Here is a 72,089-nt window from a genome sequence, read left to right as displayed (position 1 = left end):
CAATCATGTCTTTACTTAAGCGTGGTATGAGAGAGAAATGTTTTTAACATGAATTTTTCTGTTAATTCTGACCGAATTTACGCCTAACCAGGAGGGTATACTTAACCAATCATACAAAAATAATAATACATAAACTACTACTGCTACTACTACCACCACCACCACCAATAATAATAATAATAATAATAATAATAATAATAATAATAATAATAACAAATCACTTTTAAAGCAGTTTCACTAAAATTCATATACCTATACCGTATTTTGCAGCGTCGAAGACGCTATTTTTCTTCCTGAGGTCTAGGACCAAGGTTAATGTTTTTAAAGGCCTAATTCTAATCTCATAGGAAGGTCATCTTTTGCTCATAAGTAATTGGAATGACTGTATATGACCCCTGGATGAGTCATATAAAACATTCATGCTTAAAAATAGTAAATAAACAAAAGAACATAGAAACGGAAAACATACGTAGCCTTTAGCAAAAATTCATTCCCTTATCGCCAGGAAGGTATCATGGGTAGTACCACCTTTAAGATATGTAAACTTACGCAACTAAATACTTAAAAAAAAAAAAAAAAATAAAAGTCTTGATATGGTAGTTGGTAAAGTTTCCAAAATTCAAGCAGACAAAAGTGGGGTGTGTCTTCGAGCCAGGAGTCTTTTGTCTGCTTGAATTTCGGAAAATAAAGTGAAAATAAGCTCACACTACTTTACCAACTACCATTTCAAGACTTTTTTTTAAAGTATGTATGTAGTATGTATAGTATATATATATATATATATAGATATATATATATATATGTATATATATATATATATATGTATGTATGTATATATATGCATGTATATATAATATATATATATATAATATTATATATATATATATATATATATATATATATATATATATAGAGAGAGAGAGAGAGAGAGAGAGAGAGAGAGAGAGAGAGCATGGTCTCCAAGTGAAGATTTATTAATATCGCCAAAGGATCGAACGGTTCTGGCATTACAACTAAATGTTTTGCGCAGAATCGGTAGTATAGTACCAACAATCACATATGACGGCAACAGCAAGAGCAACCCGACCAAAAATAAGTACACCGAACTTCAACAAGAGCTGAGCGCGAAAATAAACTTCGAGGGTCATACGGTAAAATGTCACAATAAGTAAACGTTTCTATTTAACAATAAGGACCATTGCTGCCAATATTGCAATTTGCCAAAACGAATACTTCAGCAGGCTTCTCTCAGGGACCTGAGACACCAAGCGAGGAGAGGTGTTAACCCGGTAGCATTTTCAACCCACCCGGTACGTATCCACTTTTGTCAAAGTCTAAGGAGTACAAGCGGTGCTACTTTGGCTAGTAATCTATGATTTTATGTTATATAGATTTTTGGCATAATGCCAAGCACTGGGGCAACTAAGGTCATTCAGGGCTGAATCGGAAATTGACAGTAATAGGTTTGAAAGGTGTCACAGGAGGAAAACCTCAAAGGAGTTGCACTATGGAACACTTGTTAGGAGAGGGTGGACAGCAAGATGGAAGAAAGAGAATACGAACGGAGGTGCAGTGAAAGGAATGAAAGTAGTTGCAGCTAGGGGCCGAGGGGACAATGCAAAGAACCTAAAGTAATGCCTACATAGCACCTAATGAGGTGCACTGACGACACTAATTATCTACGCACCATGAATCTACTTTGGTCAAATTGGCTTTACCTTGGAATGCAATCTACAGTTTCGCCGTGTTTAGTACTAGCCCCTCGGGGAGCAAAGTGTTATATAGACTCATTTGATCCCGAGGGTCTGTAGTAGATTCACATCAACCGTGCATTTGATGCCTAGGCCAGTCCCTTACGACCCTCCTGATTGGCTGTTGATAAGCGAATCACAGGACTGGAAACTCCCAGTCTCTCTCGAGAGTTCACATGGGTAGGATCTATGTTCCACCTCTCCTGAGGGATACGTCTTTCCAAAGTATCCCTCAGAAGAGGTGGAACATACATCCTGCCTATGTGAACTCTAAAGAGAGACTGGGCGTTTCCAGCCCTGTGATTGGCTTATCAACAGTCAATCAGGAGCGCCGTGAGGGACTGGTCTAGACATCAAATGCTCGGCTGATGTGAATCTACTAGAGTACAGATCGCAAAGGTGGATTTATACAGAGTTAATACTGTGAGGAGATATACTGGTTTGCAAAGTATTTGTCATAAATCAAGGGGACAGAATATCCGTCTGTCTGCAATCGATCACATTAATGGTTTGCCAATTTGACAGAGTCTAGTTCAATACCCGATTGAAATCTGTCAACAACGAGTGAGGTGTATGCACAGGAATGACCGTTAGCTCTTAAAACTCTCATTACTTTCTTGACTGTGTCCCCCCCACCCCAAAGCTAATGCTATTAGCATTAGCTTTGCTTTGATGCACTTGGCTGCTCTCAGAATATAATTCAAACTTAAAATTAATTTACAGTCTTGAAATAGACAGCATTCTGCTATTAATCCACCAGTCAGCACATGACTCCTTTTTGGAGCGATTCAAAATGCGACTTTGTGCACACATATATGCACAAACATTTACGGAAGCTTTACGATACGTGATAGCTCTCTTTATATACTATTATAATATATAATATTATATTCTAGATATCTATATAATATATTTATATCTATATATATATATATATATATATATATATGTGTGTGTGTGTGTGTGTGTGTGTGTGTGTGTGTGTGTAAGGCATTTATCGATGAAAATGCCTCAAAAAGAAAATATGACGGTCTTAACGGAAAAAAAACGCGATATAATTGTTATAAATTACACGAATATAAAAATAATTTGTACTAATTAGACTTTACATTAAATGTTACTGACAGAATGACATAAAGCAATTGAGTAACACAAGAAATTAGGCACAACACAACTGATCACCACGTTATTAGCAATGAGAATAGAGCCACAAACTTGACCATATGCTTACAATATTTAGTTTGGGTCGAAGTCATGATTTAGGAAAACTTTGATCGAAGTTAACCAATGAGAGTTAAATGCCTCTCTTTGAGTCATGTGAAAATGAGTGGCCAGTAATGTACAATATGAGACTGTCATAAAAGATGAAAAAAAAAAAATCTTAGAAGTCTTTAATAGCATATTATACCGGTATTTCGTGCAACTGACGACGTGGGTTTTCTGGGAAAGTCTGCTCCGTAAAAATGCCGTCACGCGTTTGGCAAATTCTAAGCAAGCACAAAGTTAATTCTGAAATGTATGCTAATGAAACTAAGTTCTATTTCCCTCTCGAAAATGTAGAAGATGCCATTAGCAAAACTGATGCAATATTGAGATATACAAAAAAAAAATGGATGTCGGCGAAGAAACTAAAACTCAATGAAGACAAATGTGAGTATATGCTGTTTGGTTCTGATAGTGCACTACGAGAATATGAACGCTTCAAAAGAATAACTATTGGCTCATCATCCATAACCATTGTAGCGACAGTGAGGAACTTAGGAGTATTTACTGACAATAAAATACCGATCAAAAATCATATACTGCATATTGTAAAAACCTGTAACTATCATTTTAGAAACATTCTCTTTTTTCCTGTGGACTAAATTGACACAAACATTACACTTATTAGAGTATATTTAAACGAAGATACTCTCAAGACAGCAATCTGTAACCAAATACTTTCGAGGCCTGACTACTGCAACGTTATATACTATCTACTAAGAAAATTGCTAATACAAAACAGAGCCGCCAAATTAGTAAAAGGATTATGTTACCGAGACAGAAAAACCCCGGCACTCATCGAGCTACATTGGCTCCTGGTAAAAGCAAGAATAGAATACGAAATACTTCTTATAGTCTTCAAAACACTAAAATATGGGGAACCAACATATCTAAGAAATTGCCTAAGTTTCTTTAGCCCTGAAATGAAAATTGTGATCAGACGTGCAAGTGAAGCATATAGGCTACTTGAACCTAGAAGGAACAGGAAGTCAGATGAGAGAGCATTTGAACATCGCGCACCAAGACTATACAACAAAGTACCGCCTGCAGTGAAGATCATACAAGAAAGAAAGCAAATCTTAAAAAGAACTTAAGACTCTCCTATTCTGCAGGAGCTACGATACTAGAGAGAAAACACTAAAAGACAACTATGATCAGATATAAAAAGCAACTTATTTAGAAAACGTACGAGGGCCCGCCAGAGAGGGAATCATCCCTTTGGAGGGCTGTACAAAAAACCGAAGTAGTACATGGGTTTTCTACGAGCCCGTGAACCAACATTAAGGAGAGAGCGCAGGAATGAAACAAATCCAGATTCCTTGACTATGAATTCGTTTCCTAGGCTTCGTATTCAAGGATTCGACGCAAAAAAATCCTAACAATTTACTATCGGTGACGCTTTCTTGTTATATCTTTAAACACTGCACCTCTCTCTCTCTTGTATATCTTCTAAGATAACGGTGAAAAAGAAGATTGTTCTTTTTCCGTTATCCCTACATTAAGAGGTCAGTTGTCTGATGCGCCTTCTCACTGCCTTCTATCAAAGGCATCATCCTCCATCAAACCTCTCCTCTCCATATCTTCCTTCCCTTTATCTCGCCATCTAATTCTCTGTCCTCCTTTCGATCTTCTTCCTCTAACAGGTTCCTCTTAAGCCCCCTTCACTTCCTCGTCATCCGTCCTCAACACATACCCATACCATCTCAATCGTGACTCTCTTATCATCTCTGTAATCTTTACTAAACCTCCCTGTCCTTCTTATTTTGTCATTTTTCAATCTCTCAAGCAGCGATATTCCTATAACCCACCTCAGCATTCTCATCTCTGTTCTCTCAAGCTTTGCTTCCTCTTTTCTTCCTAGAGCCCATGTTTCCGATCCATATATTACCTCTGGTCTTATCACTATGCTATAGATCTTGACTTTTAGCTTGATTGGCATTTCCTTATCATATACTACTCCAGCTACCTCTCTCCACTTTCCCCATGCAGCTTTTATCCTACTGCTCATGTCCGCGCTCTTGGCTTAAAGTAGATCCTTCTTTCTTGTATTTTTCTGTCTCTATCTTCCCTACTGCTCACCAAAACCTGTTTTACTCACATTCATCTTTAAGCCACCCCTCTTTAAAGACTCCTTCCACTCTCCAACCCTTCTCTGTAGGTCTTCCTCGTTTTCAGCAGTAATCACCAGATCATCGGCGTACAACAACTCCCACAGCTCTTCATTCCTGATCTATTCACTCAACACATCCATGACCAGCACAAACAATAATGGGCTTAATGCTGACCGCTGGTGTAACCCAACACCAACTTCAAAGTTTTCTGTTTCTCCAACTGCCGTTATTACTTTTGTGCTCGTTCTTTGATATACCGCTTCGACCAGCCTAACCAACTATCCTGGGTTTTCCTCTTCCTCAAACACCAAAACATCACTTCTCTCGGGGTTCTATCGAATGCTTTCTCTAGTCTATAAATGCACAAGTGCTCCTGGGTTCCCGCTAGCCTGTTTTCCTGTAGCTGTTTTACTATAAAGATGGCATCCACCGTCCCTCTTCCTCTAATGAATCCATACTGCTGTTTCCCGATCTTTGCAATCTCTCTTAATCTCATCCAGTCCAGTATCCTCTCTAAAACTTTCAACCCATACTCTGTTAGTTTAATTCCCCTGTACGTAGTTATCACAATCCACGACACCGCCCTTCTGCTTGTAAATATATACTAATGGACTCTTCTCCCAGTCCCTTGGAATTACTTCCTCTTCCCATATAGCTTTTAATAAATCCAACATCCATCTCTCTCCCACTGCACCTAGTAATTTGATAATTTCAATTTGGAACTCTGATGGAGCTGGTGCTTTACCATTCTTAATTTTAATTAATACTCTCTTCACCTCTGTATCCTGTATCTCCATCACTGGTCACTCTACCCTCTGTGCTTCCCCATCTCCTCTCTCTTATTTTCAGATTTCAAAAGTTGTTCAAAATACTCTCTCCATCTCTTCTTAATGTCTTCATCCCTATGCAATATATTTCCATCTCTGTCCCTAATGACAACAATATACTGAAATCCTGTCTCTGCCTTTCCCTCAGGTTTGAAATCTTATTGCTATCCTTTTCGCCTCCTGTTCTTAGTCTTTCATTCAACTGCTCTGTCGCACTTCCAATAGGCATATGTTCCCTCCTTCTCGCATCTTTCCTCTTCTCTGCACCCTGTTAATGCCTTACTTTCCAGTCCTTAAATGCTTCTGATTTTTTAAAAATTGATTCTTGCACCTCTCCACCATCACTTTTCTCCTCTCGACACTCCATATCCATTGGTTCTTCCCACAAGTTTCTCTGCTTCCCCCACACAGATTTCTCTTATGTCTGCCCACATATTTTCCACCCTGTTACCCTGTCCAAATTCCACATTCCCCATTTCCAGTAATCTCTTTCCTCCTTTAAAGTCCCTAATCTTAATTCTAGATCTCCTCTTTCTCTTCATGGGTTTCCTACCTCTCATTTTAAAAACTATCACCACCAAACTCTCTCGTGTATATAATTTACCATAATTCTATATGAATAGCATTAGCCTAAACAAATTAAAAAAACCACCCCCTTGATAGACACAGTAAGTTCAACATTTGACACCAAAACATTGCCTGGTTAAGCACTTCAGATGTTCAAAAAGTCACCTTACAGCACACAATTTACGTGTTTGCCAACACAAATCCTATTACAAATTCGTACTCAGTACACCTGCTGTTCCTCCCATTACCTGATTATGAGAAAACACTAATGAGGACAAGTTTTGGAGTAGGTTTACGTATTTCCCTGTTACTGTATTTGTCATACTAAACCACTTCTTATCAATTTTCCCTGCTACCGAACCTATTCTATAAAATGCCTGAATGTTTTCTTCTGTATTTAGCAATTTTTCCATTTCTTTTTTTACAAAATAATGCCTAAATTCAAGTTCATGAAATCCTGTGCCCATTCCACGTAGTTGTATAAGTAGTTATCATAATGATATCGACGACCTAAATTCTTACAGTTCTCAAAGGTTGCTGGGAAGTTGACCTTTGACTAATATATAAACAAATGCATGTAAATCTAAATAAACTTTCTGATAACCACTACACTTCAAGGTAACAGTCCAGTACTTTAAACAAACCTTCAAAGCTAACCATTTACAACCAGGAATATAATGCCAATGATAATAATTTTCCATAACTTAATGACGGATAGCAATGCTTTCATTATTAACCTTACTAAAATCTCTGTTTCCCCTCAAAGCCCGTGCTTGTATACACCCTAAAATTTCTTATATTTCTTCTTTTTCTCTTTCTTGTTGTTCTGAGATTTACCACAATAGGAATGCATAAATGTATGAAATTTGGGTTTCATCTACGTATGTATTCTCAAATCTTTATTAACAGCTTAATTCAACTTGCAGTTTAGTTAAGTACTACTGTGAGAGAAACCAAGACCTATCAGAAGATATTGCAGTGAAATCCACACCACAGTAACCACCAGCACAATGATTTCACAAAATGGTAAAATTTGCTTCCTGACTAGATTTCATTCTGGGTTTAGTTGGATCATCATCACAGGTGAAATTGTTGAATCATCATCACAAGTAAACAGATGGTCATTTAAATTTGGAAACATCAAAGTTTTTGTGATGTAATAGAGCATACTGAACTCAACTTCCTACCATAGTGAGTGTAATGAAAAATATTTTATTTTTTAAAATTGCTATTTAGCTTAGGAATATGAGGCTCATTTAAGGTTACTATTTAAAGCCAGATGCATGGCTACTTGGTTATTTTGTACCCTAGGCCATATTCTGGCCCATCCGAATTATACGGGCATTTCTGGTCAGGTACTCCATACAAGTAATGCATATTTTAACTCTTTTAAACTGAATATGCAAAGTAGTTTTGTTTACACTAAAGTGTTTTGACCATTATTTACTTGTGCACTGCTTTTTCAAATTTCATTTCCAAACTTTAATTTTAATAAGAGACATTATTATTATTATTATTGTTGTTGTTGTTGTTGTTGTATTAAAAGTAATTGCTGCCTCAGTTGAGTTAATTCTAGAGGCTCGCCTCCATTTTTCTAATTATTGTTTTCTCATTGTTGCTTAAACTGGTGAGCAACGCACCGAAGGTTGGCATGTCTCAAATAGGTAATAGTCAAAATCGATTTAACTTTATTAAAAATGCCGGTGGTGGTAGTCAATTTTTCAGGGCATATCCCGTAGAGTTTATTGAAGGTAAAATTCGCTGCCCAACAATACTACGCGAATAGATTACTATATTCAATAAACTCTAAGGGATATACCCTGAAAATTTTACTACCGCCACCGGCATTTTTAATAAAATTAAATCGACTTTGACTATTACCTATTTGAGACATGCCAACCTTTGGTGCGTTGCTCACCAATTTAAGCAACAATGAAAAAACAATAATTATAAAAATAGAGAAGAATCTCTATAAAACTAATGCAGCTGAGACAACAATTACTTTTAATAAAACATGTTTAAAGAGGGCTTACTTCTAGCATATTATCATTATTGTTATTATAAACGATAAGTTTCCAGACCTCTGAGCCTAAATAAAGAAGAGACAAACCTTCCTAATTCAATCAAATAAAAACATTGAAGATTCTACAAAATCTTTATTCATTAGATCTTATGCAGTACGGCCTACAATATAGTATCACACTAGTATATCAATTATTATAATAGAGACATGTCTAATTCTTACTCTAGTAGTTAAGACAGAAAATCTGTTCTTTCTCCTTTGCAAACATTAGCAAAATTTCTTTGTAGTCAGATCAATGACCTCATTTAAGTCATGTATTTCTAAATCTTCTGCCACTGATTTTACTTTCCCCATTTCCATCATAAATATTCTTTGAAAACTGTCCTTCTCTCATCACAACCTTTTGAGATTTTATTTTTATTTTTCAACATATCAGTATCACATCACTTGGTAACTTCCTATTTAGTATATTCTTCCAAATACACAAATGTCAATCATCTTGGCATGTTCAGGGAACATTACCCAAAACCTTATCCACTTTTTGTAATTGCCAATGTTCCTGCCGGGTATTCAGTACAACATGGATTGTAAAATCACAAGTAATTAACTTAATCTAAAAGTGGGATTATTTCATTAGGAGTCCATGAATCTTATACACCTCTAATTTAGCTCCCATCTTTTTTTTCTTTGTCTTCTCATTACCAGTTTCAACACGAAATGCCTCCGGTATGAAGGTTCTAACTTCAACACATCTTGGTCTTCCTTTTGACCGCTTGCCCTTATACATTTAGAGCTTGGTTATAAAGCTTCAATTCATATTTAGCAGACTACTGAGAATCTGACACCATTCATTACAATTATAACAACTTAGATCTCGGTCTACTGGATTTCTTAGTTCCTTTCAACCATTATGGGGTTGGTTTTACTTAACTGTCCTTTTTTCCCTATCTTGTCACCATTCCTCTCATTCTATCAGCTAGACATTTGTAGCTTCCTTTATGGTAATGATGATGAATGAAGGCCTCTGCAACTTACTGGACAGCATGTAACCAAATTCAATGATGTACTTTACAATCCTTGTTCTGGTTTACTCTCTCTAGATATACAACCTCGTATTATCCGATTTCATGTTTGCTACATTACTACAATTACCAAGTTACTTTTATACCTACTCTGTTTTATCACCTCTGGTACACATCACACTTATACGTACTAATGTATTCCTTTGCGTAGCACTGCCATGCTCTGGAGCCTTGGTTCCAATACTCAGCATGATCATTTTCATTTAACTTGCTTCAAAGTAAGGTTGACTTTTCATGGGATTCCTTATATTGCTTAAGGCTGCTAGGTAAAGGGCTGTCTGATTTCGAGAGTTCACCGGGCTTGGTTCTGTATGTTTTTATAAGTTCATATGCCATTTATAACGAACTCAACCCCCCACAACTTGTCCATGATCAAAAATGCCTGTTGATAAGCCAATAATGCATTTGAGTTTTAGAATCCAATAAGCCCAGTTATATCCTTTATCTATTCATTACTGTTCTTTAATTGGGCATTCATTTCTTGATTTGGAATTAGTAATTCAAATTAAACTTGCTGTAATAGGGTTACTCAAACAATGTAAGTATACAAGACATTTCATTTATTTTGCCAAACAGGTACAACAGAAAAAAAAATTACACAAACAATAAATAACTTATGTCTACCTGAGTCCAGGTCACAGATCAACACCCAGCAATACATTAAACTTCAGTTAGCTATGTATGAACATCTTCCACGTCTGCCCTGCATTTTTTCTAAATGTTTTTTTATTTTCGCATAGGTGTATATTGTGTGATCTTACTTCAATGAAAGTCACACACTGAACAGTTTTTTCCTCCTTTACAGAGCCTGGAGGGTAATAATGTTGATGATGCTACACGAACCAAAGCCCAAGCACTGGGGGCACGATCATTTAGTGCAGTCTGGACAATGGAATGGAACTGCAAAATGGAATGGAATTACAGATGTCCTTTACTTTTCTTCCTTTCTCCTTGTCAAGTTCCAGCCTCCTCCTATTCTCCTGAGTAGTAAAATATGAGGAAGGCTTCCATTTAATACTCATATCAGGGTTTCAGTGTAACTTGCATGAGCATATACTGAGGTACAAGCATGACCAAGGAAAATAAAAAAAAAGAATAGAATAGCAAAGCGCGGTGATTGATCATCCAGACATCCAGGATTAATAGCAATGTTGTTAGCTAGAGTGAGGTTTATTTCCTGATCATCCAGACATCCAGGGGTAATAGCACTGTTGTTAGCTATAGTGAGATTCATTTCCTGAACTGTTAATTTATTGCATAATTTGGACTTAGGGGCACAGGATGTAAGTTGTAGAGGTCAAAACTCAAGTACAGTCTGTACTCTTATACTGTAGATCTTCTGTCCCTCTCCAGAATGATAGAAGTCAACAAAAAATTTGGGTATTAAAAATCTGCAACAGAAAAAATTTGCAACTGTACTGACCTTAACAATTAAATGATACTTCACACCTTCTTCCTTTAGTCAGATTATGTTTGGCATCATTATCCACTAAGAACGAAAGTTAGTAGGCATCATGTTAGTATTATAGAACATTAAGTTAATAAGAACCAAGTTAGTACGCAATAAAGTACTAAAAGTCTTGTTAGTATTACATTTATTACTGACATAATCAACATCACACTTACCTAAAAAATTAGTAAAATATGGTAAACATATTTTCTCACTGGAAGCCATTCTTTCAAGACACTACACAAACCAGCTTCAGACCATAATACTCAGAATGACTTCAGAGCTTTCACCTGGAACAAAATAATTATTTCAAAATATCTTTTGAAAACTAGATAAAATAATCAACGATGGAATCCCTAAATCAGATTTAAAAGTGACTTCATTTCTTTCAGCAGAACGAAAGTATATTAACATCATGTAATAATTATTCTTTACATAATAAGCTTCTAGTGTTTATGAGAAATACAATACTGTAGTAACTTCAAAACCTACCATTTGAAAAACTTCATCAGCAAAAACCATCAGCCTTATAATACTGGTCTTCCTTGACTGAAGCCTTCACCTGAAACAAAAATCAGACTTCAACATCTCTTGAATTTAAAACTAAGTAAAATATTTAGACAGCATCCTCTTTATCAGATTTGAAAGAACTTCAAGTATTTTCAGCAGAACGAAAGTATATTAACCATCATGTCATAATTATTCTTTATATATAATAAGCTTCCAGTGTTTATGAGAAATACCATAATACTGTACTAACTTCAAAACCTACCATTCGAAAAATTTCATCAGAAAAAACCATCAGCTTTATAATACTAGTCTTCCTTGACTGAAGCCTTCACCCGATCACCTGAAACAAAAATCTGACTTCAACATCTCTTGAATTTACAACTAAGTAAAATATTTAGACAGCATCCTCTTTATCAGATTTGAAAGAACTTCAAGTATTTTCAGCAGAACGAAAGTATTTTTACTCATCATGTAACTATAATTAGGCACAATTGTCATAATATGAGATTCTTTTCACGATTTGCAATAAAATTTACCTGTTCACCAATAAGCCAAAAGCAATGCTGTAAAGTACTTCCTAACCAGGACTTCTGGGCATTCAACTGAAACAAATAAGTTTCATTTCACCAATAAACTAAGTACATTTTATTTTTTAAAGATAAATATCTATCAGATTGAAAACAACTTCATTTATTTCAGCAGAACGAAAGTATAACATCATCACATAATTATAATTTTGCATCTTCACAAAATGTGCAGTAGATAAATTAATATCCGACGTGAAACAACTTCATTCACATCAGCAAAATGAAAGTACATCAACATCAAGTACTAATAATATGCACCATTTGTCATAAATATCCTTTACATAATCATAAAAATCCATTCCCAGAATAGCAAAAGAAAAAAACTTACCTTTTCAGTCAATAAATTAACAGCTTTAGAACAATGCAGTACTACTCCCTAACTATGCTTTCAGCGCCTCTACCTGAAATAAAATTTATTCGATCAGTACCATATGAAAATACAACATATGCATAAAATCATGATATTTTCAGTTATTTCATTTACTATGAAGAGTAATGTTGACTTGCAACAATTACAATAATTATTGCCACAACAATAATTCTATAGAACAGAACTAACTAGAGAATGCATTATTAAAAATATATCACTGTACATTACCTGTGACATTCTTGGTTTAACCTTCAGACTTTAGGAAAGTGTCTTTCCTATACAATCAGGTGCAGCACACTTTTAGCATCACATCCACAGCTAGTGACATCAGTGCCACACCACAGTTTTCCTTTACTAAGGAAAAATCTAAATATTTCAATAAGAAAATTTATACTAATGTAAAGACTAAAGGTTTGTTTCGTACATGAACAAATTCATTCTATATCTTACTGTACTTCTATTTAAGATTTTAATCTTGTTTGCTTCTGGCTTATCAGTACGACTTAGAGAGAATACTTTTCTCACATACATTGTTACCTTATACATCTGGCATGTAACTGCTCATTGATCATCCAGCATATGGCTCACCTTAACTCTAGAAAGCCATTCATATTTTCTTTCTTAATCATATCAACACTATTTAATCCCTTATTCATATCTACAATGTATAAGAGTTTCATGTAGGAAGGTGCCACTTGCCAAGTGTGACTCACATGGCAGTGTAAATGGTACTAAAAGTTCTTTGAGATTCCCTTTTTAGATGAGATCCAAGGCTTTCTGCCTTATACCTTCTAGCTAGCAGTCCAACTTCCTTCATTTACTAAAATTTTCACCTCTCAACCAAGAACACATCCTTTAGGGATATCTCAAATAAATATAGCTCGGTGGGCTTAAATTACTTTATGATGATAATCCACATGGACTCTCTACAGTTATTTGTTTTAAGTTCTTAATGACAATACTACTGTATCCTTGATATATCTTGCTTCAACAATCTATGTGCCTCCATAATTTTCATTAATTTGTATCTATATAAAATGAACAATTTGAATACAATGAACTTCATCTGATTTAGATGGTTTTCTGTACCTTCACTTGGGTTACAGGAAGCTCTACTTCTCCACATATGACCAAAACAACACGACCAAACCCTCATTATATACTACAGAGTTGCAAATTCCCATACCTTTCATAGGATACAAATTAGGTTTGCACAATATAAAAAATGCATAGGCAGCTACTATAACAATGATTTCACAAATTAATTTACTAAAGGAAAAGGAAGGAAACCATACTCCATTTTCCACCTTTACTATATTTCCTGTTAGTTGTAACAACGAACTTTAAGACGACAAAGTGTATCATCAGTAATGAATTGAATATATAAAATTTCTACCACTTACTTTACTCATCCATTCTTCTTTTTTGGGGCCCATTCACTCAAACAAAAAATCAACTCAAGTCCTGGAAATCTCAAGCCTAAGATATGGATAAAAACAGAGCTTTATAACTAATCAACAGTTTTTTCTTCAAGCTACCATTTTAACACATTCTGGCACCTTTTAGCTTCCTGCCAAGAAAACTTGTACCAAGTAACAAATTAATTAGAACACCGAAGTTACCCATAACCACCCAATCAAAATATGCAATTTCAACTTTGCATCAGTATAAAAGAATTATTGGAACTGGCTATCTGGTTAAAAGTTTGGCAGCAATATACGAAAGAAAGCCCAAAATTATGCTTGTCTTGAGTGCTTTTAGTATTCATAATTATTAAATACTTACGACATAAGAAAACAGCAAGTAAAAAGATATGTCAAGTGGTAATAACAAGTATAAAGCTTGGGATACTGGGCAATGAGACACCAAGGGAGTCTATTTTTCTATGCTGAATGGGCCCCAAAACACCTCTATTTAGACTTGCATGGAAGGTGATTGGTAAGGACAGCAGCACTACCCAAAGGAGTTCCTCTCGGATTTTCCATCTTTTAACGAAGTGCTGTGACCTGCATTACAAGAGAAAATTTTACCTAAAGGGCGCAACATTATTTACTAAAAAGCATAGAAATCAAATTCATACCAAAAATAAGTCCTTCCTTAAAGTGCCATATCTGTATCATTCTACAAATAAAATCACACGTAATACAGTGGCTCTCAGAAAATTTTCAATTAGTCACTTATACTTTGAGGGGTATGTAAAGTCCTCTCTACATAAAATGATATTGTTATGTTACAATAAAGTTTCATACATACTTACCTGGCAGATATATACATAGCTAAGACTCCGTCGTCCCCGACAGAAATTCAAATTTCGCGCCACTCGCTACAGGTAGGTCAGGTGATCTACCGGCCTGCCCTGGGCGGCAGGACTAGGAACCATCCCCGTTTTCTATCATATTTTCTCTCTTCCACCTGTCTCCTGCGGGGAGGCTGGGTGGGCCTTTAATTGTATATATCTGCCAGGTAAGTATGTATGAAACTTTATTGTAACATAACAATATCATTTTCATACAATCAACTTACCTGTCAGATATATACATAGCTGATTGGCACCCTTCGGGGGAGGGTAAGAGACAGCTACTATATGGAATAGACAGGTAAACAACATATGTTGTAGGTATAAATAAAACCTTGGTTCCTACCTGATAGGTGGTAGACTTCGTGGGTGTTTGCCCAGTAGTCTGCATCACCTCAAGAAACTTTAGCGAGATATATGATCTATGGCCAAGAGTTCTTGTGGGTCTGCCGATGGGGTCTTATCCGCTTACTCGGCAGAGCCTAAAAGGACTTTGTCAATGGGTGCTGATCCACTTATATGACAATACACCTTATGAAGGAGTACCCACAACAATCCCGACCACCTGATCCTAACCATATGTTAGAACTAAGGATTGTTACGAGTTATCCCCGAACTCGTCACAACAACCGTAACTCAAAACCACTACGCACACATACATAATTTTCCAAAAAAAAATTATACTCAACTAATTGGATATGACAAGAATTCTCTTACTGAACAACATAGACGGCCGCCGTGCGAGCCAAATCCTCCATTGTTCGCGAAGAGACTCTCGACCATATCCAAAAAGAAGAACAGTATATACATTTAAGGATTGGTGTCGGCTCCCGTACCCAGAATCGTATCTGCCGATACGATAGGACCTAGAGAAAAACACTTCTCATACGTCACACGTACGTCTTTCAAGTAATGAGATGCAAATACTGAGTTGCATCTCCAGTATGTCGTATCAATGATGTTTTTAAGCGACATATTCTTATAAAACGAGAGAGACGTCGCAAACCGCTCTTACTTCATGAGCTTTTACTCTCAGTAGTTGTAATTGTTCGTCAGGACAGACCTTATGAGCGTCCGTAATGACGTTTCTTACAAAGAACGCCAGAGCATTCTTGGACATCAGTCTTGTGGGGTCTTTTACCGCGCACCAAAGACCTTGTCTAGAGCCTCCCAACTGACGCTTTCTCTGAAGGTAGAACTTCAGAGCTCTAACAGGGCATAGAGACCTCTCTGCTTCTCTGCCTACGAGACTCGACATTCCTTTGTTGACTTCGAATGACTTAGGCCAGGGATTCGTGGGATTCTCGTTTTTCGCTAAAAACAGAGTCTTAAACGAGCAAATAGCCGAGTCTCCCTTGAATCCTACTTTATCCTGCAGAGCTTGTAATTCACTAATTCTTTTTGCCGTAGCTAAAGATAAAAGGAATAGGCATTTTCTAGTTATGTCTCTAAACGATGCCAGATGAGGAGGTTCGAATCTATCCGAGACAGATAATTTGAGGACTACGTCCAGGTTCCAGTTCGGAGGTATTGGTTCCTTAGACTTTGAAGTCTCAAAAGATCTTATGAGAGCGTGGAGATCTTTGTTATTTGCCAGATCTAATCCTCTGTTCCTGAATACAGCCGAGAGCATACTTCTGTATCCCTTTATTGTGGATACGGCTAGATGAGATTTTACTCTCAGGAATAGCAAGAAATCAGCAATTTCCGCTATAGAGGTAGAGGAGGAGGACAACTTCTTGGCTCTACACCACCTTCTAAATACCTCCCACTTCGACTGGTATACTTTCGTAGTGGAGGTTCTGCGTGCTCTCGCGATCGCGCTTGCCACTTCGCGAGAAAAGCCTCTCGCTCTGACAAGTCTTTCGATAGTCGAAAGGCAGTCAGAGCGAGAGCGGGGAGGTTTTGATGGTACCTCTTGAAGTGTGGTTGTCTGAGAAGATCCGTCCTTCTTGGTAGGGATCTTGGAAAGTCTACGATCCACTCTACCACCTCCGTGAACCATTCCTGGGCCGGCCAAAAGGGGGCTATTAACGTCATCCTCGTCTCCTTTGACGCCACAAACTTTTTCATTACTAACCCCAGGATTTTGAATGGGGGAAAAGCATAAACGTCTACTCGAGACCAGTTTAGCAGGAAGGCGTCTACCATGATTGCTCTTGGATCTTCCACGACCGAGCAAAACACTGGGAGCCTTTTTGAAATGAATGTTGCGAAGAAATCCACATGAGGAGTTCCCCACAGAGACCAGAGATCGAGACACACTTCCTCGTGTAGAGTCCATTCTGTATGAAGGACCTGGTTCCTCCTGCTGAGCATGTCCGCCCTCACATTCCTTACTCCCTGTACGAACCTTGTCAGCAGGGAGATGTTCCTGTGAGACGTCCAAAGTAATAGGTCTCTCGTGAGCTCGTAAAGGGAACGAGGAGTGCGTCCCTCCCTGTTTCCGAATGTAGGCAAGTGCGGTGGTGTTGTCCACGTTTACTTGCACTACCTTGTTTGACACCAGAGGTTCTAGGCTCTTTAAGGCCAGATGTACGGCGAAGAGCTCCTTGCAGTTTATGTGCCAGGACACCTGTGCTGGTTCCCAGGTGCCTGACACTTCCTCTGAGCCTAATGTCGCTCCCCAACCTGTCTCCGACGCGTCGGAGAACAACACTAGGTCTGGGTTCTGTGTTCTTAGAGAGATCCCTTTGTTCTCTTCCAGAGGTAGCAACCACCACTGTAGGTGTGCCTTTATCTCCACTGGAATGGGAAAAACGTCCGACAGTTGTCCGGTTTTCCAGCTCCAAGACCTCTTGAGGAAGAATTGAAGTGGACGTATATGAAGTCTTCCTAGAGGGAAGAATTGTTCCAGCGAGGAAGGCGTCCCCAGAAGGCTCAACATTCCCTCGCCGACGTTTGTTGCTTCTCTAAGAAGAGAGAGATTATCCGCAAACCTTTTGCGGTTCTCTCTTGCGAAGGAAAAACTCGAAAACCCCGAGAATCCATCCGAATCCCCAGATAGACTAGGTCTTGTCTGGGGGTCAGCTGAGACTTCTCGAGGTTCACAAGCAATCCCAACGCCTTGGTCAAATCCAGTCAACTTTAGGTCCTCCAAGCACTGTCTCTCCGATCTGGCCCTGATGAGCCAGTCGTCTAGATACATAGAGACATTCACTCCTTTGAGGTGAAGAAATCTCGCCACATTCTTCATCAGGCTTGTGAAGACCTGAGGAGCTGTGGACAGGCCGAAACACAAGGCTCTGAACTGAAAGATCCTTCCCCCCGTCATGAAACGGAGGTACTTCTTCGATGAAGGGTGGATCGGGACGTGAAAGTAGGCGTCCTGGAGATCTAGAGACACCATCCAATCTCCTTGTCGTAATGACGCTAGGACTGAAGCAGAAGTCTCCATGGAGAACTTCTCCTTCTGAACAAATTTGTTCAGAGAGCTGACGTCCAGTACTGGTCTCCAGCCTCCCGAGGCTTTCGCCACTAGAAAAAGGCGATTGTAAAACCCCGGGGAGTTTTGATCCAGTACTAGTTCTATCGCTCTCTTGTCCCACATTTGTTCCACCATCGATCGAAGAGTATCCCTCAGCACAGGGTCCTTGTACTTGGCTGATAGTTCCCTTGGTATTGACGTTAGGGGAGGAGTGTTCAGGAAAGGGATACGATATCCCTTCCTTATGATAGTCAATGAAGACGCGTCTGCGTCTATCAGTGTCCAGGCCTCCACGAATCCAGGAGCCCTGGCACCTACTGGTGCTTGGAGGAGAGATGTTTCATTTTCCCTTTTAAAGGGACGAAAGGCAGACCTACCTCTCTTCTCCGGAGCCTTCCTTCTTGCGGGAGGTCTGGAGGTCGGACCACCTCGAAAGGGCTGCATTGATGTACTAGGTCCTTTCTTGTCAGATACCGAAACAGGTTTCTTCTTCCTAGCTGACTGCGTCAGAAGATCCTGAGTCGCCTTCTCAGTTAAAGAGTGAGCAACGTCCTTCACTAACTGAGAAGGGAACAAAAAGTCAGAAAGAGGCGCATACAGTAGAGCTGCCCTCTGAGCATGCGAGACTGCCTTTGTTAAGAAGGCGCCATACACCGTCCTTTTCTTTAAAAGACCTGCTCCAAATAATGAAGAGACTTCAAAAGAACCATCCTGTACCGCTTTGTCAATGCAAGACAAAATGCATAACAGGGCTTCAGGTTCGATTCCTTCTGAATCATGGGCTTTCTTGGACATCACCCCAAGGGACCAATCTAAGAAGTTGAAGACTTCCAATACATGAAAGAGTCCCTTGAGGAGATGATCCAGTTCAGAAATACTCCATGTAATTCGTGCAGAATTGAGACTTGGACGCCTTGAAGCGTCAACCAAAGTCGAAAAATCTTGCCTCTGTTGTAGAAGGGAGAGCGATACCCATATTCTCTCCCGTCTTATACCATATGCCTCTTTTCCCAGCTAATCTTGCTGGAGCATGCAAAAGACTGTCCTGACTAAGTCTTTCTTAGACTTCATCCATGAGTCTAAGGCGTGTAATGCCCGCTTCATCGAGATGGTGGGTTTCATTTTTAGAAAAGACGAGGGCTTCTTCGTCTTAGCACTGGAAAAGAGCGAGCGCGGAGAAGGAGGAGCAGCAGGAGTCAACTCGTCTCCATACTCCTCAAGAAGCAGGGTAGTCAAAACCTTATAGTTGGACAAACCCTCTCTTCCATGATCTTCATCATCCGAGTTTTCCTCCAACTCGGGATTTATCTGAGTCTCCGTTCTCCTTTCTGAACTTTCCTCTTCTGGAGGAGACAAACTCCTAATAGGAGAGGGGCTAAGGGAATGATACTCTTTCCTCTTTCCCGTTTTAAAAGACTTGGAAGGCGTCACAAGCTCCGGCTTCTCTTGAACTTTAGAAGACGCCTTGTATGACGCTTCCCGTTCTCCGAGCGTCATGGCTGACGTCTCTTGCTGACGTCTTGATGACGCTTCGCGCCTGGAAGACGCTCCGCTCTCTAAAGGCGTCCTACTCGGCGTCACAATATTGGATGGAGCGTCACGTCTAAGATCCGCTTTGAATGACGCTTCACTTCTAAAAGACGTCTTACGTTTCTCTGGCTTTACGAAACTCTCGTAAGCCCCCGTTCTAGCTCTCGAACTCGCAGCTTCTGCAAGACGTTTAGCAGTTTCACGTCTGTCTGACGCTTCTCTTCGAGCAGGTGAGAGAGGACGAGACTTCTTAATTGGAAGCGTCACGTCCTTACGACGGGGCGCTAAAACTCCCACAAGAGATGACAGTTGTTCCTGACAACCGCCATAATTATCTTTCTTGACGCTTCTCCCACGTCTAGTGCATGACGCCTTTCGTCAATCACGTCGGGAAGAAGAATGAACGGGGCGGTACTTCCGCACAAGTGTCAGGTGACGCTGACGCCACCTTCGCTTCTTAATAGCAGACGGAGCGTCATCTGAGAAGCGCTCTGGGCTCGAATCTATGTCGGGCTTCATATGACGCTTCAGCGGTCTCGATAAGTTCGACTCCTTCCACCCTCGTTTAGGTGAGGGAGAGGGAGAGGACGAGAAACACTCGCGAAGGACGCTTTTCTCTATAGCGCCCTTGAGCCGCTTGCCATGAAGCAGAGCTAGCTGAAGGGACGTCTGACCGTTGGGGATTCCCCACGACCTCCTTAAGGCTTTCGACTTTCCTTCTCCTCTGGGCATGGGAGCTTGGAAGAGGTCTAGGCCTGGGAGCGTCGCAGGGACGATCAAACGCCCCCTCCACAACACGAGAGAACTCACTTCACTGAAATGTTCACTATCACTAGCCTTACCTTTGGAGTCAGCCATCTTGGACTTCATGTCTCTAATAGTAGCTTTCAGATTGGCGATTTCCGATGCCGAATCCGAAAAAGCACTCTGAGAATGAGATATATAGGGAGAATCTACATCAGTAGGATTAGAATTATCCGTGAACGGCTCAATAGGCCTTGAACACACACCTTTCAGCCGTCTAACTCTATCCCTCTCTAACTTCTTCAAATAAGAAGTCAAAGTCTTCCACTCTTCTGCATTCAATCCCTCGCATTCCTTACAAGTATTAATAGCAGAACACTGAACCCCCCTACATTTACGGCATACAGTGAGGATCAACCGAAGCTTTCGGTATCCTCACCCTGCAGCCTACATTCACACACATTCTCACACTCACATTAGAATCAGACATACTGAGAAAAATCCAAAAGAGTTATTCCAAAAACAGTCCACAGTAGCGAATGCCAAAACACGATCCAAATACGTCACCAAAAAGCCGAAAAACGTTGATCAAAGGTTGAAAAATGAATCTAAGTCAGGAGGTAATAACAACAATGTTGATACCACCGGCGACAGAGAAAATATGATAGAAAACGGGGATGGTTCCTAGTCCTGCCGCCCAGGGCAGGCCGGTAGATCACCTGACCTACCTGTAGCGAGTGGCGCGAAATTTGAATTTCTGTCGGGGACGACGGAGTCTTAGCTATGTATATATCTGACAGGTAAGTTGATTGTATGAAAACAAAGTTTTTATAACCTAAATAGTCATATAATTTTGTCATTCTTATTCAGCACCTCATTCACATTCCAAATATCCACAGAATTGTATTCTGGTGTCTTGCAAATAGTAGCATCAGTGACTGCCACAGGTTGGCTTAAGGACTTGGCTACAGGTTAAACTTATATCACTGCAAGCAGCCTGGAGTCCTTCCCTACATAAAGATAAACCAACTACAGTGAGGTATCAAAACTCTAATCCCATGTACATCACCTTCCTGGGCGGAATCAAGGCTGCCTTTTCTCAGTTGATCAGCATGGCCAGTTAATGACAAACATCACACAAACTCCTTGGTATGTTGCTTATGTGAAAAACTATTTTTTTGTCCTTACCTTTGATTATGAGGAGACCTAGTCTCGGTCTCTGCGTCCTCGGTGGTCTTGGTTATCCCTGCGGTCACGACGGTCGCCCCAATTTCCCTTTTCACGGCGATCACGGTACCCACCACCCTGTAAAAGATCAAAATATTTATTTCAATATTGCTTTTCCCATATACAGCATTTCAGAGGAAATTAAGATACTATCTATTACAATACAGTATTCCATGTCCTTTGTAACAAACTGTTAGGACAAATTTTTCAGCTGTCTAAGTTGTTCTGTACACCTACAAAATCATTACACATCCCAAACTACTTTACGAAATATTCCCTTTGTTTTTCAGATACCACAACCCCTTCTAGCATTTCTGACCCTTCATGAGAAAATCACTCTACAGATCGCCATCCTCAATCATTTCAATTATCTATCTTTTCCCCTTCTATTCATGTCAAACTTTTCTTACCACTTTAATAAAACTTTACCTCTACCAACCTACATAGCACCTACAATCTTTGCTTTCCTCTGTGTTCCTTACTTTTAACCAAAAAACTTTGTACATAAAGCCAGTTTAAACCTCTCATATTTCCCCATTTATTTCTTTTTACAACTTTTGGAAGCCCTATATTTTCTTCAGCTGTAAAAATGCTCTCAAATACTTATTAAATTAAATTTCTTTTTTTCCACCAATAACATTGCAATTCTCAAATATCTATTCACAAGAGACCACTACTCTCAACATACACTACTCCAACTAGAAAAACTACACTTTTTTAGGACACAGTAGAATAATTATGCCTAAGGCATCAACTATTCACTAATCTTGATTTCTTTTCAACTACTATTGCCTATTAAATACAGTTGAAACATATTTTTGATTTTATTAATTACGACTTAATAACTTCTTTCATACCAAATTTTTTAACATGAAACAGATTTTTCTTAGTTGATATGGAGTGGAATTTTTGGAGACTATTCCAATAATTCCACCCCACATCAACTAACAAAAATTCTAGCAATGAATATTGACAGTAATACAGAATTTAAGCAATGTTAGATGTCCTTAAAAACATCACTAAAGGTGGATTTGCTAACAGATACTAAGAGTTGAAATATAATACCAATGATCAAGATGAGTGAGTAGAAGATATAAGACTACAATCAAACTTAAAATAAAAAAAAAAAATTTTGTTTCTCAAATTACATATTTTGAATACTCATACTCAGTAATCCAGAGAATAAAACTTTTAACAAAACAGTGTACCATTACCTGCATTCCGCGGGTGAAAAAGGGCTTTTGGTCGAGAATACGTTCGTTGTTTTCAACCAAGTTATATAGTTTATCAGCCAGCTGTAGTGAAAGGGACTGGAGAGATGATGGTTCAGTGCGATGCATAACAAGACATGAAGTTGGTTCATCCAGCGAGGCCTAGTATGAAAGAAAAGAAAGAAAAAAAAATTACTATGACACTTCTATAATTGGAATTATTTACAAAAGTTGCAAAAATTACCAGAAAGCCATGAACAATTCTTGATGAGTATTTTCAATAGCTCCAATCTGAACCACCACCTACAGATGCCATAACCTAAAGCTTACCATAATTTCCTCATTAATAATCATCTTGCTGATAATTGCATGAACTGTGCTATGGGGCAACTCAAACATTTCTGATAACTTGATAAGTGAAATGGAGTCATAAACATGAGAATAGGTAAAGAGGTATGTTCGAAGACTCTCTTCCTGAATCTTCAATCCAAGCATCTTTCGTACACGGTCTGCTTCATGGAACAAATCCCAAACTTTGCCATTCATTTTATCATTAAGGAGGAGATTTCTGCAAAGAAATATGGGATCTATTAAAACATATTAAGGAAAAGTGCTTTATCCTGAACAGCCTTCTGCAGACCTATGACCAGTTACACAATGAATTTGACATTTATCACAGCTGTTACATAAACACATCGGTGCCATATAAAAATTAAACTAGTTTTTGAGTATATATTATATTTTTTGGTCATTTACAGCAAAAGCTCCAGTTTCCTGATATCATAATGTATGGTAGTCCCTATAAAGAGGGTGCCACTTTCATTACACCTTAGGTGGCACACTACAAACTGTACTAAAATTAGCAGCAGCATCCCTCCAGTCCAAATTGTACTCTCTCCATCTTTTACTTTTCACAGGTCATTTGGACTCTTCTAACTTAATTTATAATTCTTGTTCAAGAAAATACCATTCAGTCTAACGATGTGACTCTGTAGTCTTGTTCCAGTGTTATAAACTGAGAACAACTTTGGTCCTTCTCACGTAAAACATCATTCTTAACCCTGTGGCATTGATCTAGTAAAAGTTCAAAAACTGTGAATACAAAAATACATACCTACACTGCTTCCAGTTGCCATTTCTCATAGCCTTTGAAGCAGCTACAACATGTTCCCTCATACTCTCTGGAGGACCAACCAAAGACTGACGCTCAGAGTTTTTCAGCTGATGGTGAAAAGACTTAGAGATCATACGTCGACGGGCATCAAACTCATGAGCAGCCATATAAGGAATTTCAATAAGCATGGCAGACACAAGATAAACACACTCCAACATCTGAAAAAATATTTACCCTTGTAATTGTTACAAACATAATTACATACATGATGTATGAGCATGAAATAATTTGGTAGCTCGTACCAGAATTCCCATTAGTGGACATATACAGTGGCCCTATCTTTACAATCACTGCATATAAAATTATTCCAGTTCTACGAAACAAAAAATATTAAGACTCAGCTTTTTACAATGCTTTTCAATTACACTATAACTTCCAGTCGTACTATTTGGATGTTCTGGTATATGCTACATTATCATGTCTATGTTATTTATAAGGAGGCCAGACAAAGTACCTGTTAAGCTGATGAGCTAACACTTGTAATATAGCTGAATATACTTAAAATCAAAATGAGCTGTACATGTTCAGTACTAAATACATTACCTCTAAATTAATATGCTGATGGAAAGGGATTTGTCGTTGTTTCTCCTGCTTCTCCTGTTCGGTTGTCCTCTCATGTTGACGCTAGAAAAAGAAATTGCACACTTTAAACCACAAAATAGCATTTATAAAAAATAAGTAGTGACAAAATGTTAACAATCAAATATGGCAAGCTAAAAGTTACGAGTTGTAGTGGTTGGAAATCCAAGAAATAAAAGAGATGAAGTACAAGAATCTCAGTGGAACTGGGAGAAACCCCATGGCTGCACCAGGAAATAATAGCCTGAGAGGGTGAACACCAAGACTAAAGAGAGAGGGAATGGAGGTAAAATCTAAAGCTAGGGAAGATGTGCTGTTCAGGGTATTTTTAAACTTATAAGATATCAATTACTATTATAACCATTGGTATTTTTAAACACAGCAAAAGTATAACTAAATAAAATTTCATGTAATACTGAACAAACCTGTGGCAGAAGACCTTGAGCTAACAGTTCCTTAGCCCTACCACCTGACTGTATATCAAGTAAAGCATTGTGAGATTCCTTTATGTTACCATGACGGAAAGCACACAAACCCAACTGCACCATAGTTCGATTGTACAAAATCTGTGTTGGTAAGTCAGAGTGCTGAATAGTTTCCTGAAAATAAAGACGATTAATTGTGCAACAATAGTAAAAAACTGTGGTCTACAAGTACATAAGATGAAAAATCTCTCTCAGAAATGACATTCAGGCCATTAAAGTAGGAGTGACTTTACTTAGAACTGTAATTCATTAATAAAAACTTTTTACTAACTGAAAGTGAATTGTAGAAATAAGAATAAAACTCTGCATTTTGAGAATAAAAAACCCCATTCCTCTTCTGTCGGTCCATATTTATAAATTCAAGCTTTCCATTGTAACTACTAGATGAACCACATACAAAAAGACTCCTAGGACAACAAACATCTTTTTTTTTTTAACTTACAAGATAAGGTAGTAGCTTTGTGACTAATCACATGAATGGAAGACAAACTTGCAAGATAATAGTTTACTTATATGGTATTCAGCTAATTAAAAGTAATATGAACAAATCAAAGCTTAACAGTTAAAAGAAACTCCTGTGGCAGGCATATACTTTGGTAATTATCAATACTAATCTTACTAAATTTATTATTCTTTACAGGTAAATATCTGGCCATGATTTTTTAGTAGTTTACAGTACATCAAAGATGCTATAATGAAAATAAGCACTATAAAAATACATTAAGTAATATTTTTGCCACAATGTGTTGGACACACTCAACCCTTAGATGTCATCCTTATTAAGCCTAATTTACAATCTTTATCTATATAGGGAACTTAACTACCATTGACTGTAATTGCAAGCTACAGCTGAAAAGAACGCTAACAAAAGTGCAGAGAAAAGAAATAACTGAAGTTAGCAATACTAATGTGTAAATCAAATTTCCTAACAGTATAATTTACAATTATAAATATACACTAACATTTGACTACTAACCTGCAAATGGGCCATAAGCATAAGGTCACGGGCTTCATACCACTTATCATGGAGAGACATGTGGTAGATGTGGCACAAGACTGCCCTGGTACGAAGACGATCTGTATTATCTCTCACATAGATGTACTTGCATAACTTGTCCATCTCACAAAGGCTTGTATCTTCAGTCACAGGAAGTTCCCCCTAATGAAAAATATACAAAACACTTAAAACTATCAACAAAATGAATGACCTACACAAACTATCAGTTTATCTCACCTTTCAGTTTGTTAGTGTCTTCACTTTTTTCAGCAGAACGAAAGTTTACATTACATCATATAAAGTGATATGCAATAAAATTACATCTTTTCTAGGATGAAAATACTAATCAAATAGATCTTCTGGCAGTATATCAAATGCATTATGCTGCAATTCTTTAAAAATCAAATATGCATGATCCATTCTCACTATATTTAACAATTCTGTGCCGATTACTCAAACAAGAATACCAGAAAAATTAGATAAATTTTTCATACACAATACATATGTACAAGAAAATACCCACCATGGCTTGTTTAGCAGCTCGAGGCTCATACTTGTAATAGAGATGCTCAATTTTACGTAGGTATATTCTACAAATATCAGAAGGCATTCCATTCTCTTCTTCATACTTCAAAAGTTTATCAATTATAGCACAAACACGAATCTCGTCCCTCAATCGTACTATATACTCATTACTGTGAGCATCACATGCCTGAAACATAGTAATCAATTTCACAATCCATTGTCAAAAAAAAAAAAAAAAAAAAAGGCAGCAGCAGCAAACTGAAACATATCAATAAATCATGAATATTAAACATCCCTTGATCTACAGATGGATACTGTACAGTCGATCATCAAAATCTCAAATTTTTTTACAGTGCTGCTTCAGTTTGACTTTAAGAGGTAATCTGTGAAGTATAAAAGTACCACAAAATTACTCCTCCAAAAAAAAAAAACTCTCAAGAAATGGAGAGAGATAATATTAATATTACCTTCAATAACTTTATGAATTCTTCATCCATACGATCAACTATGGTAAGAACACATCCTCGGACATTGTACGGGGGCTTCTCCAGACTCTCAAGTTCTTCAGTGATGTGTTCACCAATATTTAATTCAGGTTCTGCTATAAGCATGTCCAGCAGCTCATCAATCTTCAACAAAACCTAAAAACCAAAAGTTTTGGGGTAAAAAAATGAGGGTTCAGGAAGACTGCATGGAACCGAAGACAGCTGAGGAAGATTTGTGCAAAAACAATTTACTCTTAAGACGTACATTCCTATGTCATTAAATGGTAAAATAAATAGGGGTCAATTTCTCAGTCATAAAATCTTACCTTTTCCCAAAATTCAACTTTCATTGGATCTGATACTGAAGGATTATAATCATAGATGGACATGATTATGTTGAACTGCACTTTCACATAAATGGCAGGTCCCAAATTATTCTCCCGAGCAACATTCAACAGCTCATGAAGCAGTTCAATCTGCTCTTTTCGATCTGTTCCTTTCTTGCCTCTAGCAGCCATAATTTCATTCAACTTCTTGTGAACAGAACTTACAGTGATCTCATCATCTTTACCAAACATCTTTGGTTTCTCCTGCAAAAGGATAAAATGAGAATGTTACTCAAGTGCTAACTACATTGAAAACATTCAAATATGACAAAGCTCTGTGTGTGTGTGTGTGTGTATATATGTATATGTATATGTATATATTATATATATATACATAGATATGTATGTATATATATATATTTTATATATTATATATATATATAGATATATATATCTATATATATATAATATATTATATATATATTATATATACCTATATATATATTATTATATATACTATATACATATATATATATATAATATATATATATAGATATATACATATATATATATATCTATATAATATATATATATTTATAAATATATAATATATAGTATATATATATATATAATATATAAACATAATAGACATATATATATAGATATAATCATAATATATATATATATATATATATGATATATATATATCTATGAAGCCATTTTAACTTTCCTATTCATGAAGGTATGAGTTTATAAATCATTACCATTGGTAACGACGATCCTTTCTTCACTTTTTGCCAACCTCCATCATCTTCCTCATCAGTCTCTTCATCCTTCTCAAGTTTCATTTCCTTGGGTAAACGTTTTTTCTTTCTTCCTCCACCATCGTCATCTTTTTCAGGAACCTTCTTCAAGAATTTCTCTCTGAAAGGGACACAGGTGTTACCAACATTTCAATTCATCTAAACTTTGACAATATCTTACATAGGGGAAGAGTACTCTTTCAAAATACATACTAAAATACTACCTGCTAAACAGACTGCTGTTTTCAGTTTCAACAAACTTGATTTAAATGTTACTTGATATGTAGTATGAAAAATAGCACATTATTAATACAATATTCATCAACCAAATAAAACTTACTACTTAAGCAGATTAGTGGGGTACAATTTTAAAAATATATTCATAAAATAAAAAAAAATTAACAATACTGAAAAAGACAGTAATTGTTTTTGCTGCTATACATAAGCTTTGTCAACAATACTCAAAGACTTCATTCACTGTCATATCATATGGTGATTACATGAAAAGGGGCTCAAAGATTTCAAGTCTCCTCTTAGAATACCACTGATAAATTTCAAGCATGAAAGCATTACAAATGTAGTCATATAATCGATATCCAACTATTTACCTTAGAGTTGTATATCCACCACCTTCATCTGATGAAGATGTTGTTTCATCAGTTTCATTGCCCCAGTCGATACTATCTCCATCACTCGAATCATCATCTACAACTGGGCCCTTTTCAAATTTCTTTGCAGACCTAAAATAAATTGAAAATATTAAATATCAATACATCCCTACAATATAAATAACTTCTGGTCGATATTCCAAAAAAAATTTCAGGAAGCTCCTTTATGAGAGATCCATGTCATATAAACAAGAGGAAAATACACTGAATCTAATTACCTTGGAATAGAAGGTTCCTTCTGGAAAGTTTCTGCATCCATATTGTTGTCAGAATCATCATCATCATCTTGATAGGCCACTTCATTTTCAGCATCTGAATCTGGGGCATCTGGATTTTCACGGAAAAGAGCCAAATCTGCCTCATAATCACGAGCATACTTTCTGAATTTCTGACGAAGTGATGTTAACCCTTTAGCATTATTCTTGGACATACTCTTTCTGGCAATAAGCAATAAAGACATATGTTAAACTTACCACACATTCTTATTGTTAAATACTATTGCAGCTACAAACTTGGAATACATAAAATTACCTACCAAAGCTAAGGTCCTAGAATTCTATCACTAACTAATTCAAAGCTATTAAACCAAGTGAATTTAGCATCTTTCTTTATTAATGCCCACATCTCACTTCCACAGTGATAGCTGAACAAACAAAACTACATATACCTTTAACTTGTTTTGATCTTTTTTTCCCCACAGACTTTGGCTAGATCCTTGCATCACCAGTGACTACCACACACACACATTGTCAAGATCACAATTTATATCACATGATTTATCAACACGTTTCAATACTTGGCTAAGCACTCCTGTCTTGGACAAACTTTTCACCAAAATAAAGTACTATTCCACTTCAGCTCCACTACTTAATCTTAAGGAAGTTCAATTTCATCATCAAAACTTCTGTTCACTCTAAATTTCAATAGTTTCATTACAATACGGTATGTTAATACATGCCTTGATGCAGCAGGGCAAACCACATCAGCTAACAAAAAAACACCTTAGTAACTCTCAGGTAATGATCGATAAATATTTGGATAAAACTTTTAAACCAGCATAATATACATAAAAGATAATCTTCTGCCTTCCACTTTACTGCTTACCTCCCAGCTTTATCCTCCCATGATCCCTTGATAAAATCATCCAACTCGGCAAGACAGCGAGCATAGAAACGGGGAGTTTTTCCACCTTCCTCTTTCTGCACTACAGGCAAGGCTTTAGCATAAGCACGAGTAAGTTCTTCAAAACCTGAAACATAATTTATAAAATCATTGGGAACGAAAAACAGAAACATGGGAAACACTTATAAAATGAAGTTAAGTAGCAACACTATCCTTCCATCTCTAATTTTTATTCAAAATCCACAAGATTATCAGATATCACAATTAACTGATTATTCAGTCAAGTCTTGTGTGCTTAGAAATGAGAATTAATGGTCTTGTTTACTTTATACTACTTTAATATCCATTAGCCAATCAAACACCAAGCTTATGTTCTACGATTTGCTTTGCCACGACAACTTTAGTTTTTTATGAGGAATATTTACGTCTTGTTTTTTTATTCTAAATATCACAATTTTTGAAAGTAAATTTTATTTTTTCCTAACTATACAAACCTGAGGTCCTCCACAAGATGATTTACTTTCAGCATAGGCTGGAATACGGCTGTTTTATTCTTGAAAAAGGTTGTTAGGGAGTACCTGTCAGGTAGGCATGTAGGCAGCCTACCCGGATGTAAACACTCCACTTTGCCTTTCAGCCCAGGTTTCAGATTGAGGGTGGCATGAGGTGGGCATTAATGTAAAGGACCTCAGGTTTGCATAGTTAGGAACAATACAATTTACTTCCAAAAACTGCGATTTGTTCCTACATGATATGCAAACCCACAGTCCTTTACATAAGGAAGACTCACACTGATTGGTGGGAGGAACATGAGTGAGTCTCTAGAACTGACTGGAGTTCTGCACACCTGGCCTATTCCTCCTAGTCGTAAGAGCGAGGAGTGCCCTGCCTCTGCCAACTTGATCGGAGTATAGAAGTTGCATGATCAAGAGTCAGACTTCTGGGTCTTTTCAAAATAACAAATTTTCTAAGACAATTTGTATTTTTCATAGCTACAAACCTTCGGTCTTAACAATAGAATGACTTTGTGGGCGATGTTGCTCAAGAGCTTTTGTTGTGTCCTGTCAGGGCTCTGCGTTGCTATCTTAGAAGGACACAGCACCTTAGACCAGGCTGCCGCAAACTTTTTGTTAGCACAGGACGTACAAAAAAAAAGAGGTGTCAAAGAATACTATCTCTTTTTGGATACGGGAAGCCATCAGACAGGCATACTTGACTCTTGATTCCGCCGCCACTTCTCTGCAGGCTAGAGCGCATGACGTTAAGGATATTGGTCCCTCTCTGGCTTTCAAAAAGAACTTGGCTATACATGGTGCTGAGCACTGGTGCTTGGTTACACCAGTCCACGTTCACCTCTTTCTATCTTAAGGATGTTGCCCACAGATCTATGGACACATTTTCCCTGGGTCCTGTGGTGGCTGCCCAACAGATTGTGTAACTCATCATTGCCCTCAACAGGGCACACTTGTATCTTCCCTAAGATGATTGTGCGGATGAGAGAATGAGTGAGTTGGCTGATCTCTTTCTTTCTCTTGTACCTTTCCTTCTTCCTTTGGGCGGGTTGAGGAATAGACACATAATTTGTTGGATAGGTCTGATACAGGTGAGTAAGGTAGTCATACTGATAGTTTGTTCGCTTGGTATGCAAATTACCAACCCTCTTTCCGTAGCATATGCTTCGCTCCTTGGCAAGGGGGAGTAGGGAGTGGTAACAAACCCTGGAGTGTTGGTTTGTTATTGGACAGTCAAAGTTTCTCTTTGGTTCCCTATGCCATGATTCTCCCATATCATTGTACGTCGCTCAGTGTCTGGGTGGTTAAATATCAATGTACCTAGCTTCTAATGGACATCAGTCCCTCTCCGGAAGTTATTTCTGCTGGAGATGGACTGGTGGGTATGGCCCCAGCCAGTTTAGGATGTCTGTACTTCCCTCCAGGTATAAGTCTATCCTACTGTTAAGACCGAAGGTTTGTTTGTGTATGAACAAATGACAAATTTTCTAAGACAATTTGTATTTTTCATAGCTACAATCCCGAGGTCTTAACATTGTACTGCCCACCTCTAGCCAGACCTCTGTCTTACTAAGACATCCTGAGTTGGGAAAGACTGACGCTGTGGCATGGGTGCATGGTCCTTGACCACTCTTCACCTGATATACGTACATGTTCCCAGATCTCACAAGATTCCTTGCTTTCATCTGCGTTTTAACCGGATTCAGCTGGGTGCTAGAAATTATCCGTAACTCATCTGAAAAAGGGCTGGGAAGAATATTCAGGGTCGGAGGCATTAATGCAAAGTTCTGGGAAGGGTTTGTATTATTGGCAGTCTCCTTGCCGATAAGAAAAATAGAAAGGAAGCTCGATGTGTAAGCTTACCGCATCAATCGCCCGACCAGCCAGTGTAAGGAAGAGGAGTAGAAGGACAAGGACGGGAAGGTGGAGAAGCCAGTGACTCCCACATCCTTTTTACCTTTAGAACCGCACCCTATGGGCAAGATGCAACTTGTCCTCTTGAAGGAGCCGGGTAAGCAAACTGCCCTCTTTCTTCGTCACCTGGTCCATAAACGAGCTAACAACTGGTGTCAACGATCTTCAAGACTCGTTTATTTTTAAATTCCCCTCAGTACATGGTGTAACTAATTGTTCATTTGGACTGAAGATGAACCCAGGGAAGGGTTTGAACGCTTTTTGTAATCTTAAAAATTATACACGTACTCGCAATAGCGAGGAATGTATGAGATCTGGGAGCTCATGCGCATACAAAGTGGGTGCTGGTCAGCGACTATGTACTGCACTCCGTGACACTTTAGTATCTAAAAACCTTGAGTTTGATTATAAGATACTACCAAGGAAATATTGGGCTTTAGTGGACAACAAGACAAGGCTCGTACATCAGGCATGACTGGGAACTACAAATAATGAGCAGACTCCAAAATGTTTTGGAGGCAAAAGCACCATTTGAAACTGGTAAAAACATCCATTTACTTCATTTACTTTACTGTTTTTAAATGAAGTAGCTGTAATTTTTCAACCCAGCTTTGATAGTTTATGAAAGAACGTATCTGAATGAATTTCCATTCAGTAACTAAAGACAGCTATGATATCAGTAACATGAAATCGGCTGATTATTTTCAGAATGTCAACAAAACCAGAACCCAAATGGCAGAGCGCTCTGTCCATATCATTATTTTCAACACACATCTATTATTCGATTTGCTAATGGGAAGCAACCGAATCAAGAAACATCTGATTGTTAAGAGTTGCTTTAAAGTTGTCACATTGTTAAACCATGCCAGTACTAAATTGAAGCTGCAAGTTACAGCCAAGGCAGAATAAAATTAATAATGGAGCAGGCGAGTCATTTCCCGAACCGGCGAAACCACACTTATGCTTATATGTACAGTATTGCGCACATTTTAAATCCAACTTTGCTAATTTACAAGAACATCTCTTCTAGCAGCTAACGGCAACAAAAATAGCAACAGTACTCAATCAGCAGAGATTTTGAGAATGTAAACAATATCAAATGCCAATGGCATACAATGACATTGTTTATACTCTACAATATGTTTAACTTTGCAAATGATGATTTTCTCCAGAAAACTATATAGTTTATAGAGCTTTTCTGTTTTCAGAATTACACGTAGAGATTGTACAACTGTGATAAAGTGAAACCTCGCTCATCTTAACATTTAATAATGGTAATTATCCACAGTATATAATTACTGTAATTAGTTTTTTGTTTTTGACAGTAGTATCAATACTTGTGGCACTAGTGATTTACTTGGATTACCTACAGTTTTAACCATTATTACATTGTTTTGTTTAGTGTTGATAGTTGTGACGGTAATTAACTATTGACACAACTATTAACAATTCAGGGGTTAGCCAATCATTAAAAAATCTTGGCAGGATTTAAGGTTTGCTTTTTATACTCTGTATAAAAAATAATCCCCCCTTTTTGAGGGATATTTTTCAACTTTAAAAGGTCACCTTATACACCAGCATATACGGTAAACAAAAAAATTATGCCCTAGCCTACATATTAAAAAAAAACTTATAAACAAAAACAAAGGACAAACCTCTGAAGTTTCCCCCAGTAATTCCCAAAGCATAAGCATACATTTCGGATGAATACATGTCTCGTTCTCACATTAAATGCATGTCTTGTCCTTATGTTAAATATATATCTTGTCCGCATGTTAAAGGGAGATTGAAGTCAATCCAACCCTTACTGCCAGAGCACTTAAGGTTGCAAATCCAGGTATAGTGGCAGGAGCTTCTGTTAGGACCATACAGCGGCGCTTGAGCAAGGACTTGGAATATTCACAAGTGAAGGCGCGTAAGACGCTGCTGATAACCACCAAAACAAAAATTCTTACAAAGACTGGGCTCTGGCAAAATGGCGTCAAGTGCTATGGAGTGACGAAGCAAGTTTTTTTGTTTCGGACAATAAGGGAAAGTGTGTGTGGCAAGTCAACATCAGACCTGCTGGAACCCAAGTACCTTGCCACGTATGTGAAATTCCCTTCTTATGTAATGGTATGGGGTTGTTTTGGTTATGGTGGTAAATGTAATTTGGTGATATTACCTTGTAACAATACTGTTAATAAGGACTCATATTACATTCTGTTTGATTGATTGATCATGGAATTTAGGGCATAGCCCAAGCACTCTGTTGAACGAGATTTTGGAGGAATCTTTTGACAGCAGCACAAAAAAAAAAAAAAAAAAAAAAAAAAAAAAAAAAAAAAAAAAAAAAAAAAAAGTGTATTTTTCAGCAGGACGGAGCGCCTTCACATACTGCGAAACAAAATATTAATTGGTTCAAGGACTGTGGAATTGATTTCATACAAGACTGGACAGGTAATTCCTCAGATATTTCGCCCATTAAAAATCTTTGGGCGATTATGAAAAGAAAATTACAGGACGTTGACACAACAACAATTGAAAAATTAGAGACAGAGTTGAAGCGTATCAGGGACAACCTCGACGAGAAGCTCCTGCAAAAACTTGCAGATTTCGTCCCCAACAGGCTTAAGGAAGTTCGCAAACGTCGGGGAATGCCTATCAAATATTAGGCTAGGAGTTGGTGAGTGATAACCTATTTTTTTTTTTTTTTTTTTACTAACCATCGATTTTTAATTAATATTTTCTTTTATGCAACTTGTTTTTTTCTTACGAAATCGCTACCGACAGTTTTTTTTGACGGGTACTGTACATATTTATTTAAAAAACAAAAATAAAAAATGAAAAATCCCAATGGGAAAATGATCAACGGCCAGTCAGCAAGACCTCGCAAAAACATGCCTTCATCGGAAGACGGCCGAAAGCAAAGCGGAGTGTTTACATCCAGGCAGGCTGGCCTACCCGCCTGCCACATGGTAGTTACTCCCTAACCCCCTTGTTCAAGAATTTAACGGACGTAATTCCAGCTACACCGAAAGTAAATTCCTTATGTAAAGGACCGAGGGTTTGTATATCGTGTAGGAACAAACTTATAAATAATTCAAGATACGAAACTCTATCATACATCTCTGTCTGCTTTAATATAGTTTCCATTTTCACATGATGGCAACTGTGTGGAAACCACAAGCTTAGTTTTGCCATTTTCCATAAGCTCCTGGGAACTTGCATTAGCAATCTTAGCACTTGATCACAAGGAACAATCAGCTGATGTGGCAAGTTGTCACACTGCCCGAGTACTCATATTTTTTCATACCTTTCATTTCAAAACAATAAAATAGGTTTCCCCAAGTACAGTATATTGATGTTATTAAGAGAGGCTGCAATTCTTGCTAAAGTTTTTTCAGAGCTTTGTAGTTGTGAATGTGTACATTTTTTGATGGATTCTCACTCATTATGCAGTTTTTTTCTAAATGGTATTCATGTTCTATAGAACCACACTCTCTATGTTGATGACCTTTTTCTGCTAGTTCCTATAATTACTTTCTCTACTTAAGACACACATTCTAATCTAATCACAGGTTCAATACAACTTTAATTTAAGTGGTTAAAACTGGATAAATAAATAAGTTTAGAATTAGAAGAAAAGGTAAACAAAGCTACAAAAGAGAAAAATACCAGTACAATATTTTTTTATGAAATATAGTAGTAAAGAAAAACTTGAACAAATTGTTAAAGTATTCCATAACATTCACTTACTTGTAAAGCACGCTGACATATCCTTGCTCCTTTTGTTATTTTTTAGCTTTTTAATAATATTTTTCAACTCTTCATATCTCTTCTCCTTTGCCGATCGTACCACACGTTTGGTATCCTCTTCATCTTCACTAAACTGTCAATATTAGAAAAATACATCTCTAAGAATAATCAAATTACACATAAATATGTCACCGATAATACTGCACTGTAATTAGTCATACAAAAGTTAATAAAGCTTGCTTACCGCATATGCAGCTGCAGAGATACCGGTTGGCTCTTTAACTACCTCCTCCTCACTTGATTCTGACTCCGACTCGGAGTCGGACATAAAGAATCGGGATGTCATTGTGGTAGCTGGAGTTTCTCTAATAAGCACACTGTAAATTATATGAAAATAACAAAGTTACACTGTAAATTATATGAAAATAAAGTTTAAGACAGTTAAAGCAGCAAAATAATTAAAACTTATGGCATATACGTATTTCCATTTCACCTTTGTAAATATGAAGCCTCTTCAACATTTAACATTTGAATCTCATCTCCCTATGTATATACGTATACTTTATTTGGTCCTACAGTTTCTCCATTCCCAGCAACTAAAAATGTACTATTGCCAAATTGATGGTCAAGGGTATCAATAACTGTTCAAATGATTAAAGTAGAAGTCAACAGTAGTAAAAGTAATATGATAGGAATGTCCTGTATTTGATGAATTAAAACACACACCAATTTTCTGGGTGAACTCAACGCATACTTAACAGCAGGACTCAACTACTCAGCTAAAAGGATGACAAAGCAGGCTGTCCAGAAACTACTTATAAATTTGAGCTAGGTTATAAACCAGGCCAAGCGTCTTTCTAGATCTCGCATTTTTGGTTCACTTAAAAATTTCCAATTTACTGTTTTCCGATTTTTATTAGACATACAATACTGCCAACTGCAAGGTTCAAGCCTGAATTACATAAATTATGACATATCAGCTTTTCCCATGGGGACTCGACATATGTTTTTGTGGGTGGCTACATTTTTTCAAGTTTTGTCATTAAGTTACTCTGTATAGTGTTCCCTGTGTACCACACCCCTGTGAATAGTTAAAACCACCACTAAAAATGCTTATAACTGCCTATCTTGAAAATTCAGATACCAAATGTACACCTTAAATAACATCCTACTTCAAATATACATAAAATTACTAACTTATTACTGTACGTATTAATCTTTGAGGTTATTTCATTAATATCATTTCAAAGTCATCTTAAACATTTCACCATTAAAAATATATACCTACTGCCAATGAGAGAGAGAGAGAGAGAGAGAGAGAGAGAGAGAGGAGAGAGAGAGAGAGAGAGAGAGAGAGAGAGAGAGAGAGAACTGAATGGCAACATCATACATCTGACCATCAAGAGCGAAATTATGAATTACGTACTTCTGAGAGAGAGAGAGAGAGAGAGAGAGAGAGAGAGAGAGAGAGAGAGAGAGAGAGAGAGATAACTCCTAGACTCTGACTCCTTCCCCTCCGTCAATTCGCCAACTCGTATATCAAACTGTCATATACTCCCGAGCCCTCCTTCCTCCAAGGGGATAAAGACTGGGAAACACTATTTTTTTTTTTTATTAATCTTATTAATATTTGAAAATAAGTTATAAGGTAAATCATTTATTTTTATAACAGAACAAACATACGTAAGTAATAATTGGGCGAGAGAGAGAGAGTTATCCTTATTGAAAAGTTAAATGGATAGATTATTGTATTTCTTTAAAATACTATCACCTATGAATTTTGAAATTAGTTATTATTATGCAAAAATATTAACCCTCAAACACCTATTGGACGTATTTTACATCAACGTAAATTGTCTGTCGTGTGCTTAATTGACGTAAAATACGTCGACTCAAAATAGTTTTATTTAAATATTCACGGAAAAATAGTTATAGGCCTACTTGGCGAAATATTTTGAATCCCGCGCCTTGAGGGATGCTGGGAGTTCACGGATCAAGCTGTCATTTTGTTTACAAGCGTTACCCAGGTGCACATGCACGAATTTCTTTCTTCTCGCACTAAAAACCATCAGCGACACATCTCAAAAATTATTTTGTCACATTGTCGTAATTTTTGCACCGTTTTATATTAGCCGTTACATAGAGTTTTATATAATAAAATGTGTGCAATTTCATGTAGAAAAAAAAACCCATGGTTGTAGCTTCTATCAGTTTTGAGATATTATCATATAAATAATGATGTGCCAAAATTTCAACCTTCTGTCGACTTTGACTTGACCAAAATGGTAGAAAAACGCAATTGTAAGCTAAAACTTGTACATTCTAGTAATATTCAATCATTTACCTTCATTTTGCAACAAACTGGAAGTCTCTAGCACAATATTTCGATTTATGGTGAATTTTGAAAAAAAAAAAAAAAAATTTTCCTTACGTCCACGCGATACTGCCGAAAAAATCAGAAATTCTTTCGTCAGATTGTCATAATGTTTCCACCGTTTTATATTAGCCGTTACATAGTTTTATATATGAAAATGTGCGCAATTTAATGTAAAATACAACAAAAAATTTAATATGGAATACAAAAAAAAATAACTCATGGTTGTAGCTTTTCTCAGTTTTGAAATATTTTCACATAAATCACAATACAGTTGGGCCTTGATAATCGCGGGGGATAGGGCCCAGAACCCCCGTGATAAGTAAATCCCCGTGTTATCCTGGTACCCCCCTCAATAATTGCGTTAAATTGCCTACTTTAATAAGTAACCCACCCAAGACCACTATTTCAATGTTTATAACTGCCTTATTTTAGTTCAAGCACCAAATATGTCTTCAACTATCACCTTAAACTAAATTCAAGACTGAAAAGTTTCAAAGTTATTCTTTTCTATCTTCAATTTCCCCTTCATCACTTCAGCAAACAAAAGTATATTACCTAACAATATGACAATTTGTCGAAAATTGCATTTTTCCTAACTATACAAACCTGAGGTCCTTTAACAATAGGAAGGTAACTAGCGGCAGCTGGGACGGTCGTAAGCTTCGAACAAGGGGAGAACGGTAGTTAACTGCTTGTCCGATCGTGCGCGCGCCCGCGCGCCCGAGAGGTGAAGAATCACTTTTGCTTTAGGCCCATGCAAAAAGTTGCAGAGTGAGGGGTGGCATGAGGTGGGACTATATGTAAGGGACCTCAGGTTTGTATAGTTAGGAAAAATGCAATTTTCGACAAAGTTTTGCATTTGTTCCGAATACGTATACAAACCCTCGGTCCTTTAACAATAGGAAGACTCACTTCTTGGTGGGAGGAATCTGAGTCTTTTTGGTGAACAGACTGGTGTTCGTCCAACCCTGGAGTGCCTCCCTGGTCGTAAGAGCAAGGGAGGGATCCAAACCTCTGTCCGATTGATCGGGGTGTGCACCGCAGGATCAATGGTCAGACCTCTGGGCCAAGTACTAAGAGAGAGGCAAGCGTATCTCTTCGTACCAGCAAGCAAGAACTTGTTCCTGTTTGCAAGAGACAATCATAAAATGATGGGTTTGTCTCAATTTGGCATCCACTTCCTCCCCCTGTTGGAGGAAGTGGTGGATATTTACTCCTATCCCTACTGAAAGGGATAGGATGGTGCTCTATTGAGTAGCTCACCTGCATCTCGTCCTTACCCAGCAGGGTGACGACCGTGTCCCTCTACCCAAAGGTAGAGGGAAGAAAAAGATGGGAAGAGGAGCCAGTCACACTCTCATTCTCATCCATTCTTACGGTCACACCAGGACTCGATGCTGTTCAGCCTGCGAGGGTCTGGGTTAACTACACAACGTGTTGAGCAACCACCACGGTTCCCAAGGAAAAAAATCCAAGGAACTGTGGGCAATATCCTGAAGGTAGAAGGAGGTGCATGCGGTCCGGTTGGACCAGGCGCCTGCCTTCATTACCTGCGCCACGGAGAAGTTCTTGCGGAACGCGAGAGAATGATGAAGAGGCGTCCACACTCATCCTGGGTGTCGAGTTTCTTCAGACAGCCCTTCCGTCGCACCTTCACAGGACAAAGCAGCATAGCCTTCGTATCGGAGGCGTGACGTCCATTAGGGAGGGTATTGTGAAGGACTCGAACCAATCGTCAGTTACCGAAGGGTTCTGAGTCTTCGCTACGAAGATCGGTACGAAATCGAGCGTCACAAATCCCCATCCCTTTTGTGCTTGACTTCTCAAGAGAAGTCATGCAGTTACCTAAGACGAAAAGAAGGGAATAGTCGTATGACCTATCCCTCTTCTCGACTTTGGTTATGTACAGTACTCATACTGACAAGCTATTAAGACGAAGTAATGATTGCTCTGGAACAACCGAACTAAGTCCACAGCATAGTTCGTAACTGACTCGGACGCTCTGACAGCTGCCGACTGACTGGTTCGGAATCAGTAGAGGCAAGTTGTCCAAGCATCCGGGTAAGTCACGTGACTTCGCCCTTTAAAGAGTTATGCTGAGAGACCAAACAAATAAAATATTTGTTAGTCACCGATGCCGGACGGCGCGGCGATGATTCTCTTAATGCATAAGCTCAAAAGGCGAAAGTCAATTGCCTTCAAAAGACCGAGGTCCCTGATGGCAAGAAAATCTCATAGACGTTGAATCTCAGCTTAAGGAGAAACAACACTATGTGACGTTGAAGACGAAGGTAGGCAATGAATGCAACCTACGTCTTCCAGCTGAATCGAGAGAAGGAATCTCAAGATTCTAAACCTGTGCTTACAAATGACTGAAAACGCTAACCGCCATTTCATTGCTGTCCGTTGTGCAATGAAGCGGGGCGTTCTTCAGTAATGAAACACAGGGGAGAGCCGCTGAAGAACTGCTTCTCATGGGCTGAACGTTTGGAAGTAGAGCTGGCAGGTGTGGGAGTAGGCGATGTCTTTCAATACATCTGCTAATCCGGGGTGAACAATGAACAATTGTACACCTCCGAATACAAGATATTTGAGGACAAACTCAGATTCCGCAAAAATCATTCGCATTATCGGGATACGATGCAGCAAGAGACTATTACAGAATTCTGTTACCGTGCGGTAAACAGAAATGATGAGAGTCGAATAGATATCTCTGTTTAAAATTCTCGCAATACCGAAGACGATGAATACTAGCGTTTCTCAGCAGTAGATGGTCATGCGAGAATCCCCGTTAATCAGAGACTTAAGTCCGTGATTGTTGGGCAGAGATACGGTTGTTATTCAATCAAAGCAGGTGAGAAAGACATAAACAACCGTCATATCTCAAAGCGGCAGCTGATACTGAAATGCCTCGGGCAATTCAATACGCAGTAGCTGTCGCTGACTCGTCATCCTGAGTTGCCAAGTAATCCTTTCCACGAAGGAATGCGTTCGGCTAGAACCACCGAGCATAAAAAGATATGCTCGAGCAATTATATTTAAGCGAAACGAATTTCGGTAAATATAAAAGCTAAAATGGTGTTGTTGTGACAACACCATAAGTATATAAAATTGAAACTGGAAACTCCTGGGAGGTTGCAGGCACCCGGGTTGCAGTTCAATTAGAATACTTTTCGTCTAAGTCGCAATCCGTTAGAATAAGAATAACCAGGATATGCGCCTACCCCTCGGACCATTCAACTGCTTAGCAGAATCATGTCGCGAGGTTAATATACGTAGTATATTTGTAGGATTCTGAACAACGATCTCCATCCTAAATTCTTTCCTTCAAGAAGAAAACAAAATAAGGATTGGAGATCGACCACCTTCGTTCTCTATTAAAGAGAGTGAAGGAGAAGTCTTCCTCGAAGGAAAGCTTCAATGGTGAACAGAATACTAAGACGATAGTTCCAGCCAAACTGGATATTCCCGTCCGTTCTTCTCTATTCCAGGTTGGTCGCCTACTGTGAGATAGTCTTCTTTCAGCAGCAGTCTTCTTCCTAATGCTAGAAATTCCAGGAATTCGAACATAGGCGAGGTTCCCGATTATCGTGTAACATATCGGGGATTCTCGTCTTGCTCACTTTGGACCGTGGTCTCGCCTAAGTGTTTGGAGATCGTAAGAAACTCTAAACACTCTGAATGCGCTAGAAATTCCGTAGAATTCTAAGCAGTCTGCGAAACCCCCACCGAATTCGTCAAACGATATCGGCTGGTGGTCCTCTCGATTCCCGTAGAAATCGAGAATGGGGCAGGATCCCTCCTCAACGACCGGGGCTTACGTCAGGTAGGTACCCCATAGGAAGGTCCCACAGCCCCCCTGGTAGCGCAGTCCCCAACGTGGGATCCTACAGAGAAATCTCTGTAGGATCCTTCCCCTTTCCCTCGTAGCCGTAAGGAGAGAGGGAATGGGGGGTGGGAGGAATTGGATACTCGCTCGCCTTCCCAGTGGAACTAGCAGTTGGAGAAGAGTAGGAGCAGCCACGCCTTGCGGCGATGGCCTCTCAGAGTTCTGGGAAAAACGTATCGTCAGGAGGAAAAACGTTTTTCCCGAGGAGGGTTACGAACTCTCACTGTAGGTAAGGGTCTGCCGCCACTGTGAACGTCGTCTGGGTGGGGCTGATCGACACCTGACAGGAGAGAGCCGATACCGTCCTCCGACTCATTCCAGTCCTCGTCGAGGTCGAAACCTCTTAGGGAGGACCGAAAGGAGTATTTAAATACGGTGTCCGAAGACACGTAGAAACGCCGCTGTCGCAGTAGAGGAGGTGGAAGTAGCTTGATCGACCGGCCAGAACTGAGAGAGCCTTCTTGTCCGGAGACGAGAGACTCTGGTTCAAGACAGAAATCGGTAAGCTCCGATCGCGGCCATACCACCGTCGGTTTGGGTTCCCTCTCGGCCCCAAAACGACTCGAGCAGAGACATGGGCTCTGCTGGTGGGAGCGGCGATCCTTCCCCCCGGTCGTTGTGCTGACGAATCAGTGCAATAACCTGGGTAAAGTTACTCTGAATCTTTCGGAAGTTACAGCGTCTTGAGGAGTAGGACCGTCCAGTCCCTCCAACAAGAGCAGCTCCCAGGACCCTCCTCCTTCAGAAGAAGGGACCCAGCAACAGCAATCCCTGACGGTTGGCCTCCAATCAATTGCGGAGTTCCGTCCTGGTTGCGTCCTAAAGGAACCGGCCGTGGAACGGCGGTCGTCGGTGAACCGGGATCGTGAGCGGCGCATCTCTCACGATCACTCCTATATACCTAGCTCTTCCTGGCGTATGCCGAGGAAGATGAAGGTATCGGAGAGACAGAACTGACGCTACCCCCTCTCCCCCTGACGGTCGCCTCCAATCACTTGCGCGTACGTCCTGGTTGGTCCTAAGACCATACGTGGCACGTGCGGCGTCGTGACGGGATCGTGAGCGGCGCACCTCTCACGATCACTCCTAGCTACCTCGCTCTTCCCGGTGTAGCCCGAGGAAGTTGAAGGTAGTGGAGAGACAGACCTGACGCTCCCCCCCGCTCGCTGGCAGGACCAGCGTACGTGGGGGGGCTGCAGCCGATCACCAACCCGCGGTGGGGATCGATCTGCAGGCCTGGGCCGTGCCGCTCACCTGTGGCGAGCGGCTCGACTGAGCACGTCGACCCCGGTCCCGTGCGTTCAGACGAGCTGCTGCTGGTCACCGTATCCGCCCGGTCCCTGTGGGAGCGGCGGTCAGGTGACCTGCAGAGCTCGCTTTCGCCGTGAGACCGGTGAGCGTCCTCAGCGGCACGTCAAACCGCTGGTACCAGCCGAGGCTGGTACCGTCGGTCGAGGGGACCTGGGGGACCTCTTCCCAGCCTCAACCCGTGGCCGGTCAGAGACCGTCACGTCCACCCGAGGTACCGGCTGGTCGCTGCGAGAGCGGCCGCTGGCCTGGCGAGAGTCACCTAGCGGCTCTCACAGTCTTCTGCTCCGTGCCTCGGTCATGACGCTGAGCGAACTCAGGCGTCTTAACTTTGGCTGCACGGTCACCCGAAGGAGATCGTACACTCGGAACTTCTCGCGGACGAGAAACCGAGCCGGTACCTGGCTTAGCAGCAGAGCTGCAAGACCAGGCGAGGGTGTACCAGCGGTAGCCAGCACACCCTTGGTCCCCGTCTTCTTCTTCTTCTCAGAAGGGGAGACGGGCCCCGTTCCCGAAGGAACAGGAGGACCAGCAGAAGAACCCCCCCGTCACACCGGAATGTGACGAGCCCTTCGAAGTTCCCGAAGGAGTCTTCTTAGGGGGAATAACAAAACCCGGTTACCAGCTGGTCGCTGCGAGAGCGGCCGCTGGCCTGGCGAGAGTCACCTGAGCGGTTCTTGCCAGCCTTCTGCTCCGTGCCGTGGTCTTGGCGCCGAAACTTTGGCTGCACGGTCTCCCGAGGGAGAGCGTACACTCGGGATCTCCCGCGAACGAGAGACCGAGCCGGAAACTGGCGTAGCGGCATCGCCGCTAGCACCAGGCGAGGAAGTACCAGAGCTAACCGATACTCCTCTGGTCCCCGTCTATCTCTTCCTTACGGAAGGGGAGACGGGCCCCGCTCCCGAAGGAGCAGGAGGACCAGCAGAAGGACCCCCGTCCCACCGAGGTGGGACGGGCCCTTAGAAGTTCCCGAAGGAGACTTCTTAGGGGGGAGGCAGCTTTTCTTCTTCTTCGGCTTATGGGCCTTAGAAGTCGAAGGAGAGGCAGCAACAGACGAAGATGACACCTTCCTCTTCTTCGTCAGCTCACGCAGGACAGTCGTCAGGTCCTCCATCCAGGCCGGAGTCGGGCCTATTGCCGAAGCAACACGGCCCGACTGCACCTGTCCGGAAGGACCTGGGACTGGGGAAGACACACCATGGCAGGACCAGCATGGACAGGCGCAGGGAACCAGGAGCGACAGGAACAGCCAAACCAGCTCAGGAGCGGCAGGAACAGCGGCTAGCGGTAAACACAGAAGGGACAGCCAAGCCAGTACGGGAACCACATCAGCGACAGGTACCGGCAGGCCACGCCATCGCCTCGTAGAATCACGGCAGCCAGCGTGGTACTGGCGGCCCGGTCCAGGGGCGAGCTGCTGGAACAGCGGAAGTCTGGGGCAGGCAACACGAAGAAAAACACAGGCGGCGGCGGCATACCCCTCCTCGGTACGGGGCGGCGACCGGCCCTAGAAGCGGCAGACGGCGTCACCGACACAGCATGGGGAGTGTAGACCAGCGGGGGGAAGCAGATAAGCGGCCGTGAAGGTTGTAGTGGAGACCACTCCAAGGTCACCGCCCCAGACCTCGCTAGACTCTGCAGCAGATCGTGGATGCTAGGCACGCCCTGCAGCCGCAGTGGTCCATACCTGTCCAAGGTCGTCTCCCACGGCTGTAGCACCTGCGGTAGCACAGACAGATTAGTAAGAGGGGTTCCCTCACGCACGGGGGGGGGGGGGGGGGGGGGGGAGGGGGGGGGGGGGAGACATGCCCCCACCCCGAACGGAAGGAAGAAACCCCAAAAACAAAATACGAGGAAGCTGAGCGGGGGGGCAGGAAAGAAGACGAAGAATCGGATACCAAGGGAGTCGCGGGAGAGCTTTCCGACGACTTCCTGGCAGACCTTCGCTTCCCCCTACCCCCGCACAGCAGTGAAAAGTAATATGAAATGAAACAGAATACTGGCACTTGCGATTCACTTCATAGAACTTAAAGAGGGAAAAATCAATTCCCGGTTAAGAGCGGAAACTTGATCCATAATAATATGATGCTATCATAAATATATATGAAAATGAACAATACTGCACTTGCTATTTTCACTTTCACAAGCAATAAATCGTAAGGATTAATTCCCGGGTATAGACGGAAATTGATCCAAAATTAAATTTGATGCAATTAATCAAATGTGAAAATGAAAAGAAAAACTGCATTGCGAATCCACTTTCATTGCATTCTATTCATACAAAATAAGAGGCTCTTGCCGAGCGCAATCAAGCTCTCGGCAACGAACGCACAGGGCAAAAATATAATGAAAAAGAGTACTTACATCTTTCAATTACACACTTTCGCCCAAAATACATGACTCGGCGCGAGTGCGCCCGCCCTCGGCACCGAGACATAATTCAAGGGTTCAATTCATGAAAAGAGCGGAAATACGGCGATAGCTCCATGTTGATTCATAATTAAGTAATGAAAATGAAAACAGTGTACTTACAGTTTCATTTTCAAGTCAAACCAAACCATTAGTAGAAAACACAATATAAACAAAGCATACGACGATGAAGCGGGCAGAGAGCGATGACGAACACGTCCTTCACACCCGCGGCCGAAAGCAAAAGAGATTCTTCACCTCTCGGGCGCGGGCACGATCGGACAAGCAAGTTAACTACCGTTCTCCCCTGTTCGAAGCTTACGACCGTCCCAGCTGCCGCTAGTTACCTTCCTATTGTTAAAGGACCGAGGGTTTGTATTACGTATCGGAACAATCCTTATTTTCATGATTTGGCTGCTGCCCCAAACTAAAAGTACATAGTACATATATCTATTTCGTGAATGAACATATTTATGATAAAAAAAACACTATTTACTATAATGATTACAGCACCCAACTATAATATCATTGTATAAACATCAAAATACCAGTAGAATCAGCTGATGGACGTTTATTACCGAAAGAATTATTTTGGAAAATAATTGTTGCTAAAAGAAACTAATTTATTAATGGAATTATTATTAATTTTAACTTTATACATAATAGTTTATGATGTTATGATACAGTAATTCATATTTCAGAGAGAGAGAGAGAGAGAGAGAGAGAGAGAGAGAGAGAGAGAGAGAGAGAGAGAGAGAGAGAGAGAGAGAGAGAGAGCAGCAGCTTAGGAGGAGAGTAGTTGTTGAATAGCTTGAGAGAGCAGCTTGGGACGAGAGTAACTTGACTAGCTTAGCTCGAGAATAACAATGAAATTTGAAATATATATTTTTATGGTGATAAGAAATGAAACATCAATAGTGATAAGATATTCTTTTGTATACTGTTATAATATGTGATAACCATTGAGTCAACTATAAAAGTTGTATTGAAGCACAGTTTCGTAAATCACAGAAAGAATAAAGATATGGCAACACATTTGTACCTACAAATGTCAGGGACCATCTTGTTCTTTTATTACGACAATAATAGATCAGTATTATAGTTTTTTCTGTAAGTGATGAGAGAGAGAGAGAGAGAGACGAGAGAGAGAGAGAGAGAGAGAGAGGAGAGAGAGAGAGAGAAGAGAGAGAGAGAGAGAGAGAGAGATTATGCTATTTACATCCATAGTATTTGAAAAATGCGTAAATGAGTTTATCCTAAAATGACAATTTGTCCAAAATTGCATTTTTCCTAACTATTACAAACTGAGGTCCTTTTACAATAGGAAGGTACTAGCGGCAGCTGGATAGGTCGTAAGCTTTCGAACAAGGGGTGCGGTAGTTAACTGCTTGTCCGACAGGCGCAGCTGCGCGCGGACTGGGAGGTAAACAAATCACTTTTGCTTTTGGTCCCAAGCCAAAAACTGCAGAGTGAGGGGTGGCATGAGGTGGGGGCTATGGTGTTAAAAGGACCTCAGGTTTGTATAGTTAGGAAAAAAATGAAATTTTCATTATTAAAATGAAGTTTTATTGTATACTTACCGAACAATTATAGAGCCGTGATTTCCACGAGCGGCAGGATACTAAAATTCAAATTTTTAGCGCGTCGGCGTCGCCAAACACTGGTGGTGATGACGTCATCTCCCTCCACTCGCGGGGAGAACCAGGTACAACTGCCCAGGTGAATCCAATTCTTTTCTGCCAGTCGTCCACCTAAGGGGAGGAGGGGGGGTGGGTAATCATCAAAATTGTTCGGTAAGTATACAATACTTCTTATTTTAATAATGAAAATTTCATTTTTATTGTAGTGTCTTACCGAACAATTATAGAGTGATTACACATTTATGGGAAGGTGGGATTCAGTGGACCACTAGTATTTTTAAATGGTTACATTTATTGCAATACAGTAAACACTCAAGGTGTCTGTGTACCTTACCTTGTAAGAGAGCTACAGCAGACTGTTACTGCCTCTGGTCGGTGCCTCTTCTTACTATTGTAGAGGAATTGGAAATTTGCCCAAAGTTAGCCTCTACAGGAGTGGAATCCTTCCGTAGTTCAAGCGAGTCAAGGCTGACTGACGGAGGATAGTAACAACAAAGATTGCCTTGCCCTGGGCTAAGACCAGAAATTCAATCAATACAAAACATTTGTCACCAACACCAGATTTAAAAACATATATACCCAAACCATTGTAAAATCTGACCTAACAGACTGGTGAGTATCCCAGGTACTCAGTACCCCCAGCTTCCCTTGAACTCGACAACCTATTCAAGGTGAAAAGTTAGCAATAGAGGTGACGACCCCTGTGCCGTTTCTCCCAAACACCATGCCAGAAACCGCCACCGGACCTAACGTTTTACAATTCTCGAAAACCGTTTTTCTATCTCTTTGAGATAATGACTCGCAAAAACCGAATTCGATCTCCAGAACGTGCTCTGAAGAATCGAAGCTAAAGATAAATTCTTTCTGAATGCTAAAGAAGTTGCCACTGCTCTAAACCTCGTGAGCTTTAACTCTCAGAACGGAAAGATTGTCGTTCTCGGACTGCGAGTGAGCTTCCCTGATCAGCTCTCTAATAAAGAACGATTATAGCATTCTTAGAAAGAGGACGAGAGGGATTTTGAACCGAGGTCCAGAGCTTAGAAGATTGTCCTCTGATACCCCTTAGTGGCAAACAGATTACTGCTTAATAGCCCTGGACTGGACATAAGAGCCTTTCTTCCTCCTCATGTCCAACCAAATCAGATAAGTTCCTTACCACAAAAATCCTCGGCCAAGGATTAGAAGGATTCTCATTTTGGCTAGAAAGGGTCAAAGATACCGAAAATACAGCATTGCCTGAGAGAAACCGACATCTTTTGTCTATAGCGTGCAATTCGCTGACACGGCTTAGCAGAAGCTAGTGCAATAAGAAAGAGTGCCTCTTAGTCAAGTTCCTGAGTGAAGCCGACTTCAAAGGCTCAAACGGTGGCCCCATGAGGAACTTAAGCACCACATCTAAGTTCCAAGCCACTGTATCTTGCGGGAGCTTAGTGGTTTCGAAAGACCTAATGAGGTCCGACAGATCTGAATTGGGAGGAAATATCCAAACTCGATGTCGAAAAAAAACCGAAGAGAGCATGGCTCTATATCCTCTGAAGTCGCGAAGAGCCAGTTTTCTTAGAGTTCCTAAGAAATAGAAGAAAATCTGCTATTTCTGTTTAAAGAGGTCGCAGAAGTAGAGACTTTAGCACTTCTACACCACTCTCTGAAGATTCTCCACTTCCCTTGATAGAGTTTGTTAGAAGACTCTCTCCTACAACGAGCGATAGCTTCTGCAGCTCTTCTTGAAAATCCTTTCGCTCTGACAAGATTCCGGACAGTCTGAACCCTGTCAGAGCTAGAGCGGACAAGTTTTGGTGGAACCTCTTGAAGTGAGGTTGTTTGAGAAGCCAATTCTCTGGAGGAAGAAGTCTGGGGAAGTTCTTTACTAACAACTGGAGAAGGTCCGGGAACCACCTCTTTCCTGGGCCAAAAGGGACGCGATTAACGTTCGCGTTACATTGCTGTCGGACATGAACTTGTTCAGCACCTCTCTTATTAGACCGAACGGAGGGAATGCATAAGCTTCCAGACCCGACCAATCCAACAGCATTGCGTTCCACACGACCAAGCTAGAGGATCTGGGACTGGAGAACAAAAGAGAGGAAGACGTTGTTCCTCGATGTCGCGAACAGGTCTATTGACGGTCGTCCCCAAAGGCGCCAAAGTTCTGACAAATTCTGTTGTCCAAAGTCCACTCCAGAGTAACACTTGCTGTTGACGACTTAAACTCGTCCGCCAGGACGTTCATCTTTCCCGGAACAAATCTCGGGACTAGCACCTGAACCTTCGCGTTCGTTTGACCACAGGAGGAGATCTTGGCTACTTCGTACAGAGAGGAAAGACTGAGTCCCCCCTGTTTCCACACGTACGAGAGAGCCGTGAAGTTGTCGGGAATGGCACTGCCACTACTCGCCATTCTACTAAGCTCCGAAACTGTCTGAGCCCTAAGAAAATTGCTAAACAGTTCCTTTACATTTATGTGGAACTTCTTCTCCTTCTCCGACCCAAGCTCCTGAAGTCCGTTGATTTCCCAGTAGGGCTCCCCAACCTGTGTCCGATGCGTCGGAAAAGAACTGTAGGTTCGGGAGGATGGGTCGTAAATCTAACCCTTCTTCCAACCTTGCTCGAGAGAGCCACCACCTTAGGGTCCTCTTTATTTGATCTGTGACAGGAAAGGTAATCGAGTCTGGTTGTGTCTTCCTGCACCAAGAGGCTCTCAGGAAAAACTGCAGAGGTCTCATGTGCAGTTCTACCCAACGTCACAAATTTCTCCACTGACGTCAATTGCCCAGGAGCCTCATCCACTGATTGGCAGAACTTACCTTTTTGTCCAAGAACTCCTGAACTGTCCTCCAGACACGCCTTGAACCTCTTCGGGGACAGAAAAGCCCGAAAAAACTTGAGGCATTCAGAATCATCCCCAAATAAAGGATGCTCTGAGATGGAACCAAACTGGGACTTCTGTTTGTGACCAGAATTCCTAACTTTCTGGCAAGATCCAGAGTTGTTTTCCAAGGTCCTTCATGCACCGACTCTCTGATTCCGACCGGAGAAGCCAATCGTCCAGATAGAGGGAGATTCTTACTCCTAATATGTGTAGCCAGCTTCCTATCGGGGATAGAACCCTGGTGAAAACTTGAGGACGCGGTCGCTAGTCCGAAGCAAAGCGCCCCGAAATTGAAACACCTTGCCTTCGAACATGAAACTCAGGTACTTCCGAGATTCGCGATGTATCGGAATGTGAAAAAAATAAGCGTCTTGCATGTCCAGAGAGACCCATCCAATCCCCCTGTCTGATGGACTCCAGAACCGACCGAGTGGTCTCCATATGAAATTTGTTTTCTGGACATGCAAGTTCAGGGCCGCTCACATCCAAAAACCGGCCTCCAGCCCCCTGATGACTTGGGAACTACAAAAAGGCGATTGTAAAAGCCTGGAGGAAAATCCCCTTCTATCTGTTCTATCGCTTCTTTGAGAACAAGCGCTTCCACTTCTGCGGCTAGGCGCCAGAAATTTGTCTGAGCCCGGAGAGTATGCCTGGAATGGAATTGGCACAGGTTGAGAGCGAGGGAGAAAGGGAAAACGAGAGGAATACGATAGCCGAACTTGAGTACTTGCACTACCCAGGCCTTCTGCTCCTCTGTTTTCCCATTCCTCCCAAAACAGAAGCCAGCCTGGCTCCCACTGGTGCATGAAGAACCGAGCTTTCATTTGGAAGGGTTTGTTAACCGTTGGCCGAGGCTTGGCCGGGGCCTTAGACTGAGGTCACGCAAATTCGATTTCGGGCGAAACGAAGCGCTTGGGTTTTCTCCCTCGAAAAGGCGCTTGGGCCAGAGGAGAAAACCGAAGGAACAGTCTCCACAGGAGCTTTAGGTCTCTTAGTAGACTGTGCGTAAATCCGAAGTAGATTTCTTTATCTAGCGCAGACGAAATTGACAACACTACATCGTGGAGGGTGGAAAGAGGTTATCTTTCACAAAAGGAGCAAACAAGAGAGCAGACTTCTGTTGGGACGTAACCCTTTTAGAAGCAAAGGAGCACCAAAGTTGCCTTTTCTTAAGGGTACCAAGGCGATGAGCGAAGCTAACTCATCACATCCATCCCTAATGGATTTGTCCGCACAGGACAGAACACCAATCCAATCCTCCGCTAACTCCTGGGAAAGAGAAGGACAGTCTTGGATCTTGGCCGCTAAAGCGCCAATAGTCCAATCAAGGAAGCTAAAGACTTCCAAAAGTTTAAATTGATTCTTTACAACGTGGTCCAACTCAGGCGCTTGTAAAGAAAACTTTCGCTGCGGCGAAAGCAGATCTTCTAGAGGAGTCGATTAAACTGGAGAAGTTCTCCCTTGGGGAGGAGGCAGAAAACTCCAGAGAAGGGAGCTTCCCCAGTTACATAAAACCTATACCTCTTACGAAGCAACTTAGAGGGAGGGTAAGCAAAAAGAGCCTTCCCCTAAGTCTCTTTTCATAGACATCCATTTCCCTCCGTCTCTTTAAACGAATGTCTAACCGCTTTAGATAGAACAAGTTTTGGGAGGAGAGGGTCTGAAGTTTTCCTCCTCATCAAAAAAGTCGAAGTTGGGGGGAGCGCGGAGCCGCTTTCTCAAAATAAATCTGGATAAGATACCAGAAGAAATCTAAGGAGACGTGAATAACACGAGAGGTGATGTGAATCATCCTCCTCTACTTCTTCTTCATTCTCCGATACGCCGAAGAAGTAGACGGACTACAAAACCGGATCTGAAGGTTCGAACCTCACCCTTGGGACTCATTCATTCCAGTTGGTTAACATCTCTAAACTGCTTGCGCAAAGGCGCCAGAGACGAATCAAAAACCAGTTAACGAAGGCTTGGAAGAGCCTAAATGGTTCAGCAGGAGGCGGAAAAATAAAATATTTGCGCCTCGCTCGGAGCCGCCGAATTCGAGGCGAAACAGGCGCATCAGGGCGTAAGCAGACGAAAAAGCGCCTAAAGAAAACACCCTTAGAACTGCTAGCTACAGCGCTAAAACACAATCTCTACTAGTAGATGGAGCCGAAAAAGGCACAGATTGAGGCGACGAACGAGCCGCTAACGGGTGGCCGCGGCGCAACCCTACTCTCAGGCTCCTTATACCGCTTGACTGGAGGAGGCGAAGAATCGGCGCCCTGAACGCCTCGTTAAAGGGACGCGAAACGGGCGAATCTCGCCAAGAGCTGCCGCGCGACCGGAGACGAATCGCTTGAATCATTCGAAAGGCGTCTGACCGCAACACCTTTCCAACGCTTAACCGAGCCCTGTGAGGCGCAACAGGCTCAACAAGAGAGGCGCCTGTCTGTGGGCAAATCCCGATCGAACTCCTTGGGACTTCCGGTATGTCTTCTCACGGTGCGGGGGTGGAGCTGGACAGTGACCTTTGTCTAGGAGACGTGTCAGGACAGACAGACGCACCCTCAATACACTCTTACCTGAGGCCGCGTTTCTCCAAAAAACGTCTTAACTGAATTACCAAGTTGCAAAACCGTATTCGCTAGTACCCCCGAAAATTTCTGATCTAAACCTCGATTCCAGACTGGCAATGGCTGTCGGAAGAAACTACACGGGAAGCCGGAGAAGTGGAATTAGTAGGAGGAATAGGAGGTGTAGTTAAAGGGAGATAACAATTTGAGGAGAAACAGAAGGAACAGATGCATCGCAAGACGAAGCAGAGCTAAGTCTACTTTCCTAAGCGCTTGCTTTTAACTAATTCTGTCTTTAGCTAACTTTCTCCGAGTATGAACTAAAAAACTTCCATTGAGAATCAGTCCAATCCACTACACTCGTTACATGTTCGATCTGCTGAACAAACCTGTTCCCCTACACTTAACACATTTAGTGGAGAATCATATTCTAACTTGGATAATCTAGTTTTACATCCTGAGATGCAAAAACTAACTCCGACGGACTAGAATCCGACATGGCAACGACTAAATAAAAAAGCAAAAATAACAACAACGCCAAAAAAAGAGTACTTCACCAATTCGAAGATCAATTCCACCAGAAAAAAAAGCGAAGCCAAACGTCATCCAACCGCACCGACCACCGATGTTCACGGACGCCGGCAGGAAAAGAATTGGATTCACCTGGGCAGTTGTACCTGGTTCTCCCGCGGAGTGGAGGGAGATGACGTCATCACCACCAGTGTTGGCGACGCCGACTGCGCTAAATTTGAAATTTAGTATCCTGCCGCTCGTGGAAATCACGGCTCTCATAATTGTTCGGTAAGACACTACAATAAAAATGCAATTTTGGGACAAATTGTTCATTTTGTTCCGACACGGCATACAAACCTTCGGTCCTTTTACAATAGGAAGACTCACTTCTTGGTGGGTGGAATCGAGTCTTTTGTGAACAGACTGGTGTTCGCCCAACCTTGAAGAACTCCCTGGTGGCGTAAGAGCGAGGGAGGGATCCAAAGCCTCTGTCCGATTGATCGGGGGGGGTGTGCACCGCAGGATCAATGGTCAGACCTCTGGACCGAGTACCTAAGAGAGAGGCAAGCGTATCTCTTCGTACCAGCAATGTAAGAATTGTGTGTACAGGAGCAAATATTAAAAGTCATGGATTTGACTCCTGTAGGCATCCACTTCCCCCCCCACCCCCCCTTGTAGGAGGAAAGTGGTGGATATTCTGCTCCTCTCCCCATAGTGAAAGGGATAGGATGGGGCTCTGGTCATATAGCTCACCGGCATCTCGTCCTTATCCAGCAGGGGGTGATGACCGTATCCCTCTACCCACAGGTAGAGGGGTAGAAAAAGATAGAAAGAGAAGCCAGTCACTTTCTCATTTACTATCTATTCATTACAGTCACACCAGGACTCGATGCTGTTCAGCCTGCTAGGGTCTGGGTTAGCTAGACGACGTGTTGAGCAGCCACCACGGGTCCATAAGGAAACCGATCCAAGGACCTGGGGTAATATCCAAAAAAGGTATAAGGAAGGTGCGGTGGTCTGGTTGTAACCAGACCCCTGCCTTCCATAACCTGCGCCACGGAGAAGTTCTTACGAAACGCCAAGACGGGGCCAATACTTCTGACTTCGTGAGCTCTCGGACGGGACGTACGGATGTCGTCACTACCATCAGCCTCATACGCCCTCCTGATGACCTCACGCAGCCAGGACGAAAGAGTGTTCTTTGATACTTCTTTCTTGGTGACCCCGGTGCTAACGAAGAGGCGTCGACACTCAGGCCCGAGGTGTCGAGTTCTCTTCAAGAATAGCGCCGTAGCGTCCTCCCAGGGACAAAGCAGCATCTATCCGTTTCATTATCGGCATGAAGTTCCCGTACTCTCTTCGCCGATGCCAGGTCCAGCAAGAAGAGGGGCTTGTGAGTTCCTGGGTTGGGCAAGACCTTTCGAAGCTCCTCCTAAGTAAGGAGTATCTCGAACGAGTTCGAGATGTCCAATCCCCGTCAGTTTCAGGACGAGCGTCAAGGCGGCTCTGTATCCTTTGACTGTGGGAACTGAGAGGAGCTTCTCTCGGCGAAGAAAAACGAGGAAATCCGCTACCTGCTGAAGAGTGGGGCTCTGAGAGGAGATAGGCCCCGTCTACGACACCAACCACAGAAGACGGCCCACTTCCCTGGTACACAGCTGCAGAGGACTGACGGACGTTCCAGCCATCTCTGTTGCTGCGCTACGAAAAAAAAGCCTCTCGTTCGCAAGAGATGTTGGATAACAGCCAGCCGTGAAGACGTAGAGACTGGACTGCTCGGTGGTACCGCTCGACGTGTGGCTGGGCGAGAAGGTTGTTGCCAAGAAGGGGGAATGTCTCTCGGTTCTCTTGCGAGAAGAGCCAGCAGGTCGGATACCAAATGGCCTGTGGCCATTTGGGAGCCATCAGGATCATCCTGAGATTCGGGGTGACCAGTGCTCCGGAACTGATCACCTTGCGAATCAGGGTGAACGGGGGAAAGGCATAGGCGAAAAGGTTGTCCCACCGGGTGTTGAAGAGCCTCCTCTGCAGGCTGCCCATGGGTGTTCCGGCACGGACCGAGAAGAACACCTGGAGCTTCCTGTTGTGCCGGGGGTGGCGAACAGATCCTCGACTGGTCGCCCCCACAGGTCGAAGAGCCTTTCCGCCACGTCCTGGTGTAGAGACCATCGGTTCCCTATCCTTGATCCCGACGGAACTCCCTGAGCGTGTCTGCTACTACATTCCTTCCTGGAATGTAGCGTGCCGACAGCTCTATTGAGTGTGGCCTCGGCCCACTCGTGCACCTGACCGCACCAAGTCAAGATGGTACAACGGGAGAGACACAATAGGCCCCCCCTGTTGTTGACGTAAGCCACCACCGTGGTGTTGCGCACAATCAACACCACTGAGTGTCCCATCAAGCGGTCCTGGAACTCTTGGAGAGCGAGGAACGCTGCCTTGAGTTTCAGTACATTGATGTGAAGGTGCTGTCGTTCTCGTACCACACTCCTGAAGTCAGCAACTCCTCCAGGTGTGCGCCCCATCCCTCGGTCGATGCGTCTGAGAGCAGCTGCATGTCCGGGGGAGAGAAGTGCGCAGAGGCATCCTCTTAAGAGGTTCCTGTCGTCCAGCCACCAGGCTAGGTCCTGCCTCACCTCCTGTGTCAGTGACAATGGAAAGCTTTGGGGGATCCGTCGCCTGTGACCAACTCTCCTTTAGTCTCCCTGAAGAGACAGCAGGTGGGAAGACTCCCGTTAGGGACTGTCTTCCCGCCGAGTGACGACAGGTGTCCGATCACGACATTAGCCATCGCTGATGCTACCCGTTCCTGCCGAGACAGGAAACTGGTTGGCTGCCTCCCTGAATTTGCTAATCCGCGAGTCTGCGGGGAAGACTCGCCATGCTACCGTGTCGATCAGCATACCCAGGTACTTCATCCTTCTGCTTGGGCTCGAGATCGGACTTTCGAAGTTCACAACGATCCCCAGATCGCGACAGAACTCGAGCAGTCGATCCCTGTCCTGTAGCAAACTGCGAGCGGGAGCTCGCCAGGACTAACCAATCGTCGAGATACCCCATCAGACGTTATCCCGTGCGAATGGGCCCAAGCAGACACCAGAGTGAACACTCGCGTGAACACTGTGGTGGCGGGTTGAGAGACCGAAGCAAAGTGGCCTGAACTGGTACCACCGTCCCGTCGAGGATGAAGCGGAGGTACTTTTCTGGAGGACTGAGAATGGGTATTTGGAAATACGCATCCTTCAAGTCCACTGAAAGCATGAAATCGTTCTCCCTGATAGAGTCGAGCACTGAGCGTGCCGGTCTCCATCGTGAACCGGGTCTGGCGAACAAACCGGTTCAGGGGAGAGAGATCTATCACCGGGCGCCAGCCCTCCCGTAGACTTTTCCAGCAGGAAGAGTCGACTGTAAAAGCCCGGTGATTGATCCGTGACGATTCTACAGCTCTCTTGCTCAGCATGGTCTGATCTCCTGTCTCAATGCTACGTCCTTCGATGCCCCTGGAACGTACGCCTGTGTTGGACCGGGTTGGAGGTGAGGGGTGACCGAGATTCGAAGGGTAATAGATCTCCCTCCCGAAGGACATCTACAATCCAGGTCTCGGCGCCGTAGCGCTGCCAAATTGCCCAATGGCTGGCCAGGCACCCCCCACTTACGGCAGCAGGTGAGGGGGAACGCCGTCCCTAGCGTTTCCCCCCTTTCTTCGACTTCCTCCCAGAGCCTCCACGGGAGGAGGAGGGCTGGGAGGAGGGCTGGTTACGGCTCCCCTTACTAGAAGTCGAAGAAGACAGAGTCATTCCACGGGGCTTCGACGCAGCTACGTCTTAGCCACCGAGGAAGCGCTAGCCGAGCCGTTAGACTTGGCCGCAGTCCAAGGCTGCCCAGAGGCCTTCGAGACTGCCTGGTGAACCCAGACGGTCACTGTCGTCAGTGCGCCGTTCTGTCCACCGCAGCGTCCACCATCTCTCCTGGGAAGAGGAGACGTGGAACTCCGTAAAGGTCCGTTGCGAAGTCCCAACGCCGCTTCACGCCGGCCGTCCTGGAAACGAGTAAGGACAGCGTCCCTTCGTCGGAGAACCAGGTTGGCCCACAGGTTCACCGTCTGGTGGGCAAGGAAGGAGGATGGCTCCTCCCCCAGACTGGCAAAAGTCTCCTGAAGGCCGAGTCATCTTCGGGGAGAGAAATTCCCCCGGAGTTGGCTGCGACCTTAGATACTGTGAGGGACCACAGATCTAGCCAGGAGACGGCCTGGAAAGCTGCCATGGCGGTAGATTCCAGGCCGAATGTCTCTTGCTGCGAGAACCACAGGTCTCGGACAGGAGCTGCTGCAGAGACACACCCGAAGTCAGCCTGGCTAACTCGGGTTCACCTGTTTGGGCGGCATCGGGTCTTCAGATGGCACGTAAAAAACGCCGCTGTCGCAGCAGAGGAGGTGGAAGCAGCTTGCTCGACCTGCCAGACTTGAGCGAGCCGTCTTGTCCGGAGACAAGCGATTCAACCTGGTCCAGCACTGAGTCCGGCAGCTCAGAACGCGGGCAAAACCCACCGTCGGTCTGGGTTTCCCTCTTCGGGCCCCAGAACGACTCGAGCCAGGACGTGGGCTCGGATGGTGGGAGCAGCGATCCTTCCGTGAGGTCGTTGTGCTGACGAATCAGCGCAATAACCTCGCAAAGTTCCTCTGGATCTCAGGAGTGACTGCTTCCTGCGGAGTTGGACCGTCCAGTCCCTCAACAGGGGCAACTCCCGAGACCCTCCTCCCTCAAAGGAGAGGAACAGCGACAGACCCCTCTCGGTCTGCTCCAAACCACCTGTGCGTACGACCTGGCTGGTCCGAGAACCGTGCCTGGTACGTACGGACGCCGTGGTGGATCCTGAGGGGCGCACCCCTCACGATCACTCCTCAATACCTCGCCCCTCCCGGTGTAATCCGAGGAGGTTGAAGGTTATGGAAGAGGCAGACCTGACGCTCCCTCCTCGCTCGCTGGCAGAAACCAGCGGGCTTGGAAGACTGCAGGCGATCGCCAACCCGCGGTGGCGATCGAGCTGCAGACCTAGTCGAGCCGTCGCGCTGTGGAGAACGGCTGGACGAGAACAGCGGCTCCGGTCTCGTGTGTCAGAGGAGCTGGTGCTGTCGCCGTACCCGATCGCTCTCTGTGAGAGTGACGGTCAGGCGACCGGCGAGCTCCACTGTCACGGTGAGATCGGTGTCGTATCCTCACGGTGCGTCAGTTCGCTGGTACCAGCCGTGGCTGGTGCGGCGAACGGGGGGACCTCTTCCCCGCCTCAGCCCGTGGCCGGAGGTCATGGACCGTCCACGTCCGCCCGGGTAGCCAGCTGCTCGCCGCGAGAGCGAGAGCTGGTCTGGTGAGAGTCGCGTGAGCGGCTGTCACCAGTCTTCGCTCCGTGCCGTGAACCTGACGCTGAGCGAACTCAGAGGTCTGGTTCCTGGCTGCACGGTCGCTGGTCAGCGACCGTACACTCGGTACCTCTCGCGAACGAGAGGCCGAGACGGACCCTGCTGCTGTGGCCGAACCACTGACAGCAGGTGAGGAAGTGCCGGTGTTAGCCGGCACTCCTCTGGCTCCCCGTAGTCTTCTTCCTTGCGGAAGAAGAGACGGGTCCTGCCCCGAAGGAGCTGGGTGACCAGCGGAAGAACCCCCCGTCTCACCAGAGCGAGACGGGCCCTTAGAAGTTCCCGAAGGAGACTTCTTAGGGGGGGGGAGGCGACCTTCTTCTTCTTCGGCAGGGGCGAGCCTTAGAAGATGAAGGGGAAGAGGCGGCAGACGACGACGAAGACGAAGAAGACGATGGAAGACGACGACGACACCTTCCTCCTCTTCTTCTTCTTCTTCGTCAACCTTCTCAGGACCGACGTCAGATCTGTCATCCAGAGCGGAGCCGGGGCTGCTGTTGCCGAAGCAAACAGGGCCCGGACGCACCTGTCCGAACAGATCAGCATCGGGAGCAGCGGCGCAGGAACAGGAACAACATCAGCAGGTGCAGGCATCACAGGAACGGCAGAAAACCGCAGGAGCAGGTACAGGAACGGCAGCAGTGGTCCACGTCACGTCCGTGGACAGCAGCTGGGCAGGTACGGCAGGTACGGCAGACTGTGTAGGCGGTCTAGTGGGCAGACCAGCGGCACAGACATCCTAGGTACCGGTGGGAGGTCCAGGGCGAGCTCTTCGGGCACACGAAGTCCGGTCGCGGCAGCACGGCAAACACAGGCGGCGGCATCACACTCCCCCGAGTTACGGCGACTGGCCCCTGCACCGATGTAGTGGGTGTACAGAGACCGCGTGCTGGGTGTACACCAGGTGAGGAGGTGAAGCGTAGCCGTGTGTTGTAATGGTCGTGGTGGTGGCTCGTGGACCGTTGCATGGGTGACCGCCACGGAGCCAGCCGAGATGGTAGAGCAAGCCCCATGGACACTCGGGCACGCCCTGCAGCCCGAACGATGCCCACACCTGTCCGAGGTCAATCCTTCGCGGCGCAAACCGCAAACATGAGGAGGCAAAAGTCGGGTTGCTTAAGGGGGATCCTCTACCCGTTCGCCTGCGTAAGACGAAACGGAGTAGAGGACCCAAAGTACAACTCGACGTCAGGGTTATCTAGGCCCTCACTCCTCCACACTCGGACAAGTCCGGTGAGAGGAGAAGGACCTAGAAATTCCCCCCCAACCACCCGGGGAACAGGGGAAGGCGCGAGACGTGGAAGTGGATGCCTGGGCGGCAGGGAAATAAGACGAAGTGTCCGTCACCAAAGGAGTCGCGGGAGAGCTTTCCGACTACTCCTTTGCAGGCCTTCGCTTCCTCCATGCCCTCATACAAAATACCACATGCGCCTCCGGACCAATTAATAAACACATTACAAGGCTCGGCTTCGGGACGAGCATTTCGCGCCCCCCCGACACCGAGCACACAATATGAGGGTCTATCTCCGGGGGAAAGACGGAACTTCCCCGCATTACGCCCTTCGGTACCCGGGCATAGTCTCCGTGGGTAGCGAGGCGAGGAGATTCCATCATTAATTAATTGCAGTTCAATTAATATGAAAAGAGAGAAATGATTGTACTTACAATGAATTCTTTCATACACAAACACAACCATATACTCAAGAAAGCAAACGACGAGAAGCGGGCAGAGAGCGTCGAACACACACGTCCACTCGCTGTGAGGCCGAAAGCAAAAGTGATTTGTTTACCTCCCAGTCTGCAGCGCGCGCGCCTGTCGGACAAGCAGTTAACTACCGAACCCTTGTTCGAAAGCTTACGAACCTATCCAGCTGCCGCTAGTACCTTCCTATTGTAAAAGGACCGAAGGTTTGTATGCCGTGTCGGAACAAAATGCATTTAGTCATGAAAAGAAGAAAACAGTAATTAGTGAATCTTGCTCTATGATAAAATTCACGATTTTGTTAATTTTCCGGGATATAATATTTGGGCTCCAAAAAAAAAAGTAAGTACGTAAAGTGATTTATGATAGAGTTCAGAGGATACTTATGTAAAATACAATGTCGTTTGTAGAACGGTGTAACCACTATCACATTATGTAAAAATAGTATGTTCGAATGAGACTGTAGGTTTGGTGACGTCACGGTGATCATACTTTTTTTTTTATTTTTTTTCGTGAATGAATATACATTTATGATATTACAGGTACTATCCGACTTACAACTACTCGACATACGACCACTCGTACTTACAACCTTACTTCAGACAGTTGACCATTGAGTTACTTGGCACTGGCGCCCATCTCATCACTCAGGCATGAGAACTCTCATCACTCATGGCATGAGAACTCTCATCACTCAGGCAGCATCAGTTTGAGTTACCCTGACCCCTATCTGCAGCATCATTTGGTATTAAACTGTACTGTAGACTGAATTGCAAACCAATTTACGTAAGAAATCGGACTTCTGACATGCATGCAAGAACCTAACCCATTGTAACTCAATGTCTGATTGTACATATATATACTATTACATAAATGATTAAAATGTATTAGTAGAAGTACATTAGGTGGTTAAAAGATTTGAAATAATGATTGTACATTACATTACAGTACTAAGTAGGAACTTATATAGCAAAGGTTTGATAGTATACCCCACCCAGTATGTTGGCCACTTTCTAAGGTTCGACTTACATCCATTCCGACTTACAACCAGTGGGTCGGAACCAAACTTGGTTGTAAGTAGGATAGTACCTGTATTCCTTAAAGAGGCTTTTTAGTATGAAGATAAGCCAATAATATATAAGATATGCATTTTATTATGAATGTATGATTTTTGTACTTACAATTATTATTATTACTATTATCATTCAAAAATATTAATAAACATATTATACATACATGTACCATAAAAATCTCTCATCTCAGGAGAGAGAGAGAGAGAGAGAGAGAGAGAGAGAGAGAGAGAGAGAGAGAGAGAGAGAGAGAGAGAGAGAGAGAGAGAGAGAGAGAGAGAGACTCCCTACTCTCCTGCCACATTTCTTGATATATTTGACAGCTGTTGGACCATAGCTGGTACCCTGGAATTTGAAGGAAAGATACGTGAAGACTGGGATTTCCTTCATTCTTACATAATCTTTTTAATTTTTAAATTAAAATCTTACTAATTCACTGTAGCATTTTCTTTAATGAATTGATTGCTCCTTACATTAATATTTCAAAATTAGTAAATAATTTATTTAGCATACAAAAAATATACATCTCTGTAAGAAGAGAGAAAATTATTAGTTATTATGTGATATCACTTAATCTTACCAAACTTACTAATACAGTATTGATCAATATTAATATTTGAAAATAATTAAATAATTTGAAAATAATTAAATAATTTTTGTATCATAAAAATGCATCAGCGTATGTGTGAAGCTCCACTAGATTGGCAACGATGTCATGTTTTTGTCGTGTCGTCTGCTCGTATACTTAAAAAATATCTGTAATTTTTTGGGGTTAATTTGGTTGCAGAAAAGGGATAATAAGACATGAAAAGTAAAGTTGAACTAAATAATGAGTAAAGTAAACAATTAAGGGAATAAAGCTTTGCACCTCATACACCGAGTACTCATGTGCTGCCTGTAACTGTTTGTGGAGTGAGCGCTTAGGAACCAGGAACAGCAACGTAGTTCAAGTGCAATTTGGAGTGAATTAAGACCAAAACATGTGTAATAACAATCAAATAAGCACTGTGGAGTTTCAGTTGTGATGGCAGTAAGGATAACACCACCGATTGCAAGGTAAAATCAATAAATGTTAACATATTTATGCTAACATTGTCCAAATAAGTGCTGGGAAGGCTGGGAAAGATGGTGGATTGTCTGTGGTTAGAACAGCCAGTCACGCAAATACCGCTATATTGGATTTCAAAACTGCCTTGAAAACATATTTTACAAAGCGCTAACATGCTTATTTTAGTTCGTATGGGGCTTTCATATATCACATTAGTATGTTGACTAAACTTCAATCTTTTGAATGGTATACTTAACGATGTAATTGTATTCTTGGTAGATCTAGGGTACCTATCCGCGGCGGCCCAGACTATGGCAGTTGCGGTTTTTCTATGCAGTTTTACCTACTGAACAAGAATTTTAAGTAATATTTATTCGGACGACTGTAATTAACCCCCAGGGGCCAGTACTAAACACGGCGAAATACATTGGACGCCCCAATCCCTAGTGGATGTCGTATCCGCGGTTACGTTTCTTACAGGGTAATTCTAAAGAATAGTTCCACACAAACTGCAAGGAACAAAGATAACAATATATGAAAAGAAAATAACAGAAGAAATAAAAAGAAACAAAAACAAAGCTCTGGGAAAATATTGGTAAGTTAAGAAATAAGCAAAAAGCCAAAAAAGAAACTATACATATATAATGAACAGGGAAGCAAGCTAAATGAGGCTGAAAAAACAAGGAAGAATTAGTGAATTATTGGAGAACCATTTACAGCAAACACGAAAATAAAATAAAGGAAATCTGGAACGAAGAGAAAAGGATGGAATATGAAAATGAATTGGCAGCAGAAGATGATATCATAAGAATTGGAGGCTATAGATTCCCAGAAGTACTAAGAGAACACATGGACCTAGTGATGGAATGCAAAAGGAAGATAATCCCAATGCAAGAGCCTGTGATAACCAAGGAAAAAGTCATAGCTTGTCTAAGTAAGCTCAAAGCTAAAAAAGCTGCAGGCCCAGATGGAATCAAACCAGAGCTTTACAAAGCTTAATGAAGAGCAAACATGTATAGAAGTACTAGTTAGGTGTTACAACAAAGAACTAGAAATCAAAGAAAAGCCTGAATCTTGGAAGAAATCTAGAACAAAAATGATAGAAAAGAAAAGGAAACCAAGGGCTAAGGATTTAAGGCCTATAGCTTTATTAAATATATCATACAAAGTATTCATGATGCTGATAAAGACGAAATAGAAGCACACCTCAGACAGAATGAACAAGATCACGAATGCCAAGCAGGATTTACAGGAGGGAGTAGGATAGAAGATAACATCCTTACACTACAATATGGTGTAGAAGAGAGCTACAGAATAGGAAAAAACCATTAATAGTAATAGCTATCGATTACAGTAAAGCATTTGACTCGGTAAAACGAGAAGTCATGATTGAAGTTATGAAACAGTTCAAAAATACATCCAAAAATCATAGAGGCAGTAGTTAACATATATGAAGGGGATAGCACAATAATAGACCTAGGGGAGGGAGTAGAACAGGAAATGGGAATTACAAGTGGGATTAGGCAAGGTTGCACAGGCTCTACTTCACTTTTCAAACTAATGACATATTTAATAATTAAGAAAATGGAGGAGGAAGGGACAGGATTTGAAAATGAACTAGTAAAGATAGGGACACTTTTCTTCGCCGACGATGGATTAGTTCTAGCAGTAATATAGAGACGCAAGAATAAACATAAAAGATTTTAATAGATATAGGGAACAAAATGTGGCTAGAAATAAATAAGAAAAAGCATCATCATTATTTTTCAACATGAAAATGATAAACCAGAAGAGATAGAGAACATAAAGGTGAGGGAGAACATTTACATATTTAGGAATAAAAGATAAATTAAATGGACTCTAGAAATCTGTTAAGCTACAGAAAAAAAGAAAAAATGTTGAATAAAGCCACAGAAGTTAGCCAACCTTAAAAAAAAAAAACCTACTCCATGATAGAAAAAAGCTGCAACAAAGTTCTAATAGGGAAAACATTCTGGAAAAACATAGCTCTACCACTTCAATCTAACGGAACCAATGTGGTTAATCTACAGACGCAGAAATAGAAAAATTACAAAGAATAGAGAATGGGGTATATAGGAAAATATTAGGGGCATGTAGAAGTACAGTAGTAGCCACATTAAGGGGGGAGATAGGAGCTTCTTCAATGAAAAGTAGAATTATGAATGGGAGATAAGCTATGTAAATAAATACTTTAAATGGACGGAAAGAGATACTGAAGAAAATAATTACAGTATGCAAGAAAAGGAAAGAAAATGGTGGAAAACTGTGGAAAAGTACATGCATGAAGTTTAAAATAAATTTAAGAAAATTAGAAGGAATGTCCAGAACAGAAAATAAAGGACAAAGCCAGAATATGGGACAAGGGCAGAATAATGGTACACCTAGGAGGTGGAAAGAAGAGTTGGAAAACTAAAGTGACTGGAAGCATATATAAAACGTGGAAAAGAGAAATAAAGATGAAGAAATTTATGACAACTCTATGGGTTCAGTCCTTCTCTTCAAAGCCAGAACCAACTCTCTTAATTTAAATATAGCAAAAGGCACCAGAAGGAGAACACCTGTTGTCCTTTTTGCAATGATGCAGTAGAAGACATATTTCATTTCCTTTTATATTGTGGATACCATATATAGAGGAACGGGGTGTTTTAAAGCAATAGGGGCTACAACAACCCTATGAAGAGAAGGAAAGTGACGTAGTGGGAAAATTTTCTATTTTCAGGTAACAACGAAATAAGAAAGAAAACCATATACTTATGTGGAAAAAAAGAGAAAAAAAAGAAGAGCATAAAAAAAAAAAAAAAAAAAAAAAAAACCCAAGACTAAGAGGCGCCGTTGCAAAGGCATTGCCTCGGACCCATAATACTACTACTACGTAACCGCGGATATGACATCCACTAGGGATTAGGGCGTCCAATGTATTTCGCAGTGTTTAGTACTGGCCCTTGGGGGTTAATTACAGTCGTCCAAATAAATATTACTTTAAATTCTTGTTCAGTGGGTAAAATAACGGGTTGTTTACACTTTACCGGGCCAGTTGCTCCCTACTTTGTTTGTTGTTGTTTTGGTATCGCGACACCCAAATCCATCCGCCACGGTAAGTAGCCTTACTGTAACCCCTGTGGTTAGCGCGCGCAGCGCAACATTACCTCTTGCCAGAACATGCGACGATCGATTTATGTGTGCTGTCAGTAAGGCCGTGGCGGAACGGCGCTTCGCGCCTTATCCGCATATTTAAAGATTCTTGGCAGGCACGGCATGTTCTGGCAAGAGGTAATGTTGCGCTGCGCGCGCTAACCACAGGGGTTACAGTAAGGCTACTTACTGTGGCGGATGGATTTGGGTCGTCGCGGATACCAAAACAACAACAAACAAAGTAGGGAGCAACTGGCCCGGTAAAGTGTAAACAACCCGCGTTGGGCAGTCCAGTACCCAAACAGCTGGTCTTTGCCATTCACATAATCGTTACCATATTCGAATAAAGACAAACTTTCATCATTTTAAAACAATAGTAATATGGCTAGTCACCGAGATGGTGAAAATGCTTTCAATAGCGATATTGATCAAACGGGTATTGTCCTCAAGACTACTGCAGAAAATTCACACGTGAACTTACAATGACAAGCGCCAAGTGTCGCTGTACCAAAAAGTAAGTTATTTGTCACTACAGACTACATTCTCCTCTCAGTAATAATTAGAAAATCGGTCCAGTTTCTAAAACGGCCCCTCAATACATTATTTGTTTAATATGAACCATACTATAGAGCAGATTTTTAAAAATTCTTTACTTACAATGGTGTCACCGGGACAAGGGCTTTCGGCTCACCCGTAAAGATCGTTAAGTAGATGTCCATATAAAACAGAAAATGATGATTATAATTCATAAACGTTTTTAATAATTTCTATAATTATTCAATTTTTTTGTGTATCAAAATATAAACTTACTAGTATCCCACTTTGTCTAGTACTGAAAAAAAAATATTAAAAAATAAGGAGCTGGAAAATATCTACTTCGCTTAAATTTCATCAGTTAAGAATTCTCTTTAACGGCTCTCTATTTACAGTTGTGTTAGTTTATATGATCAGTTTCCCGGTTTTCTACTGCCACAGCGTAATCTTCGCAAACGCTGCTCCAGGTATGATAAACTTCTACTTTATCTACCCTTAATTTCACTTATTTTCTGTTGTGTTTTTTCTATGATTTATATTTGTCTGTAGCAGTTATTGTTTAGTTTATCTTTAGTAATTTAATAATTCAGACAATTTTTTCTATATCATGTTTATTATACTTTCCCATAGACACGTTTTTATGTCAAATAATAAACCTTAGACGTTTGAAATCTGCCTATTATTTTCAGTATCCCAGTTGAATTTATAAAGCTACTACCCTAACTAATATTTCGTATATATATATATTTTTAAATAAATCAAATCTACTACATACGTGTAGGTACGCCACAGTAAGCTGATTTAACCCTAGTCGCGGCAACTGCTGTCGTTTTCTTTGCAACATATAGCTCTGAAAGCCTTTATTTGGTAGGCAATCATGCTTAATACCACTGCTTGCAGTAAGAGTTCTCTCATATTTTTGTTAGGAGACCCAAAACTCCAAACAATAACCTAGTGTTTAAATTTCAACTCCGGGTTCCTGCCCGCGCCATCCTCCCCATTTTTTCATGATATTTTTCAGAAACCCTTGTTATGCATAAATTTCCAATGAGAAGGATTCAAGAGTCGTAGTTGATCATTTAAATGTAATCGCCCGATACTCCCCCCCCCCTTAAAACAAAAAAACTCGTTAGCAGTTGATCAGTGATGCAGTGCCGTATAAATTTATTTCACTAACGATAGTGGTATGCGTGCATGTGCTCTTTCATTGTTTTGTAAATAAATAGCAAGTAACGATATTGACTTTTTTTTTAAATAAAAGAATTTGATTCCTTTGACAGCATTAAGCTAGTAGAAGTCGTGATAAAACTACATGACGAACCAATAAATGTAGTAAAGATCTATTCAGATGATGCAACCAAAATGTCTCTAAACAATATAAAACAAGAGTTACTAAGACAACGCTGAAAAAACAATGCTGACCAGCAGGGCTAGACTAGGCACAATTGGATTAAATGATAGAAATAGACTAAAAGGAGATGATACAAAATGTTTGTTCTGTGGGAAAAAGAAATGAAAATTTAGAACATTTCTTACTCTGAAATTAGAAATCTATATACTTTTGTGCAGCAACAACATCAAGAAATTAAAGAGGAATTTATAGCTAACATACTTTTATTTGCAGATATTCTGAGAGGGGAAGTTGAAAACAGGAGAGCAATTTTTAAAGAATTGTGGTATTACAGACTCAGAAAACTTAAACAAACACAAAGGAAAAATTAAAAAAAGAAAGAGCCGTTTCAAATCCAAATCCCCTCTACTACTACTACTATACTACTAGTTGCGGACGCTACTTTCCCCTACTACCTACTACTATACTATTACTATTAGTCGCAGACACTTCGTAAATTTTTCTCGGATCCGGCAATTAGCTAAAGCAGGTACCAGGGACCGTACTATAGCAAAAGACACGTATAAACAGCAGAGATACGCTAGCATAAATGGCATGCCAATACCTGAAGAAACAGTAGAGATACGCTAGCATAAATAGCATGCCAATACCTGAAGACTTGACTGGTACTGAAATACTAGGAGCCTAACCGCGTTTTGGACAACCCGTTGCGGCATTTGTACGAGAGAAGTAGGTAGCTAGCCTATGCAAAAACGAATATAGACTACTACCTACCTACTAGTAGTATGTACCTAGACGTGGTTCGGAAGTCACGTAAAGCCGTTGGTCCCGTTGCTGAATAACCACTGGTTCCATGCAACGTAAAAGCACCATACAAACAATCAAACTTAAGTACCTAGTGGTAGGCTAGAATGCGGGCTTAGATGTAGCTAGTACCTCAGTTAGGGCTATGGTACATAGCCTGCTTTGTGTACGGAAGTGACCAACAAACAATAGCCTAGGTACCTACCTAGTTTTCATTAAAATAATGATACCTAGGTAGTACCTATACTATAGGGTAGAACTTAGCAATAAGTAACTCCGCATGGGGTAGGTAGCCTATGCCTTTGGAAATTGATTGTTCCTCCCAGGTGATCAAGAATTTACCGTATTTAACTAGTCTGTTTACCTTTGTTTATGAAATTTGCGTATGTTTAGCACCTTTTGTTTATGTTTTAAATTCATCCAATCAATGCAGTTCAGTGTTTTGGAGAAGTCCTTTTCTTCTTCCCAGCTGGTTCCCATTTTTATATGGGGTCGCCGTTTCCATCTATTTCTATCCTGCGCTTCTGCCTCATCAATTCCCTTCTCATGTAAGTCTCCTCTCACACAGTCCTTTCATCTCTTTCTTGGTCTCCCTCTTCTTCTTCTTCTTCCTTGAACCTCCATCCTCATAGTATGTCTCCCAGCATGGTCCTCATCTCTCCTCAACAGGTGTCCATACCTTCTCAGCCTCCCCTCCTGCACTTTCTTTGATATTTCCACCACCTTAGTCGACCCCCTTATGTACTCATTTCTGATCCTATCCTCTCTTGTCACCCCAGACATCCACCTAAGCATTCTCATTTCTGCCACATCCATCTTCTTGTGCTCTGTTTTTCTCATGCTTGCTGTTTCCGTACCATACAGCATTGCTGTTCTTACCACCGTTTTGTGAATTTTCCTTTTAACCTAAGCAGTACTCTTTTGTCACAAAGAACGTGGCCGCTCTCCAGTTGTTCCAGGCCTGCCTATATCCGATGTTTTACTTCTTTTTCCATACTTCCTCCAGTGTTAAAAAAAGATCCCAAATACTTAAACTTATCAACTCTCTTTATTTCCTCTCCTCCAAGCTGAATACTTTCTCTATCATCCCCCTCGGTGGTGGTACACATATAATCTGTCTTAGATCTACTTATTCTCATTCCTCTGTCCTCCAGTACTTGTCTCCAGCTTTCCAATTTAATTTCCAGATCTTCCCTGCTCTCTGCGCACAGAACAATATCATCCGCATACAATATGTTCCATGGTACTGCCTCCCTTACTTCCTCTATTATAACATCCATCACTATGTTAAAGATAAATGGGCTCAGAGCCAACCCCTGGTGTAATCCTACTCTCACCTCAAAACCCTCTGTCTCCCCAACACTGCTCCTCACTCTGGTAAATACATTCCGGTACATCTCTTCTATCAATCGCACATACTTCTCTGGCACCATCTTCTCTCTCAGACTCCTCCATACTTCTTGTTTCGGGACTCAGTCATAAGCCTTTTCAAGGTCAATGAATACCATATGTAGGTCCCTTTGCCTTTCCCCGAATATCTCCATTAGTTGCCTCAGGCAAAATATACCATCTGTTGTTCCCCTTCCCTTCATAAATCCCATCTGCTTTTTACCTATTTGTACTTCTCTCAGTCTAGCATCTATCATCCTTTCCAGTATCTTCAAAGCATGGGACATCAATTTAATGCCCCTATAATTACCACATTCTTGGACATTGCCTTTCCCTTTAAAAATTGGGATCAATATACTCCCACGCCACTCATTTTGTATCTTTTCCTGTTCAAGGATCTTTATCATAAGATCGTACAGTATATCCACTCCTTCATCTCCTAATGCTTTCCATGCCTCACAGGAATCATGTCTGGTCCGGCTGCCTTCCCATTCTTCATCTTCTTCAGTGCATTTAGTACCTCTTGCCTAGAAAACCTCATTACCATGCCAATGTTCACTTGCCCATCCTTTCTTATTAGTCTATTATTTTCTTCATTTAACAAATGTTCGAAATATTCTTTCCATCTCTTCACAATGTCTTCCTCCTTTATAAGTACTACACCATCTTGATCTTTTATTTGTTTGATATGTGTAATATCTTTGGTGCTCTTATTTCTAGCCTTTGATAGCTTGATCATCTTCTTTAATCCTTCCTTTGTCCCCAGCTCATTATACACATCATCATACAACTTTGCTTTAGCTTGGGCTACCACCTTTTTCACCGCCTTGTTTTTCTCTCTGAACCTATCTCTGTCTTCCACTGACTGCTACTCTTCCCATTTTTTCTTTGCCACCTTCTTATCTTTTACTACTTTCTCAATGTCTTCATCCCACCACCAACTCTCCTTTTCTTCCCATATGATACCAGATGTCTCTCCTAGCAACTCCTTTCCATGCCTTCTTATTACTGCTGCATTTTGTACCCACCATTCTTGAACATCTTTAATCCCTATATCAATATCCTCCAAAACCCTCCTCTTAAACTCTCTCTTCTTATCCCCTTCCTTCTCTAAATTGTACCATTTAATTTTCATTATCCCTTTAGCTTTGGTTTTTCTTTCCCTTTTTAACTTCAAATCCATACATAGTAGTCTGTGTTGGGGGGCTACGTGGTCGCCTGGAATAACTTTGCAGTTCTTGACCTCCACCAGCTTTATCCTTTTATACAGGAAGTAGTCCATCTGGGAGCATCTTCCCCCACTCCTATAGTATGCTATTAGGTGTTCCCTTTTCTTTGTTTCGAAGAAGTCCTTTTAAGTTTCTCTATCTAGTAAGTCTTTACATCAGACTTCAGGGTATTTCTTGATACTAGAGACTTCCTACTGGCTTTTGTGACTGATCTTAAGTGTTTATGGCCTCTAGGCCATATCACTATTTACCGAAACGGCCAAAAAATTTACTAGGAAGGCTAAAGGCAGCCTATTAATCATCAATAATAGTTTTGAAAATGGACTGAAGCCTAGTCAGTAGCTATTAACAGGGAAGTGTGACTGTGTGAGCAAGCCAAAGATGTCATTGATCCTCTTCAATAACAATAATATAATAATATACCCTAATTATTTAAGAAGCCCATGAAGAAACTCTACTTGTTCAGTCCGAGAAAGCCATCGCAAACCTCAGTGCTATTCAGTCACTTTTGTTCCATGTCATGTAAGGAGAGAAC

At 41.7% G+C, this 72,089-nt stretch overlaps 1 protein-coding gene and 1 long non-coding RNA gene across 2 annotated transcripts; both read right to left on the bottom strand.

Moving 5' to 3' along the window:
- Positions 1-10,167: 10,167 nt before the first annotated feature.
- On the bottom strand, positions 10,168-12,493 carry LOC135224381 (uncharacterized). Its single transcript, XR_010316711.1, has 5 exons — positions 12,121-12,493; positions 11,847-11,924; positions 11,567-11,636; positions 11,251-11,364; positions 10,168-11,015 (listed from the first exon to the last, which is right to left on the bottom strand). It is a non-coding gene; the product is annotated as an uncharacterized LOC135224381 (long non-coding RNA).
- Positions 12,494-13,836: 1,343 nt separating this feature from the next.
- On the bottom strand, positions 13,837-67,047 carry LOC135224379 (eukaryotic translation initiation factor 3 subunit C-like). Its single transcript, XM_064263336.1, has 18 exons — positions 66,905-67,047; positions 36,549-36,681; positions 36,305-36,437; positions 30,123-30,267; positions 29,237-29,455; positions 28,959-29,090; positions 28,312-28,471; positions 27,548-27,811; positions 27,204-27,377; positions 26,735-26,923; positions 26,191-26,373; positions 25,155-25,328; positions 24,694-24,774; positions 24,091-24,308; positions 23,307-23,544; positions 22,980-23,138; positions 21,727-21,843; positions 13,837-14,547 (listed from the first exon to the last, which is right to left on the bottom strand). Exons 1-17 carry the CDS (start codon positions 66,994-66,996, stop codon positions 21,745-21,747), a joined length of 2,793 nt encoding a protein of 930 aa, XP_064119406.1. The 5' UTR covers positions 66,997-67,047; the 3' UTR covers positions 13,837-14,547; positions 21,727-21,744.
- Positions 67,048-72,089: the final 5,042 nt, after the last annotated feature.

This window comes from Macrobrachium nipponense, chromosome 12 (assembly GCF_015104395.2).
Source record: "Macrobrachium nipponense isolate FS-2020 chromosome 12, ASM1510439v2, whole genome shotgun sequence".
In the NCBI taxonomy this organism is placed as follows: Eukaryota; Metazoa; Arthropoda; class Malacostraca; order Decapoda; family Palaemonidae; genus Macrobrachium; species Macrobrachium nipponense.
This window is presented reverse-complemented; position numbering and strand designations above follow the sequence as displayed.

Coding starts and splice junctions, on each gene's coding strand:
- LOC135224379 (XM_064263336.1), bottom strand. CDS start 66,996: ATGAATTATAATCATCATTTTCTGTTTTATATGGACATCTACTTAACG. Junction 27,378..27,547: donor AAGTTGAATTTTGGGAAAAG/GTAAGATTTTAT, acceptor TTTGGTTTTTAG/GTTTTGTTGAAGATTGATGA. Junction 23,545..24,090: donor GGCAACTGGAAGCAGTGTAG/GTATGTATTTTT, acceptor ATTTCTTTGCAG/AAATCTCCTCCTTAATGATA.